General features: G+C 58.8%; 3 protein-coding genes across 16 annotated transcripts; 1 reads left to right on the forward strand and 2 right to left on the reverse strand.

Moving 5' to 3' along the window:
- The first annotated feature begins 466 nt into the window (after positions 1–466).
- Positions 467–31340, forward strand: DNAJC5 (DnaJ heat shock protein family (Hsp40) member C5). Of its 2 annotated transcripts, XR_004036133.3 has the most exons (6): positions 467–661; positions 25008–25125; positions 25874–26087; positions 26748–26919; positions 27003–27075; positions 27330–31340. XR_004036133.3 is itself a non-coding variant. In XM_030841575.3 (5 exons), exons 2-5 carry the CDS (start codon positions 25019–25021, stop codon positions 27431–27433), a joined length of 597 nt encoding a protein of 198 aa, XP_030697435.1. In that variant the 5' UTR covers positions 469–661; positions 25008–25018; the 3' UTR covers positions 27434–31340. The 2 variants fall into 2 exon arrangements, 1 of the variants encoding a protein (XP_030697435.1); XM_030841575.3 differs by lacking the exon at positions 27003–27075 and having other exon boundaries at positions 469–661.
- A 5194-nt stretch (positions 31341–36534) lies between these two features.
- UCKL1 (uridine-cytidine kinase 1 like 1) lies at positions 36535–48575 on the reverse strand. Of its 10 annotated transcripts, none has more exons than XM_030841523.2 (17): positions 48417–48564; positions 47035–47284; positions 43372–43460; positions 42598–42800; positions 42248–42354; positions 41712–41882; positions 41460–41531; positions 40540–40729; positions 40397–40458; positions 39756–39772; positions 37859–37957; positions 37685–37778; positions 37536–37598; positions 37331–37453; positions 37064–37171; positions 36832–36988; positions 36535–36747 (listed from the first exon to the last, which is right to left on the reverse strand). In XM_030841523.2, exons 1-17 carry the CDS (start codon positions 48515–48517, stop codon positions 36668–36670), a joined length of 1986 nt encoding a protein of 661 aa, XP_030697383.2. In that variant the 5' UTR covers positions 48518–48564; the 3' UTR covers positions 36535–36667. The 10 variants fall into 10 exon arrangements, with proteins under 10 accessions (XP_030697383.2, XP_060140166.1, XP_069899791.1 ...); XM_060284183.1 differs by having other exon boundaries at positions 42598–42797; positions 47035–47287; XM_070043690.1 differs by having other exon boundaries at positions 47035–47287.
- Positions 48576–48822: 247 nt separating this feature from the next.
- Positions 48823–59637, reverse strand: ZNF512B (zinc finger protein 512B). 4 transcript variants are annotated; one of them, XM_060284182.2, is made up of 16 exons: positions 57359–57484; positions 56972–57114; positions 56576–56704; positions 55824–56482; positions 55492–55718; positions 55308–55379; positions 55068–55214; positions 54782–54906; positions 54619–54711; positions 54355–54453; positions 54102–54272; positions 53695–53889; positions 53449–53550; positions 53077–53139; positions 52496–52594; positions 48823–52224 (listed from the first exon to the last, which is right to left on the reverse strand). In XM_060284182.2, the coding sequence occupies exons 1-16, from the start codon at positions 57480–57482 to the stop codon at positions 51979–51981; spliced, it is 2694 nt and encodes an 897-aa protein (XP_060140165.1). In that variant the 5' UTR covers positions 57483–57484; the 3' UTR covers positions 48823–51978. The 4 variants fall into 4 exon arrangements, with proteins under 4 accessions (XP_060140165.1, XP_030697372.1, XP_030697371.1 ...); XM_030841512.3 differs by adding an exon at positions 59576–59637 and having other exon boundaries at positions 55068–55379; positions 55824–56704; XM_030841511.3 differs by adding an exon at positions 59277–59296 and having other exon boundaries at positions 55068–55379; positions 55824–56704.
- Positions 59638–59945: the final 308 nt, after the last annotated feature.

A 59945-nucleotide genomic window follows, 5' to 3' on the forward strand; every position in this document is an offset into this window, starting at 1 on the left:
CAGTGGCTCAGGGGCCGCCGGCCTCCTGGTCATCTCCCACCAGCTCCCTCTCCCGTTCTTTGACGAGAACAATTATGCGTTCTCAATCTTACGTAAAGCGCGGGGCAAACTCAGCTGCAAGACAAGTCCCCGCACCTCTTCAGGGCGGCTGGCCGCAGCACCTGCCGGCCCACCGGAGAGCACCTGACGCTCTGATGAACAGGCCCCGCCCCCGCGCTCGGCCCCGCCCCTGCGGGGCGGTGGACGCTTCCGACTCCGCGGTGCGAGCTCCGCCCACAGCTCCCGGGGCCCCGCCCGTGGGCTGTCACTCGGGGCTCCGCCCCACTAGTGGGCGGAGCCTTCGCCCAGCCCTTTGGGCGCACGCTCGGCCTGCCCCTCCCGCGGCTCCGACCCGCCGGCGCCCACGTCCTCCCGGGAGCGCGCGCGCCGGTGCGGGTGCGTGCGTGAGCGTGCGTGAGCGTGCGTGAGCGTGCGCGCCCCCGCCGCCTCTGCCGGTGCTGCTCCCGCGCCCTCTGCCACTGCCCCCATCGCCGTCTCCGCTGCCGCCGCCGCCGCCGCCGAGTCCCGAGGCGCAGCCCCGGCTGAGGAGCGCGTCGGCCGGCTGCCCAGCAGCGCCGCGCAGGGAGGAGCGGAGCCGGCGGGCGGGCGGGCAGGCGGACAGGTGAGCTCGCGGCGGGCCGGTGGCCTCGCGTCAGGCCGGGCGGGCGGGCGGGCGGGCGGGGGTTCGGGGTGACGAGAGCGGAATGAAGAGGCGGGGGCGGGGCGCGAGATGAGGGTGACGGGGGGTGGGGTGAGGGGGTGCAGGGTGGCACGGCGCGGGGTGGCGGGGCCGCGCGCCAGGAGGCGGAAATGGCGACGACCCTCCCTCCCCCTTCCTTCCCCCCTCGGGACCGGGGGCGGCGGCGCGGCCGGAGGAGCGGCGGGAAGGCCCAGGCCGTGCGCCGCGGTCGGGCCACCGGGCCCGCGCTTGGGGGCGGCCAGAGACCCGACGTGCGGCAGCCAGGGCCCCCACCCCCCACCCCAGCGCAGCTCGCGCTCGGGGGCCGGGGTCTGCGCGGGGCGCCCCCGCCCCGGGGAGGGTCTTTGCGGTCCTGAGGGCCGAAAAGAGGGGCGCCGCCGGTCCAGCAGCCACGTAACCTGTGCCTGGGTCATTACGCTTATAGCTCGCGGAATTTAGCTTTGTTCCTTGACGCGCTGTAGATTAATCTCGCGGGTGAAAATCATCTGGTTTGTAAGAAAAAAATGTTTTCTTTGCTCGCGAGGACATCTGAAGCAGTGCCTTGTGTTGTAGTCTTACCGAGAGAGGGTTAGGAACTCATTCCCGTGGGTTCGAACTTGTTTGTGTTGAGCGGCTGGATCAGGGACTCGCTTTTTCATGTGCCTAAGAGATGAGTTCTCAAAATTCGCTCTGTTTTGCTATGCAGGAAAAGAAGCAAAAGTTTCTGTTTTGGTTTTCAGGTTTAGGTGTGATAGGGGTCATAGACTGAGAGGTGCTGTCCTGGACACCTTTGTCCTTACTAGTTGTCTGTTTAAAAACTACCTTGCTGACATCGACAGTTATACTGCCCCGTCTTAAATCTGGTTGCCTGAAGGCAGAACTCTAGTCAAAGCTTCTGAGATTTTGTGTTCGTTTATTTGCTTCTCTCTTGTTAAACGTGGTGCTGAGTTTCAGGATCGAGGTGCCTGTCAGACTTTGAGAGATGAAATTGTGAGGCAGGACTTACGGGCTTTCAGAAACTTCCTGAGAGCGTGCAGCTCTCCTTCCACCTGTGTCAGGGTTGCGGGACTTGGGGCATCTCTGATGGCACGTGGCCAAGCCAGGGGCTGAGTGGCAGGTGCTTCCAGCAGCACGGGGCTCTGAGAGGCACACGTGTTGCAGGACCCCCATGCCTGGCCCCCTTGGCCCTGGTGAAGTCAGAGCAGCCAGGGGTTGTCCCGGTGAGCAGACACTAGAGAGGCACGTGGAGGAGACAAGGCCTTGCTGGGGGATCTCAGCTACGGAACCAGTGTGGCCTCGGATGGGGACCCTTGCGGGGCAGGGATGCCTGTCAGGCCACCCCCATCCTCTGTGACCAGTCTCCCTATCCCTGGCTCCCTGACTCACTCTGCGGGCCCCTCGCCACAGTGGCCTCTTTGCCAGGCTCTTAACAGACTCCTGTGCTCCGTCCCTGGCTCTACCCAGATCACTGGCGCCCTCACCCTTAGGCTCAGGGAGGGCAGGACTCCCCTTACTGCTTTACCTGGAATTTCAGCTCGCCACTTCCTGTTTCCTGTCTCCCTTTCCTGCTTAGTTTTCCCACAGCACTTCATTCTTCTAATGTCCTGTTTAATATATTTATTATACTTAATGTTTTACTGTGAGGTGAAGTCCACAGGGAGGCTGTTTTGTGCAAAGAACGGTGGCTGGCACGTACTGCGTGTCCAGGAAATACTGTTGGAATGAATGGAAGTGATGATTGTAGTAGCAGCTCTGCAATACAGTGACCGTGTCACTGGAAAGTCATTGTGGCTGAGTACTGAGTACTGTGGCTGGGTTCTGAGGGAGGTGTGTGGCAAGTCACCTCCCCTTTGGGAAAGGACAGCCAGTTAAGAGGAAGATCAGAAAGGTACTAGGATCTCCCTGTAAATCTTTTTGCAACTTTTAGTATATAGTTAGTGCAAAATAAAAAGTTTTTTGTCAGATCTACCACTGGTAATAATGCTTTTAGAAATTTTGTCTTTGATTAACCCCCCAGAAAGTAAAACCCACATGCTAGTCCCAAATACTCAGTGACATTTGTTATGTTTTGTTTATAAATTTATTTATTTGTTTGTTTGTTGCATCGGGTCTCAGTTGCGGCATGCAGGCTCTTCGTTGTGGTGTTCCGTCTTCTCTCTAGTTGTGGCGCGCAGGCTCCAGAGCGCGTGGGCTCTATAGTTGCGGCACACGCGGTCTCTGGTTGTGGCACGCAGGCTTAGTTGCCCCGCGGCACGTGGGATCTTAGTTCCCTGACCAGGGATCGAACCGGCGTCCCCTGCATTGCAAGACCGATTCTTAACCACTGGACCACCTGGGAAGTCCCGACATTTGTCGATTAAATGGGTGAGGTGGAGTAATCTGTTGGAACCACGTGAAAGTGAGCTGTTCTGAGGCCTGCTCTGAATCCTGATGTGTGACTGAAGGACTCAAGTCATTTCCAGAACCTTCACTCAGAGTGAATTTATGTTCTTGGTTTTTCATTGTATTAACGTGGTGCTGGGACTGAACAGATACTGCATGTTTCTTGGCCCTTTGTGTTCTTGAGTCCCCCTCACTCGTGGAGGAAGGATGGCTCTGTGCTCAGTGCTGAGCTACCCTGGAGACGTGTGCTTTTTGCTCAGTCTCAGACCTGGAACTTGAGGCCAGGCCTCTGCACTGGTTCCTGTGCTGACCGACCTGACACCACCAGGCAGAATCCCTAGCAGGCTGCTGCTGACTGTGCATCTCAGGGCCCAGGTGTGACGTGCTTGCCTTGGTCCTGGGCTGGAGAAGATGCTCAGTAGGTGTGGGATGAATGACTAAAATTGAGGCTGGGAGGCTGGAGTAAGGAGACGAGGTGGAATTTTATTTAAGGTGGGACTTTGCTTTTAAAGTCAGGAAATAAAATGAGCATGATTTTTTAAAAACATTTTTATTGGGGTATAATTGATTTACAAATGATTCTTTTTCTTTTTTTTTGACCACACTGCACAGCATGTGGGATCTTAGCTCCCCAACTAGGGATTGAACCCTGGGCTCCCTGCAGTGGAGGCCTAGAGTCTTACCCACTGGACCGCCAGGGAAGCCCCAAAATGGCATGATAGACACAGATATAATCACCCTTGAAAAATTCCTTTACTCTTTTATAAAGTACTTTGTACCAGGTTTGGAGCATACAGTGCTGTAGGCAAACCATATATCTCAGCCAGAGGGCAGCCAGTTTTCCAGTAAGGAAACAGACCCTGTGTCTTCAGGGGACAGGTGTGGAAGGTGACGGCCTCCTCTTGCCCAGGAGGTGGACAGGAGACTGTTGGCTCTTGACGGTGCTCCCCATGCAGTAGTTAAAACTGCAGTGCTCCCCAAATGGGGCTTGTTTTTATGTTCTTATTGGACGGTCAGATCAGAGCATTCTTCAGCTGCAGACTCATCTCCTGCTCTGTCACAGTCCTTCCCTGTCTGTGTGTCAGCAGAATCTGTACTAGACTTTCCTTCCTGAGAGAGGACGAGACTCGGGCTCACATGATGGGGCCCCACTAAGATGAGGGTCATGGTACCTGCCCTTACTGCCTGTTGGGGGAGTACAGGAGATGGTAAGTGGGAAGGTATGTCATCAACTGCTTCCTAAGTTTAAGTGACAAAGATGCTGAAAAATGACAGTAGTCATATTTTATGAAAATGCTATCCCTCATTTAAGAGAAGGAACTGTTGGGACTTCCCTGGTGCCCCAGTGGTTAAAACTCCAAGCTTCCAGTGCAGGGGGCGTGGGTTTGATCCCTGGTCGGGGGATCTAAGATCCCACATGCCGCGTTGTGCAGCCAAAAAAAAAAGAGAGAGAACTGTTAATGCTTTTACTGTGCTGATAGCAAGGCCAGTGCTCAGGTAGTGACATCCCCTGAAGAGGATTAACAGCAGCCTGTTATTGGTCACTCGAAATTCAACCCAGAGGATTTAAGGATTAGATCACCAAACAATTCTTACTTTTGATTTTGTCTTTCGTTGTCTTTGCATTAATTTTGTTAGAGGCCGTTGTATGGGTGAAATGGTATGTTCTCTTGGTTATTAGTACTTGCAGACATTTAATAGGTTTTGGTCTTTAGCAGGTAAGAGTTGTTTTAAATTCTAAGAGTTTTGCAAACATATTGGTAGCTCACATTGAAATTGCAGAAAAGAAGTACAGAGTCTCATTCTCCAAAGACAGAGTGTGTAGTGAGACCATGCATTCAGTGGGTGTCACTGAAAATGCCTTCGTAAGTGGTTTGCTTTTCAAGGGTTGTCCGTATACATCGAAGGTCCACTTCCCTCCAAAATCATACTCCATTGTAGGTGTATCTACAGCACTGGTTTTTAGAACTTAGTTCTGTGGCAGAAACCGTAGTCTTTTTTTCCTGACATTAAACCCGACTAATATTTTCAAATTTTGTGATACATTGTGAGTGATCAGTGAATATTTCTAGAATGTATGAGTGTAAATGAACCTCGTTCATCATCATGAGTTACTTATAATTTAATATATATTTTTTTATTTTTGGCTGTATTGGGTCTTCATTGCTGTGCGCAGGCTTTCTCTGGTTGCAGTGAGCTGAGGCTACTCTTCTTTGCAGTGCGTGGGCTTCTCATTGTCATGGCTTCTCTCGTTGCAGGGCACGGGCTCTAGGCGCATGGGCTTCAGTAGTTGTGAGCGCAGGCTCAGTAGTTGTGGCGCACAGGCTTAGTTGCTCCACGGCATGTGGGATCTTCCCGGGCCAGGGATCGAGCCTGTGTCCCCTGCATTGGCAGGCGGATTCTTAACCACTGCACCACCAGGGAAGCTCCGAATTACTTATAATTTTATTGTGCTTTTAATTTCTCTGCACTGAACATGTAACACCAGAAAACATGGCGGTGTACACGGTGAAATGTGCAGTCATTTGGCGTCTCCATTGCTGTGTTCTGAGGAATTCTGTGCCAGCTGGTTATAAAGTTGCAAGCCTGGAAGTCAGAGGATTGGAATGCTGACTTGCTACCCTGCCGGCTGAGCCCCGCCCTGGCTATCTCTGGGATGGCCAGCCCCTTTCTTAGAGAGCTCTCTCTGCCCTTCATCTCTGTTCTTTTCACTGGGTGGAGTGAAATGTGTTATAGTGAAGCCATCAGAACTGAGTTATCCTGTACTGTCTGGCCCTGTGGTGCTTCAGAGGTGATGAATTCGGGCGCTGGGGGTCCAAGACCATAGGCTCCGCGTCACAGCCCCGACTGAGCTGGACCGGGCTCTGCAGAGGGAGCATGTGCTGCTGCCTGGCTTTTAGTTTTTTCCTTCCGTTATTGGAAGGGATTAGCACAGCAGATGTTTGGTTTTTAGTTAGGTGGTCTCAGTGAATCTTCCTTGACTGAAAAGGAGTGTCTTTAATTGTGAGAGGGTTTCTCTAAGATAAATAATGAAAAATTCTAGGTCAGAGAATACAGACTTTATTATTTTTGCCATATATTGCTAAATTTATATTTCCTCCGGCAGTGTGTGTCTTTTCTTCTTCACCTACACAGGATTTTAACACTTTGTATTTTGCTGCTAATTTACCTACTGCTGTAGGGTTTGATAATAAAATGTGAGATTTTTTTCAGCCAGTTGCAATAAATTTTGCTGTGTCCTTTAAAATAAGAATTTTAAGTAAGTTAAGAAATAAAGAGTGATAATTTAGTGATAAATAGGCTTTTTAAGATGCGTGAGACCAGGCCACATCTGGTTTTTTGGTTTTTTTTTAATTGAAAAAGAAGTTGTATTCTGGGTAACAATTTTTACTGGACTGTATTTACCTGATACTTTGAATCATGAGGCTCATCACAAGTAAAGCTGAAATATTTTAACGCAATTTAATGGCCCAGTTTCATTTTGAGATGAAACTAGAACGTCTACAATTTAAGGATTGTCTATGAAGTATTTCTTAACTTGTCGAAGCATAGTTGTCTGTTGGAAACAGTTTGTCTTCCTCTAAAATTCGCTTAGAGGGTGCCTCCCCTCCCGCTGCGGCAAACCCTCTGAAGCAGCCTGCTTGCGAGCAGGCCAGGGTTGCTCAATACGCATCCGCCGTAATCCCCAGGACAGCCGTGCACGGTAGCTGTTATCCAATCGTGTGGATGAGGAAGGTGCGATTCACATATTGTCTCTGGTATGAAAGTGTGGTATTGAAGAATAAGCACAAGTAATGCTGTCACACACCTTAAAATGACAACACGGAATTTACCTCTTAAAATGCTGTTTCGGTTGGTGACGTTTTCTCTTGCATCATCCTGCCTGGTTGGGTGACCCTAACTGACTGTTACCAACAGCATCCTTCTCCCTGGTGTGTAGGATCCACGTGACTCGCACACTTGTTTCACCTGCCCCTGTCCTTTCTTTTATAAAAATTGATTCGTGACAAGGGTAACTGTAACCCATTATCTGAGGGGGCTGTCCTGGTGGCCGAGTAGGCCAGCCTGTCCAGCCAGCTCCTAACACCATCTCATCCTCACTCAGGCTGGTGGACTGCAGTGCACGTAGGCGTTAGGGGCACTCTTGGACCTGCTCTCCTCTGGGGGAGCTGTGCAAACCTTCAGAAGTGTCTGTGATCTACCTCTTACTTGTGGCATTCCTTAAACTGCTCACAGAGTCGCAGTGTCGTGAGGCAGACCTGTCACTTCATCAGACCCCCCTGCTGCTCCCTGGAGTGGGCAGGGGTCTTTGTCCTTTCCTCACCCCAGAATGACCATCCAGCTTACGAACAGCTCGCCTCTTTGGTCACAGGGGCAGAGCGTGTTTCAGTGAGTAGCAGCTCGGTACAGCCTTACCTGATTAGATGCCTGCCCTGTAAAGCCTTGAAGACAGGACTTTTCCTATATTTTTAAAAGGCAAACGACAATAAGGCAAATCAGTGAAGTACGGATTTTACATCTAAAATGTATGCAACAATAATTAATATTAGTGTTCAAGCTGAGAGTCAAATAAAGTATAACCTACATAACTTTTATTCACCATTATAAACTTTGTATGTGTATATATTTTAGTTTAAAAACACAGTAAAGGGTTAATACAGTACCTTATTTAGATAAGGCTTGTAGGTTAGTACAAGAAAATAAGTTATTTGTGCTCAGGACAGGGAAAAATTACTCCGCTTTGTGACATGGTTACCGAGAATCTGTCGAATTGTACAGCACTTGGAGTCAGGTGTGAACCTGAATCCCAGTCCTGCTGATCCCTGGCACAGAGGCCTCCAGATGACCCCGTTTCTGGGCCTTAGTCTTCTCATCTGTAAGTTGGAGGCAGTAACAGTAACGGCTCGTGTAAATCTTGTACCCGGCACTGTTCTCTACATTTCACACGACTCGATCACGGACACACTGTGCCAGGCTGTCTGCAGCCCCACTGGACGAAGAGGAGATGAAGCTGTTGAGTAACTGCCCAGGTCACTGAGCCCATGTGTCGCAGAGCCAGGCTCCAGCCCAGCCAGGTAGCCCAAGAGCTACACTCTCATCACCCACTGGACTGGGCACCTGCCCCACAGGCTTCTTGGTCCGGAGCATGTGTGCCCCTAAGTGCCTGCACATGGTAAGCACTCCCTAGGTTGTAGGTACCATGTTGGTAAAATTACAGCAGTAATCGTAAGTTCTGTCACCAGTACAACTGTGATAGCATGTGCAATGCGTGTGTCTTGACACGCTTCTGACATCAGGCGTCTCTCTACACTTGGCTCGTCCTGGGGTAATTCGTGCAGCTCATACTTGATTTAGTACTAGAATGGTTGGTTTTGGTCATCGTTGCAGGGTCCATTGCTTCATCAGAGGCAGTCAGTCCAGCAGTGGGAACCCTGGCGGCCCCCTCCCCAGGGCTTTCACATGGGGCAGCCCTGGCTGGGGCGTCCCAGTGCAGCGCGGTTTCCAGTGGATGCGTTTCGGGACACATTCCTGCTGGAGACACAGAAGACGTCGTGGCTGCATCTGCTGCGTTTGATGAACTTCGACCCGCTATGTGTATCTTAGGCTTCTGCTCATTCTGGAGTTGGAGCGTCCAGTCCCCTCCCTGGGGGCGGAGCTGCCCCCAAGCTGGTGGGTCGTTGGGTTGTCAGTGTCACACACTGCACTGCTCTGAGCCTGTGGGCTCTCCCGGGAGCGTTAAGTAGGTCTCTTAGCCTACGTGCTTCTGTGTGACCGTGACTTTGTTCACAAGTATTTTCATGTGATATTCAAAGTTGAGGATTTGAATGTCGTGATGGTCTCTAGATAGTAAGAAATCCTTCCTGGTAAACATTCACGAGAGTGGACTTGCACCTGGTTGCCAGTCAGCGTTACGCCCTTTCTGTCACGATACAGATACCTCCGGTTCTCCAGTCTATCTGCTGATCCGCAGGCCTGGTCCGCGGAGGGCCAGGGGCGGCAGGTGGCTGCCTGGGTTGAAGGGTGCCTGTGACTTCAGTACCTGAGGTTGTAGGGGTTGTGAGGTTAGAACACCAACACCCAGAAAGCTCCCGTGCTCATTACTTTTATAAGAAATACTTTTGCCTTCCACTGTCTAGTTTCATGTTTAGCTTTGAGAAGATGTTAAGGTTTTCTGGAAATGTTTGGCCATAGCACTGGTCTTCCTAGAATCTCTTTCTGCAGCCTTGTGCATAGGTGAGTACCTGTTGGCCCCAGTGCTGTGATGATGGAAATGTCACCTGTGTCTGTCGGTCATGTTCTGGTGTCAGGGTTCCAGCTTGTTTTAGGCGCGCTTTACACAGAGGCAGCGTCGCCCTGTTGTTTGCACCTCAGGGATGCTGGGCAGGCAGGACCAGGAGGGCCGGCTCGGAAGTGGGGCTCTCCCGTCCACATTGGGCCACAGGCAGCCTCCGCTCTGAGTCACAGGCTTTTGAGAATGTTCAGTGTTTTTTTTGACTCTCCTTGTATTCAGACACATAGTTAGAGTTGTTTTGCTCAACTTCTGACCTTTTCCTTTTGACTGACTGTATGTAAGCATTAGTTTATGAAAGAAAATCCTTATTTGGTTTCTGGACGTAAGTCACTACTGATAAAATTAATTCCATAGACCGTACTGAATGCTCGGCCGGTACTGGGGCAGTCGCTCAGTTTATACCTCAGAAGGGCTTAGCGTGCGGCCATGCTGGGGCCTTTCAGCTGCCCCGGGGGTGTCTGCTGAGCCCTTGCTGGTCAGCCTTGTGCTCCCTCTGTGAGGGCCGAGGGTTCAGTGTCTTTAGTACTGGAATACATGCTCTTTTTGTGACCAAGCATTGTGCTTATTGTTAGGTGAAAGTGCTACTTAGTTACTGTGCTTTGGTAGGCTGGCCCGTCTGCCTGGGGTTTAGACCCATTCTCTCTGGTGCTTTGATGATTGGCGGGGAGCCCTTCTTAAACACGGATCCGTTTGACTCTAATGCTCTCTCTTTGTCTTAAGGCTTGGCATCACTGTTGCTTTTTATTTTTCTTAGAATTAAGGAAGAAAGATGGCATCTTTAGGGGTTCCTCTATTTTCCTGAAGAATTTAGGAATTCTTTACGTTTGGAATTCATTTTAAGTCAGGAGTAAAGGGAACGGACGACTGTGAGACTCAGCATCGTCCCTTTTACCCCTTCCATGTTTGTTGACTCTTGCTTATAATTCTTCAGATATGTCTGTGGAGGCCATTGGTGGCCGTTTCCTTCTACTCTGCAGTGTATTAATCTTTTCCTTCTGGAACAGATAATGAGTTCGGAGTCATGCATTCAAACCACTGGTTTTCCACCGTGTTCTGAGTGTGTCCCCAGCACCGGTAGGAGTTGGCCCTCCTGAGGGGGTGAAGTGCTCCAGACCCAGCTGGTTCTTTTTTTTTTCCCCCCCAATATTTATTTATTTATTTATTTATTTGGCTGGTCTGGGTCTTAGTTGCAGCATGCATGCGGGATCTAGTTCCCTGACCAGGGGTTGAACCTGGGTCCCCTGCATTGGGAGCGCAGAGTCTTAGCCACTGGACCACCAGGGAAGCCCCCACGCCCCCAGCTGTTTCTTGAATGTCCTTTTTCCAAGGTTCATCATGGATTTTAAATGACGCTTCCTTCAAAGGAGAGAGGTCAGCTGTCTTTGGAACACCAGTTGTACTTTGTCTTTAGTATCTTTATTTTCAGTGAAGTTTTTCTTCTGTGGGGCCAGGCCCCAAGTGTGGGAGGCTATGCAGCCGTGCCCGCACCGGGCTGCACCCCATCCCCTCCCCGAGGTGCTGGCTCACGGTCACTGAATCGCACCTCATGGCTGTGTCCCGACCCATCACCTGGCGGATCCCCTGTTCCTTCTGTCCTGACCCGACGTAGCAGCGTCTCTGTCCTCCTGTCCCAGCGTAGCTGCGCTTACCCCTTGTCCCCTGTGTGACAGGACTTGGTCCTGCGCCATCAGCAGCATGCGTTGTCCTCTCGCTAACTGCAGGGGGTCGGCCTTTCTTCCTTTCTTCCCTTCTCCTCCTCTGACTTTCATTTGTCCTTTTACTTTTACACTGTCAAGAGAAATTTACATTGTGTTTTGTAAACATAAAGGTGCTTGTCTGTAAGTTTATTGCTGAAAATCCATAAATTGTTTACGTTATTCCCACTTGTGGAAACCACGTTCGTTACAGAGCCTGGACCCTGCTCTGATGACGTTTTCTTCCTAGAGTAGTGCCTCTCTCTCCCCAGGTTCCTAACAGCCTTTTTCTTACATTATTAGCCTTTTTTCTTAACTTCTGTATTTTCAGACTACCCATGATACGGTGTATTATCGTTGTGGCCTGGAACTTTCTTTACTCCGGGCACTCTGTCCTCCTACCCCTGGCAACACAGCGGCTTTCAAGGCTGCCTGTCCAGCCACGTTCCTGCGATGACCAGCAGCGGGCAGGGAGGCTGGAGCACCTCCATGGCAGCCCTGGAAACCTCTGCATCTCGGAGGGGCATCCCCAGAGACAGTGAGAGGCCCTGGTGTGGCCTTCCCACCACGGCCTGTCCCCAGGGGACACAGGGGGCAAACCTGTCTGCACACCAGGAGGTGTGGCTCATGGGATTACCCGCTCATCGCTTTTATTTTATTTATTTTTTTATGTTTTAGTTTTATGGTCCCGAGGCGTGTGGGATCTTAGCTCCCCGACTAGGGATCGAACCCACACCCTCTGCATTGGAAGGCAAAGTCTTAACCACTGGACCGCCAGGGGAGTCTCTGTTCATTGCTTTTAAACCCACCTTGTCTTTGTAATGGATGCTTGTATTAAAATATGATTGTTTTAAGTATTATTTAATGATGTGTGTAGAAGTAACAGAATTTGTAGCTTTTGTAAAAATTTTTGAGACTGCCTCAGGTAATTTTGGAGGTTTTTGAATAAAGTACTCTCAGAATGGAACCAGATAGAGAGTCCTCACCACCACCCATAATCCTCCCCTGTGGAAGTTAGAGTGCACCTGCAGGTCCCAGGGGAAGACTGGACATGCTGTGGGGGCGTCTGGGACTTCGGGGCTGGCATTGCTCAGACGAGTGATGCTGGTCTGTGTCTCATGCTGGGCCCAGGTTAACCCCAGATGGAGCGGATGACCTGCGGGTAACAAAACTTTAGAATAAAGTGTAGGAGAATTCGCTTTGGATTTTGGGATGGAGAAGGATTTATTGAACAAAAAAGAGAAAAAATACGTTCACACAGATTTGATATATTCAGTTACATTAAATTGTGAGAGGGAATTCCCTGGCAGTCCAGTGGTTAGGACTCCACGCTTCCACTGCAGGGGGCACGGGTTCAATCCCTGGTCAGGGAACTAAGATCCCGCATGCTGTGCAGTGTGGCCAAAAAAAAAGAAAAAGTGAGAGATCTGTTGCATGATAATGTGCAAATAGGTAACACTACCCAAGTGTACACGTAGGAGTGGTTAAGGTGGTCAGTCCTATAGTTTTTACCACAATAGAAAAATGTATGAACTTGTGTTCATGATAAGTAAAAAGAGATGGGTGGGAAATCGGGAAGGCTGGGGGCGCCCATCATTGTGGGGTGTGGTCATCTGGGTAGCGGTTGGCCTGCCCCTTCTCTGGGACCCTAAAGTTCCACTTGTAGGTACACACCCTACAACAGTTCTTCCTAATCTGTTTGTGGTGAAGGATCAGATTTTATTTGTTTTCATTTCCATTGTGTCACAGGCTGATACTTTTGTAAACTACAATGAAAATGACTAGCTAGAAGAATAAGTTGCAAACAAAACAAAAAAATGCAAGCCCAGATTTTTTTCTTTTTACGTTTTTAAAATAAACATACAGTAAAATTGACCTTTTTTTTTGATGTATGGTTCTCTTGAGTTTTAATACATAGAGATTTGTGTAACCATCACCCTGCTCAGGCTGTGGAACACGCTCATCCGTACCCACCCCCCACGCCCACAGCATCCACTGTTCTGCTCTCTGTAGGTATAGCTGTCTTTTCAAGAATGTCACGTACATGGAATCATAGAGCTTCTAGCCTCTGCGGCCAGCCTCTCTCACTCAGCCCAGTGTTACTGAGAATCCTCCACGTTGTGTGATGGACGCTTCGTTCCTTTCTGCTGCCGAGTGGTGCTCCATTGTGTTCACCTTCCAATTTGTTATCCTTTCACAGGGACATATGTGTTGTTTCTGGGTTTAGCGATTATAAATATTCATGTACAGGTTTTCCATGTGAACATTAATTCCCGTTCCTCTTGAATAAATGCTCAGGAGCGGGATGGCTGGGTCACGTGAAAGCCTGTCTTTAACTTTATAGGAAACTTCCAGCTCTCTTCCAGAGTGGCTGCCCCGTTTGGTGTGCCACCAGCAGTGTACGGGTCTAGCCACTGGGTGTTGTCTGGTTATTTTTTAAGCCATTCTGATACATATGCAGTGGTATCTCATTGTAGTTTGAAGTTGCATTTCCCAAATGGGTAGAGATGTTGAGTATCTTCTCCTGTGCTTATTTGCTATTGCTTTGACAGTTGGGTAAGTTTTGCTGTCAACTTCTGCCCTTAGCACTAACCTGAGCTGGCAGGGCATCACCCCGTGCCCGGCACTGCCCTAGAGAAACTGTAGGTGGGAATTGCTCAGAAGGTTCAGAGGACCCCAGTAATAGCAAAACCTGGGAATGACCAGGCATCTTCCAGTAGAAGAATGGATTGACAAGTTGTGGCCTGTTCCCAAAATGGAATTTGTCCAGTACTAGGAATGAGTGAATTATAGATATATCCAGCAATTTGGGAGAATCTTAGAAATATATTGAGTTTCAAAAACAAGTCACGGGCCAAAAAAAACAAGTCCCAGAAGGCTGCATACACAGTGTTAAGACCATTTGTTTTTTAAACAAGGTCTTATTTATTTATTTACTTGTGGATGCATTGGGTCTTCATTGCTGCACATGGGCTTTCTCTAATCGTGGCAAGGGGGGCTACTCTTTGTTGCGGTGCGCGGGCTTCTCATTGCTGTGGCTTCTCTTGTTGCAGAGCACAGGCTCTAGGCGCACGGGCTTCAGTAGTTGTGGCTCGCGGGCTCTAGAGCGCAGGCTCAGTAGTTATGGCACATGGGCTTAGTTGCTCCGTGGCATGTGGGATCTTCCCGGACTAGGGCTCAAACCCGTGCATTGGCAGGCGGAGTCTTCCCCCCCCCCGCCCCCGTACGCGGGCCTCTCACTGCTGTGGCCCCTCCCGTCGCGAAGCACAGGCTCCGGACGTGCAGGCTCAGCGGCCACGGCTCACGGGCCCAGCCGCTCCGCGGCATGTGGGATCTTCCCAGACCGGGGCACGAACCCGTGTCCCCTGAATCGGCAGGCAGACTCTCAACCACTGTGCCACCAGGGAAGCCCAACAGGTGGATTCTTAACCACTGTGCCACCAGGGAAGCCCAAGACCATTTTCTTAAGCTGAAAAAATTAAAACTAAATAGTGTTTAGGGAGAAACATATGAGGTAAATTTCTTTAAGCAAGGGATTGTAATAAACATTGCTTCAGGGTAATGTATATGGGGAGAATGCAGGAAGTTTCAAAATTATTGGTAATTTTCTAGTTTTTAAATTGAAGGATGGGATCATGGTGTTTATTTTATCATGATGCATCATGACTTATATGTGCCATATCTTCCTTTCTGTGTATCAAATATTATATAAAATATTTAAAACAGAACCAAGGGACTTCGCTGGTGGCTCAGTGGATAAGACTCTGCACTCCCAGTGCAGGGGGCCCAGGTTCGCTCCCTGGTCAGGGAACTAGACCCCACATGCATGCTGCAACTAAGAGTTTGCATGCCACAACTGAGGAGCTCACGTGCTGCAACTAAGGAGCCCGCCTGCTGCAACTAAGACCCGGCGCAACCAAGAAAGGAAGGGAGGGAGGGAGGGGGATTAAAACAAAAACAAAAACAAAAACAGAACCAAATAGCCTTCCTTTTAAGACGTTTTCAAGTCTGTTCTTCCAAAGTTGGCACATGATTTTTTTCTGCAATAGTAGGTTGAATTCAACAGCAACTCTTCATAAACATTCAGTGCGTGCTGATTTTACACACGGAGATACAAGAGTCAGAATACACATCTCTTTCCCCTGCAGATGTTTAAGTCTTCTAAGGAGCATAGACGTGCCCTGTGAGCACAGGGATTTTTGTCCATTTTGTTTACTTTGTTCACTGCTAAATCCCCAGCTTTGAGAGCAGAGTGTGGCACATGGCAGGTGCTTCCTAAATATTTGTTGAACAAATAAACAACACACAGACATATGCTCAAGGCTCAGGATGGCTGCATAGAATGTGATGGGTTCTGCTGTACATCCGTGGATCCCCACCAGGGATCTCGCTTCACAGTCGGAGGTCTCAGTAGGCGTTCCACGTAGGAGTGGGCAGGACGTTGAGGAGACCCCAGGTGCTCAGGGTTGGCAGCACTGCCTCTGCCTAAGAGCGAGCTGTCAGGCCGTGAGGCCCAGTGGGCGCAGTGGCAGGAAGAGGCTGGTGTCAGACAGGGTCTGTGTCCAATAGGACCTTGTAGGGCAGGCCCGGGAGCTGGGATTTGATGCTGCAGCCAGTGGGCTGTTGGGGAAGGACCTGAGTGGGGTGGTGACAGGAGTAGAGCCGTGCTTTACAGACTTGTCCTGGCGGCAGTGAGGGAGGACAGACTGCGTATGCTCCAGAAAAGCCTCCCCCTTTACCGGACCCCTGCCTCTTGGGGTTGGCGAGCTTTGACTGGTTTGAAGCCCATTTTTCCCTGCTCGTGTGTGGCTTGGCTGCCCCGCAGTGTGGAGGAGCCCCAGTACTCTTCCTAGCAGCACCAGGACGCACTGCAGATTTGCAGAATGTGCCCATTGTTTGTTTTTAAAGGTATGTGTTACTAAAAATGACGCAGCCTGAAGGTCAGGACCTAACCCTCCTGGACCCAAGGCTGGGAGCATAGCTGGGATGGCAGTTCCTGAGTTAATAGCAGGTGTAGCTCAGGAGATGTGGCTGCTCCCCAGGTGCTGACGTGGGCCTCGGGGATGCCTTTGAAATTTAATCGAAACGGGTTTAGGAAAAACCAAAATGCTGAGGTGCTACCTCAAATAGCAGACGTGACATTTCCTGGTGGTCCAGTGGTTAGGACTTGGCGCACTCACTGCTGTGGCCCGGGTTCAATCCCTGATCGTGGAACTTAGATCCTGCAAGCCACACAGCGCAGCCAAAGAAATAGAAAACAAAACAAATAACAGGTGCTGGACTCCTGGACTCCTCAGGCAAAGACAAGTCACCACCTCAGCACAGCTGGCCTGTTCCTGGACCTTGAGGCTGGCGGCAGAGGACACCTGGTTTCCCCCGTGACACTCTAGTGGAGCCTCCTCACGGCGTTGAGCTTGGAGCTGTGTGCCTGTGGTGCCAGGTATTGGGGAGATGGGGGAAATCGAGGGAAGCAGAAGACAGGTCACAAGACAATGGGAGAAACCAACTCTGGGGAGGGGAGAGCGCTGACCAGGTGCAAAGGGGATGGTCTTCAGTTTGTCACTTGTGGGACATTATTTTTAGGATGATTTTTTTTCCCGCTTTGGAAAAATGTTTATTTCTTTTAAATCATTAAAGTATACCCGATCACTATAGAAAATTAAGAGGGATAAACAACAAGGTCCTACTGTATAGCACAGGGAACTATATTTGATATCCTGTGATAAACCATAATGGAACAGAATATGAAAAAGAATGTATATATATGTATAACTGAATCACATTGCTGTACAGCAGGAATTAGCACATTGTAAATCAACTATACTTCAATGAAATAAATTTTAAAAAATAAAATTAGAATAAACCTCAAAAAAAGAAAATTAAGAAAATAAAATATTAAGACTTTTGAAAAAAGTTGATTTTAATGATTTAAAAACCCCACAAAACCCGATTCTTTCTCTCTCCCCTTCACTGTCTTCCACAACCTTTTTGCTTGACAGGAGCCTCCTAGATGCATTTCCCAATATCACACGTGCTAAGAATGAAGTCAGATCTGTCCGTTTGCAGTTCAGGTCACTCTCTTAGTTACAAGACCGTGTCCCAACTGAGCATGAAACTTAAAAGTGCGTATTTCCTGGCAGTGGGTAGTTTCTAACTAGAATGTTAACTTTTGAAACGTGTGTGAAAATGATGTAGAAATTTACATGTAATAATTTTTATGCTTGGACAGCATTTATTTCATTTTCTGACTCAAAATTATAAAATACCAGTTTGAATCATGTTCATAGCAGCTGTTTTATTCTTAAAGGGCCAGATGTAAGTATTTTCGGGTACCTGGTGACACAGTCTCTGCTGAGAGCAGCCACAGAATGACAGACAAACGGATGTCTTTCTGTGTCTCCATGAAAGTTGTAAAAACAGGCAGCCTGCCATCACAGAGTAGAGAATTTTATGTTTCATTTGGTTCTCTCGTAGTATCTAATTCATGTTGAGAACAGATCACATTAATTACAACGGCTGCTCTGTTTCCTGCAGGTAAACTTGACATACAGTGAAAGGCACAGATCTTAACTGGATTTCAGTGAGCTTTGGTGTGTACACTTGTGAGACCACTCTTGCATTTAAATTAAGAATATTCCTGTCTCCTAGGAGGTCCCCTTACCTCCCTGAAACAGTCGCTTTTCTGGTTTATATCACGACCTTGTTTTTCCTGTTCCTAATATTTGTATAAATGGAGTCATTTTGTGTTTCTTAGCTTGTTTGCGTAACACATTGTGTTTGAGATTTATTGATTTCATTGCTTTGTCGGTATGTTATCCTTCTTTTATTGGTAAGTAGTGTTCTGTATAGAATAGACCAGAAATTGTCAGTCCTTCTGTTGATGACCCTGTGTGGTGTTTGCTTTTCTTAGAGCTCTGTGCTGCCTACTTCACATAAGGTGTCCATTTCTCCCCCACCCCTGCTTCGCTGTGCGAAGCTGTCCTGTTTGTCTTACTTGCAGCACAAACCGCACAAGCCCAGGTTGATCAGTTCCTGCTTCCAGGAGTCTTGTGTATTTTTTAAAAAGAAAGAGGAAACGATCATCTGTTACCTCTGTGCTCCCCACTTCCAGTGGCCTTCATTCCTTCTAAAGACGCTGGTTTCTATCTGGTGTCATTTCCCCTCGGTCCAGGTAACGCTCATTGGTGTTTCGTGAATTTTAGGTTTTTGTGATGGGTTCTCTTAGTCTCTGTCGGAAAATGTCTTCATTTCAGCCTTTGTTTCTGAGGGGTGTTTTTTCTGGAAATAGAATTCTGGTTTGACAGGTATTTTATCTGAGCGCTTTCAAGTTGGGCACCACTACCCTCTGGGTGCTGTGATTTCTAACGAGGAGGATATGGCTCACACTCTCGCTCCTCCGCAACGCGTCCATTTTCTCTTGATCTCTGGTTTTCAGCAGTGTGACTGCTGGGCCTGGGCGTGATTCTGTCCATATTCATTCTGTCTTCTGCAGCCAGGTGATCTGCAGTGGGCCTCTGCTGCTCCCATCACGGTGTTCTAGGGGAGCTATGCTCACCCTGATTTAGGGTGTCTTCCCGCCCCAACACTCCCCGGCATCAGGGGTGGTGTCTCCTGCCCAGCACCCGGCGTGTGTGTAAATGCTTTTGAACCTGTGATCCTGGGGAAGGGTAAACGCCCTTCGAGACAGACGTGTGTCCGTTGGAGCCCCAGCAAAGCACATTGAAAGTCGTCTTTATTGCTTGGGTGTAGGGTTGCACTGTCGCTGTGCCGGAATCCCGTACCCGCCAGCGGTGACAGGAGGGAGGTGTCTTCCTCGGGGAAAGTTTGTATCTGATGCAGTCAGCGGGCTCTCCTCATCTCAGTGGAGAAACTCACAAAGTAAGGGATCTCGTTTCTCTGTTCTTTGGTATGAAGATATTATCAGGGTCATTGTTCCGTATTACATGGGAACCTAAGATTCCAGTTGGAAAAACCCTCGGAAGCCAGAGCTAGTGGTGCTTAAACCATGATCTAAAGTAAGAAGAGTGACTGACGGGGGACGACAGTGAGTACACTTGGATGGTTTATGTCAAAAATGCTATCACCTCGTTCACAGCTTTTCCAGCAGCTTTTCGGGGTGGGCGCTGTTGCTGCTGTCTGGCCTAATTGCTTCACATTGCAACAAATTTCTTTGGATTTTGCCATCTTGATTGGAAATGCATATTCACAACATTTCTTGCCCACGTCTTCGTTTTGTATTTGTGCAAAGTTAACTTTGAGGACCGAAAAAGAGTCACAGTAACTAAGCCGACACTTGCCCACAGCACACAAATGTAAGTGCCTGTTCACAACACCCAGCTTCCCTAAAATAATTCACAAGAGAGCCATTACTTGACCCCTGGGTCAAGGGTTGTGCCTGCTTCCGTAATTAAGTCAGGTTTATGGGTGCACAGTTGTGCCCATTCTTTTAGACATTGTGTGCTTCCATGCTTCAAAGGCAGAGCTGAGAACTTGGGACGTGGAGACTGTCTGTATGGCCCACAAGACTGAAATATTACTGTCTTGCCCTTTACCAAAAAGCTTGCACACCAGCTTCTAGAGTAATAATACTTTGACGAATAGCACCAAAGTAAGCCTTGGTGTTAAAGCCTGTGCTGACTTCTACTGCCCCCAGCTTGCTCTTTCCTGGTGTTTGACTTCTTGGCTTAGACATAATTAACTCAGGCTTGAGTTGTCCAGACCCATCGCTGTGCTGTCAGTGATTTCATTAAAATATGACGAAGTTTATTTAGTCTCTCGCTCTTACTGTTTGTGATGTCAGAAAACTCTAATGATTGAAAATTGGGTTGGAGGGAGTCCACATGAGGATGTTTGCTGGTTCTTAGGAGAATTTGGAGTTGACTAGACCCTGGTTGGCTGGATCCTCCGTTAAGGTCCCTTTGATTGGCTAGTAGCCAAAACAGATCCCCAAATGGACAGCTTGCTCTTGAACTCTGATGAGAAGGGATTCTGTGGGGACTGTTGGAGACTTGCCGGCTGTGAGAGGGAAGTTAGTGCATGGGAATGTGGGCCAGACTCCTGGGGCTAAAGGACCTTGTCGGCCAGGAAGGCTGGGTTCTCAGTACCCGCGACAGTCCGACATGCTGAAGTCGTGTGTCCTGGAAGTGACTTGTGACAGAGCCTCTAGGAGGGCAGACATGCATCTGGAAGCACAAGAACGACAACTTTGTAGTTTTTATAAAAAAAGATACATACATAGATTTATAAAAAGTTCATGCAGTGCAGAAAAGGCTACAGAAGAAAATGATTTTAAAAATCAAGCAATAGTATGGGAATAGGTAAAGAAATGGTAGACAACAAAGAATAAGTTTTTTTTTGGCGGTGTGTGGGCCTCTCACTGTTGTGGCCTCTCCCGTTGCGGAGCACAGGCTCTGGACGTGCAGGCTCAGCAGCCATGGCTCACAGGCCCAGCCGCTCCGCGGCATGTGGGATCTTCCTGGACCGGGGCACAAACCCGTGTCCCCTGCATCAGCAGGCGGACTCTCAACCACTGCGCCACCAGGGAAGCCCAGAATAAGTCTTTTAACCTCTACTCCCTGGTTCTTCCCAGAAACCAGATTACCAGATACTTACCTTCCGAAGATACTCACATCGTCTTTTATTTTTATTACTTTTTAAAATTTATTTATTTATATTTTATTTTTGGCTGCACTGGGTCTTTGTTTCTGCGTGCAGGCTTTCTCTAGTTGTGGCAAGCAGGGCTTCTCTTGTGGAGCACGGGCTCTAGGCATGCGGGCTTCAGTAGTTGTGGCATGCGGGCTCAGTCGTTGTGGCGCACAGGCTTAGTTGCTCCGCGGCACGTGGGATCTTCCCAGACCAGGGCTCGAACCCGTGTCCCCTGCATTGGCAGGCAGATTCTTAACCACTGTGCCACCAGGGAAGTCCCCACATCGTCTTTTAAATAGAAGCGTTCCAGTTTCCCTCGAATTTGGCAAACAGAAGATCACGGTGATACTAATAAAACTGCTGCTCTCTCACCACGGCAGACCCGCCCCCTTAACCAGGGGCGCCCGTGTGCCAGGGGCCGCTGGGGCCGAGGGGCTGCACACACTTGGCCCACCCGTGTGCTGACCCGCCGTGGGGGCCAGGAGGTTTGCGGTGGGCTTGTTGCTGGAGCTCCTGCCGCCCCTCAGTCGGGATCTTGCATTTCTGTGGGTTTGTCGCCTGCCTGCAGACCTGTTGCCCCGGCTTCCATTGTTGATGACTTTCCTCTGGTTCACATCTTCACTGGCTGGATTTTATCACCAAGTTGTTTTTTCTGGAAGCTCTTGGTTCCATACGTTCTTGAATCCACATGAGCATTAACCTGTTCCTCTGTGTGGGGAGAACTTGCCTGATGGTGTCAGTGTCCAGGCAGAATGTCCCGCGTTGCTCCACCACATTCTGGCACCGAGTGTCACAGGGTCGCGCCACACCTGGTGGGGGAGGGAAAGCTGCCGGGCACTAAGGACTGGGTATGCAGAACCTGCTTTTTAATCCCCGGGATTGGGAGATGCGTGTATCGTTGAACAGGTGTCAGCCTTTCAAGTTTGGTCATAGTTGCTGGCAGTTCACTGAAACTAAGAAAATTCATTCTGGGGCTTCCCTGGTGGCGCAGTGGTTGAGAATCCGCCTGCCAATGCAGGGGACATGGGTTCGAGCCCCGGTCCGGGAAGATCCCACATGCCACGGAGCAACTAAGCCCGTGCACCACAACTACTGAGCCCGTGCTCTAGAGCCTGTGCTCTGCGACAAGAGAAGCCACCTCAACGAGAAGCCCGCGCACTGCAACAAAGGGCAGCCCCCGCTCGTCACGACTAGAGAAAGCCCGCATAGCAACGAAGACCCAACGCAGCCAAAAATAAATAAATATTTTAAAATATAACAAAATATACAAAGCATTCTTAAAACTCAGCAGTAGAAAACAACAACAAAAAACAGAAAAGAAAATTAATTCTAAGGTTTTGAAAGTCAGTGATCTGTCTGTACCTGTGAACAAGCAGGTGATGAACCACAGTGACTAGCTGACCTAGTAACTAAGCCAGGTGTGTGCTGATTTTTCTTAGGGTGGTTCTGTCCTAGACTAGGAAATGTTGCCCCTTGTTGCAAGAACGTCTGCGATCTCTGGTGTAAGCGGTGCTGGAGAATCATGACTTAAATGCTAAAGTTCCACAGGGAATTCTTTTCAGTCAAATTAAGTAGCTGACTGCCTCTAGACGTCTCAGGTAATCATATAGTTCTATAAGCAGATACAAAAGTAGTTATTGATATTTTCCTGTGGATGGGCTCTAAAGCGCTATTTAGTAGGCACTGAGTAACTGAGAATACAGAATGATTTGTCAGAGTTGTATTTTCCATAACAGTACCTAAGGACCAAAAAAATTACTTAGCCAAGTAGTAATTAAACTTGACGAAGTCATGGTACTTCCGTTGTGGAGTAAATGGACGAAATTCCTAGCAATGGAGACTTGACGAGAATATGTTCCATCATCAACATCACTGAGGGTCCCTGGGCTCTGTGCAGCCCTGCCATGGGGCGGGGGGCGGGGGGGTCCTTGTGTCCATCCAGGTGAGGAGGGAGGCTCCAAGCACGGCAGCGACTTGGCCACGCCAAGCAGCTGGAAGCTGTCGGAACTGGGCTTGAGAGTCCTCACACCCTGATTCCAAAGCCCACCATCTCTGGGATTGAAGGGAGGCGTGTTTCATTTCCTGCCCTCAGCTCTACACCACCGTCTCTTATGCTTCGTGCCGAGGTGGCTGACCTGGTGTCCCTCAGCCAGGAGGCCGCACCCGTCGGTTTGGGTTCAGGTCCTGACTTCACCTCTCTGTGTATGTGTCTCTCTGTCTGTGACATAACTGTTGGAGTGCCTGTGTCGTGAGGCTACAGGGGGCCAGGGGAGCCCAGCCCCTGCGGAACCCAGTCTGGAGGGAGTTCATGTGTGTGTCCTGTGTTGTGATCAGAAGTGACCATGCCACCTGCAGGAGGGGGCACGCCTGGGCCACTCCCCCGCAGGCCGGGACACCACCACTCCTCTTGTCACATCTTTTCCTGTTTCTTGATTTCTTTCCACATTTTGTTGAAATACTCCTCAGATCATTGTTTCATTGAAGATGCGCGAGCAGTACTTTTCCCAGACTCTTGCGTTTATACGTTCTTCTGACTTTACACTTTGTTGATAGTGGAATCCTAAGGTGAAGCTCCTTTCTTCTTAGAATTCGAAACGTGTTTTGTTTGGGGAAGTTCTTAGCGCCCAGGATGTAGCAGTATGGCCTTGGTGCTCTACCTGGTGGGGCCTCAGTTTGCACACTTGTGTTTTCTTTCAGCTCTAGTTTTGTTTTCAGTTGACTATTTTTTCTCAGTTGCCTGTATTCTTTGCCTTTCAAATTCCTGCCTGGCAGATTCTCTCATTTTCTGTTCTCTCTGTGCTGGTTCTGTTCAGACGCTTCCTAAACTGTGCCTTCTCTGTGCTCTGGCCTTCAGCCGTTTCAGGCATGCGGTTGTACCCGTCTTCCTCGTTGACAACTTCACTGCCCAGATAGTGATTTCCAGAGACTGTCTTATCCTTCTGTGCCCCTTTTTCTTCACAGCTTAGTGTAATCTCAGTCTCTGAGGACAGCAGAACTATTGTTTAAGGCAGTTTTAGGTTTACACAGAAATTGAGGAGAATGTACAGAGAGTTCCCTTGTACTCCCTGCCCGCCCCAGTCTTACAGTCTATTAGCATTGGTGTGGTACATTGTTTTGAGTGATGCTCCAGCATTGATACAGAGTAACTCAGGTCTGTAGTTTACATCAGGGCTCACTCTTGGTGTTGCACATTCTGTGGGGATTTTCAAACATATAATGACATGTATCTGCAGTTGTAGTATCAGAATAATTTCACTGCCCTAAAAATTCTCTGTGCTCTGCCTGTTCATCCCTCCCTCTCCCAGCCTCTGGCAAACACTGATCTTTTTACTGTCTCCATAGTTTTGTCTTTTCCAGAATGTCAGAGTTGGAATCATATAGTCTGTAGCTTTTTCAGATTGGCTTCTTTCACTTAAATGCATTTAAGGTTCTTCCATGTCTTTTCATGGAAAACACAAGTTTGCTGAATAATATTCCACTGTCCGGGTACACCACAGTTTATCCGTCACCTGCTGAAGGACATCCTGGTTGCTTCTGAGTTTGGGCCACTATGAATATGTCAGCTTATTTTTAAGTAGTCGCCAGTAATCACATACAGTTTATTAGGTCAGTAATGAGTTTAGAAATTGTGTCTGTCCTCTTTTCTTTGAACTGCATGTTATTTAGAAGTGTATCGTTTAATATTTAAACACCTGAGGTTTTCATAGGTATTTTCCTTTTGGGTCTCTAATCTGTTAGGGTTGGGGACACACCGTGTATGATTTCAGTCCACTTAAGTTTGTTAAAACTTGTTTTATGGCCCATCGTGTGGTATGTCTTGGTGATTTTTGAAAAGTGTAAGTTCTGTGGATGCGGGTGTCGTAGAGGTAATCGGGTCATGGTGGTTGATAGTGTTCTTTAGACCGTCGGTATTTTTCCTGATTTTGTGTGTGTGTCCTGTCAGTTTCTGAGAGAGGGCTGTTGAGATTTTTGTGGCTGTGAAGCTGTCTGCTTCTCCCCTTATTTCAGTCAGCACTTGCTTCGTGTATTTTGAGGCTCTGTTTTTAAAGTGTCTCTCGCAGACAGTGTCTAGTTGGGTCTTGCATTTTTTTATCCATTTTGACAATCTCTTCCTCTTAATGGAGTTTTTAGTCTATAGAGATTCATTTTCATTTTCCCTTCAGCTTTGTAGCTTTGCCTCCTTACGTCTTTATTTAGAGGTTGCCCAAGGGACTACAAAACACACACTTAAATTTTATCTGTAGTTTTTGACGTCTCCTCTGCGTTCTCCTTGTAGACTAGCCTGCCATGGCAGACCAGAGACAGCGCTCCCTCTCTACCTCTGGGGAATCCCTGTACCACGTTCTGGGGCTGGACAAGAATGCAACCTCGGATGACATTAAGAAGTCCTACCGGTAAGAGGCCTGGGCCCGGGGCGGGCGGCTCCCGCCCCTCCTGTCTTTTATCTGCGCGTGTTCCCCCGGCCTACTCGCCTACGCGCTGTTTCACTGGTAGCCCTTCCACTGCATCTTTGTGTGTGTAGTGTGTCCCCGTATAGCTTATGATTATTACCTTAATGTTTTCTTGGCAACAAAAACAAAACAATAGCAGTGTGTGGGGTCATGCACACTCCCTACCCTGGAGCGGACGGCTCGGGGGGCAGGCCTGGATGTGCTGAGCTGTGGTGGCAGGGTCTCACCCCCCGGGGGAGCCTTCCCGCATGGCTGAGCTTGCCCTTCCCCTGCGGTGTCCCTGAGCAGCTGCCAGAGACCGACACTGTCGTTGGTGCAGACAGTTGACCCAGTCCTCTGTGTTCTCAGCTTATCTCCTTATCAGTACAATAAAATGCCTGTGCTGCACGCTCCTTGCCTGTCCCTCCATTTGGCAAATGCACAGTCAGGACGCTAGAGGGCAGCAGCGGGCTTGGACGTTCCTGGGAGCGCCCGCAGGTCGGCTCTCACCCGGGTGCTTGCTGCTCTGTGGGTGGCTCAGCACGGGGGGTTTGCCCGTAGACAGTTGCAGGGATTGCTGTTGAGCCTGGTGTTCTCTAGTTCTGTGGCCGGCTGGAAAGGGAGGTGGTGACGGGTAAACGTTCCTCTGCTGGCCCTCCATCCCGGTGGATGAGCGTGAGACGTGAGACCAACAGAGGGTTTTGGTTTGCAGGAAGCTGGCCTTGAAATATCACCCTGACAAGAACCCAGACAACCCAGAGGCCGCAGACAAGTTTAAGGAGATCAACAACGCCCACGCCATCCTGACGGACTCCACGAAAAGAAACATCTACGACAAGTACGGCTCGCTGGGGCTCTACGTGGCCGAGCAGTTCGGGGAGGAGAACGTGAACACCTACTTCGTGCTCTCCAGCTGGTGGGCCAAGGTGAGGGCGCAGCTCCCACTCTCGCATCCCGCCAGGTGGATCTGGGCACGTGGCGGGCTCCTCGTCCCCATAGATATGGGCAAAGGCCCGGTCCCAGCAGATTGTAGCTGGCCTGTGGCCTGCCTGCGTCCAGCCCGCGCGCACAGAGCGAGGTCTGTGCCGAGTGGTGACGTCCACAGCATTTTCTTTCGTGAGTCACTGTGGTAGAAATAGGAAATGAACTTTTTCATCACTTTGTGGATAGATTTATTTTTGTGATTAGGGAAAACTTGTTAGAAATATCTAGCTTGAGAAACTTCTGAAAAAAATATTATTGTTTTATATTGTAACATTACCTGGTTTCCTGATTCTATCCAAAGCATCTGTCGTGTGAGGCCCGAGGGTGTGGCTCACTGCAGGGCGCTGAGCTGTCGGAAGCCTGTCTGGCAGCGGCCAGTCAGCCCTCCTCCCCTCTCAGGAGTTACCCTTCTTTAGGCAGCTGGTCTCCTCCTTCCTGCCCTCCTGTCCCCGTGTTCAGTGCTTTCTTTATTCTCCTTGATCTGGAAAAGAGTCCACTGCTGGTGTGAGGACCCCTCTGTGACCCTGGCGGGGGTCGGGGGTGGGCGCAGGTTGAGAGCTGCATCCCGGCCTCGCCGCACAACCACGTCCCCTTGCCCACAGGCCCTGTTTGTGTTCTGCGGGCTCCTCACCTGCTGCTACTGCTGCTGCTGCCTCTGCTGCTGCTTCAACTGCTGCTGCGGGAAGTGCAAGCCCAAGGCGCCTGAGGGCGAGGAGACCGAGTTCTACGTGTCCCCCGAGGACCTGGAAGCGCAGCTGCAGTCCGACGAGAGGGGTGAGTGTGCCCGCCGCCCGGGGCGCGCGTGAGGGGCGGGGCCGGAGCGGGCCCTGAACGTGTCGCCCTGTCTCGTCAAACAGGAGGGCACTGACACTGTGCGGGAGTGTTTGTGGTGGCGGCGGGACGGTTGAGGTGTGAACGTGGATGCCGGAGGTAAAGCAGGCGCGGAGGGCTGTCCCCGCCGCGGACTGTGGTAGCTGAGTAGGCGGGGAGGGCCGAGGGCCGAGGCCGCTGACGAAGGTCGTGTGGGGCGGAGGTCCTGGCAGCCTCGCCCCGCCCTGGGCGCTTGTCTTACGACCTCCGACCCCGGTCGAGCCACCAGGTGGCCGAGCGTGTCGCCCGGAGACGGTGTCGGGGGCCGAGAGGCCCACTGGCCTGACCTGAGGCCACGCGTCGCTTGCTTTCAGAGGCCGCAGACACGCCGATCGTCGTCCAGCCGGCGTCCGCCACGGAGACCACCCAGCTCACAGCCGACTCCCACCCCAGCTATCACACCGATGGGTTCAACTAAATTCAGGAGAAGCTGTGATTCGAGGGTCAGTCAGCACCCAGCCACTCGACCTTAGAATCATGGACTGTAGTCCCAGAGGTGGGGCGGGAGCCGCCCTGGCCCCGGGAGGGCAGCGCCAGCCCGCCTCTGCGCCCGCTCCCCGCCGATCCCTGACCCACGAAGTGCGTAGCATGCAGTGTCTCGAGCAGCTTCGCTACGGTCGTCTCCTTCCGTTGCTCCCTTTTTTAATAGCATGTGCAGGGTTACGTTCCATGTCTGTCTGTACTGTGAGCGTGTTGCGGCCAGGCCGCATTCCCCGGCCGTGGGGCCGCCTCAGGGCTCTCGGGCAGGTCGACGCAGCGGTTGGACGGCCCGTGTGGTCCCTCGCGGTCAGGCGGGCTCGGGCTCCGTTCCCCGTGCCCATGGGGGCCTGAGGCAGGTGCTGCCTGGCTGGAGCCGTGGGGTCTGCTCCCTGCCCCGTGCCTGCCAACCATGTGGCCACAGGCAGGGCCTCTGGACTCACCTGCCAGGAAGGAGCTGGGCCCACTCTCCCAGCGCCGGGGCGTTTCTGTGGCATTCGTACCAAGGACAGTCTGTGCGGCACCCGTTCACCTCGTCTGCTTAGCCTGTAGCAGTTGCTTCTCATGTCTGACCTGAGGCCCCCGTGCTTCGAGTGTGCTCCCTCCCGGGGTGGGGACGTTCCCACACGTCCCCAGGCCATGAGCTGGATGGATGGGGCCCCTTCCGCAGCCTCCACTCTCCCCTTCCCTGCATCGTCCTCCACATTCCTTCAGGCCCACCTGGCCTCTTGGTAATGCTCTTTGAACCTCTAAGAACCACAGATGGCAGCAGCGGCCCAATTAGTGGTGGTCAGAGGGGCTGGGAGTCCAGGCTGCCCGTGGTGAGTGGGCTGCACAGCCCTCCCCTCTGTGCTTCCCAGAGCTCTCACCCCCCCGCTTTCCTCCGACTGCTCCCTTTGGCTGTCGTTGCTGGTTTGGGCAGAGCTAGAGACGTTGGGCTCACGGAGAAAGGACCAGCTGGACCAAAGGCACACTCAGGGCAGAGAGTTGGGTCCCCAAGTGGCCCTGGTGCCCTTGGGCTCGTTAGCCCGCAGCCAGACCACAGAAGCCCCGCTCACCTCTGTCCGTGCACCGTCTGTGGGCTGTTGGAAGCCAGTCTGTCTTGTCCGCGTCCAGACCTGTGGGTGGCCCCTGCTCTGAGGACATGGAGACGTGGCTGTGCTGGGCCCGTGCAGACCAGCACCTGCCGCGGGACCTGCGTGGCCCAAGTGGGTCTGGTTTCCCATCATGCACCTCGCGACTGCTGGGCTCCTCCGGAATGTCCCGTAGGGAAGGCCGTGGGGCAGGGGCAGCACGCAAGGAGGTCAGACGCACCAGGACACCTTCCCGAGCCACTGACTACCACCGCCCCACCCCAGCCCCGCCCAGGCCCCGGCTTGCCCGCTGCCCTCACGGTGCTGTGGGGGGTGAGCGTCCGGCTCTGCAGGCACCAGGTCCGTGGGCACTTGTGGGTTCCGTTTTGTTTGGGGTTTTGCCCTTGAAAACAATCACGAAGACGGTCAGCAAGAGGGGAGGTCTGCGCTGATGTTAAATGAGGAATAATCTGCTGAGATCCGGCCTCTCAGAAGGACAAGAAATCCGTTGTTTGACCTGCCCTGGAGCAGGGAGGAGGCCAGACACTAGGACAGTCTTAGGTGCCAATTCCAGGCCAGCAAGAATTCAGCCCGAGAGCAGGCCCTAGTCGGCCTTCCTGACGTTTCTGGAAATAACTTTAGGAAATGAGTTGTTTTTCCCTAGAGCGGCCAAGCACGAAGTTCAGAGGTTGGGCTTCAGGTAGGCAGCCGCCTTCCACAGTGACCGTGTCATTGCTTCGTGGGCAGAAGACTCCGAGGCGCGTGACGCAGGTCAGGGCGGATCTCTGCCGGGTCTTTTGGTTCCCGAATCTTTCTGATCGTCCACTAGAAACGTGATGCTCCCCTGGAGGCCAGAGGGGCAGGTCCGGAGGTTTGTTGAACCCAGTCTCCTGTAGAATTTGTAAAAACTAAACAAATCGTGACGGTGATGAGAACAATCCTCAAGGCGAAGCTGATGACTCCGCGAGGGCTGGGCACCCCGGGGCCAGGCGCAGGGCCTGGACCATGCCCCCGCACCTGACCCCGACGCACGTCCACTTTGTTGACTTGGAGGCAGAAACCCTTTCGAAGACTTCCCTGTCTGTGCTTTCAGGCCCTCCCGCTGAGTGAAGACCTAGGTCCCTGGTTGCATTTCCCTTTTCCTTGTGTGGCCCATCTGCTTCCCTGGTGAGCGGGGTGTTGTGTCTGGAGGGCCCTCTGTTCACGTGCGCGGAGGGGACAACCCTCTCCAGCTGTGATGGGAACAGGAGCGCCTCGGCCCTCGCTCCAGGGCCACCGAGGCCAGTGCTGGGTGCCCTGAGGCTCTGACAGCACTGCCCGCCTGTGGCCTGCCGGGAGCGTGGGAGAGGCTGCAGGGTGCAGACGGGAGCTGCCGCGCGTACATTTCTGTTTTCGCTTGGTGACGTGGTCTCTTGTCCTTTCTGGGCGTTTTTCTGTTTTCAACCTGCTGTAGACGTTACCGCTCGTGCGTGAGCTTTCCTACTTCTCCGACGAGTCGAGCAGCCAGCTCCGCTGGGGCCCCTTGGGCGTGCTGTGTCCACTGGCGCCGCTTGGGCGTGCTGTGTCCACAGGGCTCCTGCTTGGGGAGGGGCCCTGCCGGGACCATCTGGCGTATTCTAACCGCGGGCGGTCTGTTCCAGGGGAGCTTGTGCCGTGCCCGCTGGGGAGACGGGCAGCCTCCGTGGCACCTGGTGTGAGACCACCTGTGAGGGGGGCGGGCACCGGCTCGTGGGCTCTCCCTGGAGGGGCCCGGTCCGTTCTTCCCTGGCTCTCAGCACATCCCGCCAGGGGGACAGCGCGGGGGGCGGCGGTGGTGGTGAGGGGCGTGAAACAGTGACTGATGTCACTCCTTTCCCAGCGTTCTGAGCTGTGAGCCCCTGTGACACAGGACTCGCCTGTTTTGTTATTTTGGTTGTGACTCCTTCTCCTGTGGAATTGGCAAAAGCTACATTTTTACTGTCCTTTCAAGCACGGTTGGCGTCGTCTCTGCTGTAGGTGTGGGCAGTGTGTGTACATATGTGTATATGTATATATCACCCAGCGGCGTGAGTGCCGCCGTCCGGGGCAAAGCGACAGTACAATAAAAGTGGCTCCCAAACAGCCTCTGGTTTCTTGACGAGTCGGGGCAGGAGCAGGGGGTCTGGGCGAGCTCCTCTGCCATGTGCACAGAAGGAAACAGCGGCCCTGTTGTGTCCCTGGAATCAGTGTGGACGGCAGGCCGGGTGCCCGAGCGCTGCCAGTGTCGGCTCCTCCAGGGTAGGGTGCAGGGCTGCCAAGGTCACACCCATACCTGGGGGCTCACTTGACCCACAGGTGAGCGGCTGGAAACCCCTCCCTCCCCTGAAACATTAAAACCAATTTTCTAAGCATCAGATACAATCAGTGACAAAGCCACGTTCAAAGGGGTCTCTGTTCTGACCCCAGATCCACCCTGGAGGGTCCCCGGGGAGGAAGCGGCTGGGCCTGGGATCCTGTGGGCAGCAGCTTTTGGTGATTTTGTCTCCCTGGAAATAAGGGTGTTTCAGGGTGGGCGAGGGGAGCAGTTTACACTGAAACATGTATGCGTCATGGTTAGAAGCTAAATGCAGGCGCGTGGACCGCGATCGTCCGTGTGCTGCTGTGTCCTGCTGCTGGGACCGACCTCCGCCCTGAGCCCACGCACACCCCTGGGGCTGGGCTGGAGGGTCACGGTGGTTTCCCATGGTGATGGTCTCTTATGTCTGAATGTTGACCTATAATAAAGATAACTTGTAAAAAATAAATGTTTTCACTGCAGGCTGGGTGTGTGCTTCATTTAACGATCCCTGCATGATCCTGCTTTAGGGGGAGTCTTGTGCTCTGGGGGCAGCTGAGCTCGGCGGCCCTCCTGAGTCCTCTGGGGGCTGGGACCTCACTACCACCTGCCTGGTCTGAGTGTGGACAGACTCCCCTCCATTTTCTAAATACCACGACTGGGGTGAGGGAAGGAATGTTTGAGCTGGGAGAGCCACACGCCAAGGGCAGCTTGGACTGTGGGTCCTGGAGCCCTCCTGGGACACGGCCAGCAAGCCAGTGGCCAACAACCACTGGTCCCACTGTCCCCTCCTATCCACCCAGCTGACCGTCCTACCACCTCAGCCTCTGGGAACCATCCCTGCCGCCCTCAGACAGCGGCCCCTCCATCCTGCTGCTCATGAGCAGCTGTCTGGCCGGGTGAGCGGGGCTGCAGCTCTCCAGGAGAGCAGGCCAGTCCTGGGCCTGTCCTCAGCTGGCAGCACAAAGTCAGGAAGGGGCTACCGCAGAGGGCACCTGGCCAGCTCCTCTGCCCCTTGGGCAGCCCCGCCCACGTCCAGCTCCTGTCCCTCTGCCTGCTCCACCCAGGGCATCAGCGTGCAGTATGCTCGGGTCCTCACGCCTGGACACCGCTGCCCCGTCTTCCTGGGTTGTCTCCAAGCTGCTGGTGACCCGGCCCTGCCCTCTGGCATCTCCCAGGCAGGGTCCGTCGTCCTACCTGGCTCCCAGGGAGTTCTGAGATTTCCCTCCCCCCCATCACCTGGACGGCAGGGAGAGGGGAGCAGGGGACAGCCTGAGCACCACCACGGCCCCCTGACATGGTGCCTTTGTGCCTGTCTCCCACGCGAGACAAGCATCCACTCCTGGGCTCTTGCAGGAGGCGGCATCTCTGCCTCAGGGTGTGTACGTCCACCACGTGTGCCCTTCTGTACACATCGGGGTGCTCAGGCCCTGCGGACCCTGGCGTTCGGTGGGAGAGGCCACCCTAACCCAGGAGGCCCGGGGGTCTGGCTACCTGGCACTGCAGGGCTGTAGCGAGCAGGTACCTCCAGAAACACCAGGCCTGGCTGCCGGCGCTGCCTCCCACGCCCCGGGGGCGCTGGTCCCTTGCGCTTGTGCCCCCCTCAGGTGGGGTGCTGGGTCTTCCTTCTGTGTCCTTGCCCTTAGCGAAGGGCCTGGCGGAAATGATTTGAAACGATCTAAACAGCCTAAAAATACTAAGAATTGTGTAGCAAACACCTTGAAACTCTATTCGTACAAAACATAACAAATACGGAGTAGCTTAGATTTCCCACAAAAGCAAACGTGACCGTGAAGACCCACTTGTGCGCCCCTCCCAGGCCCAGGGGCGGCCCACTAGGCGCTCCAGCTCACTTCTGCTTGTGCTTTGAAACCCTGCCTGCCAGTCTCAGCGCCCATAAATAACACGTGCCGCTGATTCCTAAGATTTCCTAAGCTGTACAGCACTAAATCGCTGTGAGTGTCCGTCTAGCGCAGGGTTTTTTCCCTCAATCCAGGTGGCTACATCCAGGTCTAGTTAATTTCTGTACAGCACATATCATATGAATTAAACACAAGTGGTTGGAGGTCTTGTTCACTGAGGATACAGGCGGGTTTTAGTTCCTGGCTGGTGAAGCAGAGCTGCACTGCCCTCACCGGGGACCATCGCTGGGCAGGCGTCTGGAAGCCCGCCCTTGACTGGTGGCCCCAAATGCCCTGCACATCCACAGAGAGGAAGGCCCCCTTCCCACCTCCCTGCCAGCCTTGTCGTCCTCGCACGTTTTTCCTTATTTTCAGTATTTTCTATGTGGGATACTTAGAAATAGGACGTGACAACGTGACACCACCCCTTAATGACGCGCATTCGGGGTGGTGGGCAGCGGGACCTCAGCCCCTACTGGCCCTGGTTTAGGGGGACCGAGGGCCGCGGGCGTGGCTGAATGGCACCTCGGAAAGACTCCTAAGTCCCCCCGATGCCCCTTGCCCTCCCGTGCCCAGTTCCAGGACCCTGGCTGAAGCTCCTGGCTGAAGTCGGGGTCGTCGGGGTCGCAGCGTGCGGGCAGGGTCCTAGGCGGACCTCCCGCCCCCCTTCCCCGCCCCACTCGCAGCACCACAAGGCAGCCCCGCCCGTGGGCGCGCGGGGCGTGGCCACGAGGAGGGGCGGGGGTCCGGGCGCGCCTGGCGTCACCCGCCCGAGGGGAGAAGCGTCTCCCAGGTCGGGCTCCGGGCCCGAGGACGCCGTGTGGCCCGTCCCGGCGGGAGGAACCTATCGCTGTGGGGCGGCCCCTGCCCCTGGCGCGCCGGGCCGCCCACCCGCTCCAAGTCCCGGGGACCCGTCTCCCTCTGGCCTCAGGGAGACCCCCCCTGCTCGGACTCCCCAGAACTCCGGGGGGGCCATGAGGCGGCGCCCGAGACCGCGGCTGTCTCCAGCCCTGTCCATTCGGCCCTGGCCCTTTCCGTCCGGGCGCGTGACCCCCAGCAGCCCTGGGCCGGGACACTCCGCTCGCGCTGGGACTGGGGCGGGGCGTGGTGGCGGTTGGGGAGGGTCCAAGCCAGCGCCGCGCCAGTCCCACCCCCAGACACGTGACGCCGGGGCGGTTCTCGGGGGCCCCCCAGTGGGCAGCCGATCGGTGACCAGGGGCACCGAGGGCCCTGCGCGGGGAGTTAGGCCAGCCCGCCCACCCGGCAGTGCGGCCCCCCCAGCGGATGTGTCGCTGCTGATATCGCCATAGCTCCCATCCCGGGGTCACAGACCTGGGTCCCCGTGAACCCCGTGCTAGCTGCCCTTTTCTTACCCTTCTAACCCAAGCACAGCTAAAACCCACCTGCTGCCCCTGCCCTGTTCCTTCACATCTGAATCCACGGCCCCCTCCCTTCCTGCTACCCACAAGCCCTCAGCTTGACCTCAGAGAGCCTGGAAGTCTCCCAGCTGCCCGCAGCATCTCTGGCTGCGTCGTGCCCCAGCCCTGGCCCAGGAACCTGTACACCGGTGCCCCTTCCTCGGACTCACCCTGGAGCACTTAGGGCTGCGTCAGGCGGGGCCCAGGATACAGGCGTCTTGTGGGTGCGTTCTTATGCCAGGTGGCCCATCGGTGACACCGTGACGGGCGGTGTCCTTGCCCAGGTGGTACCGACCCACCAGATCCTTCTGCCGACCGGCCCAAGTGCACATGCCCCTCGCCCCGTGGCAGCAGCTGCTGGGGAGGGGGCGGCACCTCGCGGGCTGACGAACCTGAGATTGCCTCTGGATGCTCACCATTCTCAGGTTGGACAGTCCTGGAGGCACTGCCCAGGCGGCTGATGGGTCCTCAGCAGGCACGTTGCTCCTCTGGGCTCCTCACCCTGTGTCCCAGGAACTTCTGGACAAGTGAGGGAGGGGCTCCGGGCCTGCCTCCCGCCCCGTCCTGGCCCGGGCTCTGAGGCTGCAGGCTGCAGCTCCACCCTCAGCTTCTTCCTGCTACCCGCTGACCCCTCGGCCTCCGTTGGGCCCACAGGAGCCCAGGTGCCCGGAAGGCAACACCAGGGGCTGCTAATCGGTCCCAGCTGCCACACAGCCTGAGAGGTTTTCCCTGGGGGTGGGCTCCTCCGGCCCTGAAGGGCACCACCCAAGGTTTCTTCCCAAACGCGAAGCCCCCGACGTTTCCAGCGGCTGTGCTGAGCCCTGTCCCCAGGACAGCCTTGGACCTTGGATCCTGGTCCTGTTTCTGGGACCAGGAGGGGCTGGAGGGATTGCCCCTTCCTCCCATTGGCACCCCGAAGACCCTCTGTCAGGGCTGTTTAGAAGGACCACCCCTTGGGGTCCTGGCAGGAAGTGGCCCAAGAACTCCCCTACCTCGTCTGTCTCTGATGAGGAGCCGCAGCCTGAGCAGGCAGGGCTCGGCCCTAGGCCACCACCGACCCTCGAGAAGCGGAAGGAAGCCGTCCCACCCCCCGAGGCTGGCGGCTGAGTGAGGTGGGGGCCCTGAGCTGCATCACGCACGTGTGTGTGTCTGGGGCCATGTGGCCATCTGCACATGCATGAGCACATGTGGGTCTGATTTCTTCTGTGGGAGCTGCTCGTCCTCTAGCTGGACTCGGGGCCCCTCCCAGAACGACCTAGCTCTTGCCCAGCTCATCAACAACGGTTTGCCCCATTGCTCATCTGGGAAGAGCTGGCCAGACAGAAGGGTGTCAGCTGCATCACAGCACCTGAGCAGGGCCAGGCCTGCCGCAGCCTCCAGGCTCCCGGCACAGAGCGCAGGATGAATGAATGAACCAACCAACCAACCAACGAATGGGGCCCTGGAGATATGGGGGAGGGTCCACTCACCAGGTTGGGGAGGAGAGGCCCCTCCTGCTGACCTTGGGGCTGTGTCGCTCCTCTACCCTGGCGCCTGGCCACCTGTGGACAAGCTCCCGCCTTTATCTGCTGCCCTTGGCCTGGTCCCCACCCAGGGACTTCCTGTCCCCGCCCCATGACGAGCTTTCCCATGACATGGCCTTTGTGAGGTGAGTGGAAACCGAGGAGACCAGGAGGGCAGGAAAGGGCAAGAGCCAGGCCAGGAGGTGGAGGACGGTGGGGGATGCTTCTGGCAGCTCACCCGCAGCAGCTGCGAATCAACCGGCATCAGGCTGTGGGGCCAGGCAGGCAGCACCCTCGCCGGTGCCCTTGCCCGGGAGCGGCGAAGGCAGGGCGGGATGTGGTTTCTGACCCTGAGCGGTGTGGCCGGCTCAGTGAGGCACCGGCCACATCCCCTGCAAGCGGGGTTCCTGCGAGGCCAGGGCCGGTTCCTCACTCCCTCCTCCAGCCCCGCCCACACCCATTTCCGCCCCGCCCCCGCCGCGGACAAACACGTGCTGCGGGAGGGAAGTGGCTGTGGAGGCTGTCGACATCTTGTAAGACCCAGAGCTCCAGGCCCAGGCCAGGTGGCCACCAAGGGGCCAGTCTAGCAGGGCCAGGAGCTGCAGGCCCAGCTCTGTCCTCTCCTAAATCTGCACTGACCCTGGACGGTGAGGAAAGCCAAGTACGAGACCAGAAGCCCCTGTCCTGCGGGGAAGGTGGGGGCCCGACCAGGACCCAGCGGAGGCCAGGCTCCTCAGTCCCTCTCTCTCCACAGTGGCCTCGCCGCTTGGGGACTGGGGCAGCCCTGGGGGCCACTCCCCAAGCCCAGGGCCCAGGCAGGACACCACTCCCGCACCCCAGCTAACCAGTCGCAGCTTAATTTTCAAGTTTTATTTTACAAAATGTTTAGACAAGGTACACCGACAACACATTTTTTCATTAAAATAAGTTAACATCTCTACCCTGTAAGCCCCGGGGAAGCAGGAGGGGTTGGGGGCGGGGAGGGCGGCTACCCCACGGAGCCCCCTTCCTCCTCATCGCTGCCATCGGGGACGGCGTCAGTCCCGAAGTAGCGGTCGCCGAAGTTCCCTGGGGGAAGAAGCAGGTCCTTGTGGTGGGGGCTCAGGCCCACCTGCCCCCCCAGCTGTCACTGACAGGGCCGGGCAGCCTCACCTATGCCGGGGATGATGCGGAAGAGGTCGTTGACGCGCTTGTCCACCGCCGTGGTGATGATTCTCACGCGCGGGAAAGCATAGGCCACCGAGTGGACGCCCATCTCCGCCATGAGCAGCGACAGCAGGAAGATCTTGTCCTCGGGCACGTCGTGGTCCTGCGCGGCGAGGGCGTGAGCTGGGCCCAGCGCCCGCCCCCGCCCGCCGCCCGCCGCCCCCTCCCAACCACTCACCAGCAGCACCCGCACCGCCATCATGGCCGCCGCGCCAGTGGACACTGTGCAGTCCATCAGGATCACGTGGTCGTCACTGATGTCCTTGGGGAGCCGCAGGTAATGGAGCTGCAGGCAGCCACAGGGTCAGGGCGGCCCAAACCGAAGGCTCCACCTGGGTTCCCCGTGCCCCGCCCCCCCACCGGACCCCCCCTCCCCCAGGCCCCCCACCTCAGGCTCCCCGTGCCCCGCCCTCCCCCACGGACCCCCCTCCCCCAGGCCCCCCACCTCGGGCTCCCCGGTGAGCTGGTTGGTCTGGATGAGGATGGTGCCGATGCGCACGTCCTTGCACACGGCCCGCAGCGCAGGCTCCATGGTCTCGCCGGCCCGCAGGATGGACACGCCTGTGATCTGGGGGGACGAGGCTGAGCTAGCCAGACCCCCGCCTTCCGGCCGCCCCAGTCCCTTGTCGCCCAGGTCGGGCCCCTGGTACCTGCTTCCCCGCGTAGCACTTGCCCGAGTAGTCCTGGCCCTGCGGGGTCTGCACGACGCAGTCCTGCGCGGGGCGGGGGCGGGGCGTGAGCGCGAGGAGCCTCCCCTCCCCCCTACTCCCCCGGCCCCCTCCCGCCCCCCGTCCCGCACCTGGAAGGGCAGGAAGGAGAGCGCGTGCTCGATGAGCAGCCGCATCAGCCTCTTAGAGTAGAAGATGAACTCGTCGCGGCTGGTCTCCCGGTCCCTGCCAAAGGCGGGCCCGGCTGGGTTAGCGAAGGTCGGCCCCGCCCGCCCGCCAGGCCGGGGGAGTGGGACGGGCCTCACCTGATGATGGTGTGCATGCCCCGCACCTGCGGCGTGCTCTTGAGGACGCTCAGCGTCCGGGGCAGGGGGTGGCACTGGTGCGCTGACGCCAGCGCGGCCCTGGGGACACAAAGCGACTGGGGACTCAAGAAGGGGCATCTTCCCGCAGAGCCCCATCCTCCCGCCGCAGACTATAGGGGGCAGTCGTGGTGGGCACGGTGGGTGTGCAGGGTGGAGGCCACCCTCCCAGTGGTTGATTTGGAGGGAGGGCCCCATCCCGACATGCCCTCCGCCGTAACAGCCAGGCAGTGGTTAAGAGACACGGTGGAAGGCAGAGCAGCTGACCGTTAGGCAGGAAGCAGGGGCTGCGGTGCGGGCCTCCCTTCCCGCTCCAGGTCCCCTCCCCGTTCAGGACCTGGCAGTGGGAGGGCGAGACCTCACACGTGCAGATGAATCTTAGCCCCCAAGCTGGGCATCTGGACCCCAACCTCAGGACACCTCTCCCTGGGTAAACAGCTGAACTTTGGGGCCAAGCCCCGCCTAAGGCTTCCCCCCAGGTGATGTGCGACCCCCTCAGGAGAGGCGGGCAGAGCTGGCTTCGCACAGCCCCTGCTGCCCCAGCCTGGAGCGGGGTGGGGTGGGGAGGAGGAGGCGGAGTGGGGGGGCGGGGAGGAGAGGGAGGGGAGGGGAGGAGCGGGAGGGGAGGGGAGGGGAGGGAGAGGAGGGCAGGGCGGGAGGGGAGGGGCGGAGCCTGCAGAGCGCCGGGCACACCGCGCGCAGGCAGCACCACGGCCAGAGCACTCTGTCCTCACAGATCCCAGCGCAGCTTCCTCTGCCCACCACGTGAAGAGGCGAAGAGTAGGTCAGGGAGGGAACAGGGCAGGAGACCCCAGGGTTTACAAAGAAGAGGAAAAGAAGAGAGAGAAAAGACCACTTAGCGGGGAGCACGGTGGTCTCCGTGGCCACCGGCTGGCCTGGGGAAGGGAAGAGCAGGAGGCGGGGTTGGCGGCAGGGAGACCCTGCAGCCCGCGCCCCCGGGCCCGCGAGCACCCGAGAGTCCACTGCATTCGGCCCTGCGGGTCCCTCCCTCCCACCCACCACAGCCACGCTTCCTGGAAACTTTTATTTCTCTGAAACAAGGCTTCCAGAGGACATGACGTGGGCAGACCCGCAGGTGCCCCGGGCCGGGTGAGAGGCAAGCGGAGACTCATGCGTGGGCAGGAAGCTGGAGGCCGGCGCACGGGCCTGGAGGCATTTCCAATGCAGCTCGAGCTGGAGGCTCGGTCTGGTGCTTCCCAGCTCCGCCGACCACTGCGTGGGGACAGGCGCCCCATCCCTCTCGTGGGCAGGAAGGACGCGCAGCCCAGGACTCCTGGGGGCTCCTCCTGGCTCTCTGTGCCTCGGCTCCAGGGCCAGGGTGGGCCAGGGTGCCGGGATGCGGGGGGTGGGGTGCCTCAGCACCGCTTGGGGGAGTAAAGACCCGCCCCTCAGCTCAAGCAGAGAAGCTGCAGACCCAGGCCCTCTGGCTGCTGGAGGACAGGCCTGTGGCCACTGCCCTGGGGCACAGCGGCGCTGGCTCAGGACAGCTGTGCCCTCGGGTCCAACCCCACACAACCAGCCCCAAGTCGGGCAGGAGCCTCCAGAGAGGTCTGGCCAGCCTCGAGTCAGGGTGCTATGTGAACTTGGGCAAACACCTTAACCTCTCTGGGCCTTAATTCCCTTGACTACTGGCAAGGGCAGGCAGAAGCGGTGTGGCGGCCATCACACCACTGCTTCTGTGCCGGGGGCGGGTCCACCACAGGGGGTGGGCATGGTGGGAGGGGACCTCGCTGCCTGCCTGGGTGACAACCCAGACTCCGAGCTCCCTGTGGATGTTGGAAATGCCTCCGTCTGTGCAGACGGGTGTGGGAAGACTTACCTGACACTGAGCTCACGCTGCCGCAGCGACACAGGGAGACACAATGGAATGGGGTGGGGCATCAGTGATAGCAGCACTGCTCACCTCAAAGCCACCGGACGGCACGGCCTGTCGCCACCGTGTGCCTCGGCCAGCCAGGCCACCCCCACCCAGGAACGGACACACCGCAGCCCCGTAGCGGGAGAGTCCCGGGGGGCTGCCTGCCATGGGAGGGGGCCCGCTCCCTGTGGCCTCTGGCGTGGGCACCTCTGGGCTGGGCTGTCAGAGCCAGGACCCTTGGGGCTCTGTTCCGCAGGCCCCGAGCACCCCATCGTGAAGCCTGACCGAGGGGTGGGCGGCGCCCTGGGCCGGCCCGGGGTGTGTGACCTCCTAGGACGCTCAGGACGTGGGACTCAGCACCAAAACCCAACGGTGGCCCAAAAGGGTTTGGAGGGACAGGAGCGCACCCTTCCGTGCGAGGCCCAGCTCAGGCTGGGGGCGCTGGAGGTACTCCGTGCCCCAAGGTCCCTCAGGGAGCCCAGCTGCCTCTGGCCGGCACACGACGGGGCAGTAAACGTGGGGGCCGCCCAGGCAGGTGGCCGTGGGCGGTGGCAGTGGGGAGCAGGGCTGGCGGGGCCGCGGGAGCCTGGGCACCGGCTCACCTCTTCTAGCTGGCTGTGCACGTGCTGCACGATCAGATCGATGGCCACTGTGTTCCCACTCCCTGGGTCGGGACAGGAGGGAGGGTGAGGTCCGGCCTTGCCCGCCCCCCACCCTCCCCCCACCAGGTGGGCCGCAGGCTCACCCCGGGGCACCACAATGTCCGCCACGCGCATGGTGGGCTGGATGTACTGATCGAAGGCGGGCTTCACAAACTTGTTGTACTGCTTGATGACACCCTCGATGTCCCGGCCCCGCTCGCTAATGTCACGGCGCAGCCGCCGCACGAGGCGGATGTCAGAGTCCGTGTCCACGAAGATTTTCATGTCCAGGAGCTGGACGGGGAGAGTGAGTTGCTGAAGAAGGCCTGACACAAGAGGCTCCAAGGCCCTGTCACCAGCAGGACCAGAGTGAGCACCAGGGTACGGGCTCTGGCAGGGACGTCTGGTCTGCGTGTGGGCCCAGGAGCAGAGCAGGCCTGCGCGGCACCGCTCGGGTCTGGATGGGGCGGGGGCAGGGGGAGCGTGTGGTGTGGCTGCGTGGGGGGGCGGGTGTGCATTGCACGTGGAGTGTTGAGCGTGGGCGTGCGTGGCGAGCAGTGGGGTTCCTGGGCCCTGAGCACACTCACACTCGGGACCAGCGAAGGAGCAAGGCCAAGGGCGTAGCCGGCTGTGCCCCCCGGGTCCCAGCAGGGCGGGGAAGGTGGCTCCCAAGGCCTGGCCCGGAGTGGGTCACACCTGGGGCAGCTGCCCAGAGCCTCCCGGGGGAGAGGACGTCCTCACGAGCAGCGCAGATGCAGGAGGCTGGCTCCCTCCCAGGCAGGAATACACACATGCACACCCACAGGTGAACCCACACCCACCAACATCGCTCTGACCTCGGCAGCCATGTGGACCCCAGAGAACAGCAGCTGAAGCCCTGACTCAGGGGGTGAGATTCAGGAGCCAAGGCCGCTCCTCACCCAACCCTGGGGCTACGGCACGGGACAGGGATGCAGGCCAGTGTAAGGGGAGTCCCACGGGAGGAGCAGGGAGCCAGGCCATCCGTCCTGGAACCCGTCCTCACCTCCAGCAGTGTCTTGTCAGCAAAGGCCATGATGCCCTCGAAAATGATGACGTTTGCACCGTAGAGCGTCTTCTGCAAAGGAACCGTGTGTGTTGAGGCGGCCCCGAGGCCCCTGCGCCAGCGCCGTGCAGCTGGGCCCAAGGGCATATATACCCAGTCCTCCTTCTGGCTGTGGGCAGTGGCTGGGCCCAAGGGCATATCTACCCAGTCCTACTTCCGGCTGTGGGTGGGGGCTGAGCCCAAGGGCCTTACCCAGTCCTTCTTCCGGCTGTGGGTGGTGAAGTCGTAGATGGGCACCTTGACGCTCTTGCCTTGCTTCAGCTTCTTGAGGGTGGAGATGATGAGGTCGAAATCAAAGGCATCGGGGTGGTCGAAGTTGAAGTTGTTGTGGGCGGCCTGCTCCTGCTGCTGCCTGGTGAGCACCTGCAAGGGGAGGAGCATCTGCGGGGGGGAGGAGCACCTGCGGGGGGAGGAGCACCTACGGGGGGAGGAGCACCTGCGGGGGGAGGAGCACCTGCAAGGGGAGGAGCATCTGCGGGGGGAGGAGCACCTGCAAGGGGAGGAGCACCTGCGGGGGGAGGAGCACCTGCGGGGGGAGGAGCACCTACGGGGGGGAGGAGCACCTGCGGGGGAGGAGCACCTGCAAGGGGAGGAGCACCTGCGGGGGGAGGAGCACCTGCGGGGGGAGGAGCAGCAGCGGAAGGAGGAGCAGCCCCGGGCTCAGGCCCCAGGCCAGGGCAGGAGCCGTGGACCTCGTGGAGGCAGCTGCTCACGCAGGACACCCTTACCTTGTAGAAGGAATCCATGGACAGCAAGACCACCCAGGGCACGTCCAGGGCCTCGATGATCATTCTGGCCACAGTGGTCTTCCCAGAAGCACTGCCGCCCCCCAGGCCTGTGCAGAGGGTCAGAGAGACCCTGAGCGGAGCGGCCCAGGTCAGCCTCACAGATGGGTCCCAGCGGTGCCCGCCACCCAACGCTGCCTCCACCCCGGGCTGACCGGGACCGAGGGGCCCGAGCAGCGCGGATCACGGAAGCACCGGCTGGGGCACGGCGGTGGGTTCTGCCCGACCCGCCCGCTCGGGGGTCTGGGCGGGCGGCGGCCTCGGCCCCCCCCGCGCACCGCAGCCGCGCTCACCGATGGCGAAGGCCTCCTTGGACTGGGTGCCGTGCTCGTTGTACCAGGGCGGCCGCCCTGCCGTGTAGATGGTGCGCTTGCTCGTGCGCAGCAGGGGCGGCTCGGACTTGCACTGGCTGGTGGTGCGCTTCCGGGGCGAGCGCCCGGCGCCCACAGGTGGGAGAAGCCTGTCCAAGGACTCCGCGTTGCTGCTGCCGCCGCTGCTGTGGGGGGCGGGGCACGCTTGCCTTGGCCCAGGGCCACCACCCCCCCTGCCACCCCATGCTGGGCCTGGCGTGACTGGTCCACATGGTGCCTTCACGCAGGCACGTGGGCACGGCCAAGGTGAGCGGGCTCGTGGCGGGACACAGCACACCTGGCTGCAGCCCGTCCGCTGGGCCCGGGGCCTCGGACTGCCACCGTCCACAAATCCAGAGGGACGGCAGGTGGCTAAGGAGGACACAAGGGAGCGCTGTCCGGGCCCAGCTCTTCCTCCCACGTGGACCGGGCCTCAGCAGGGCCACGAGGACCCCCTTCCCCCCAGGAGATGAGAGGTGGGCACGCCAAGGCCAGTCAAGACCCTGTCGAGGACTGTGTCCTCTCCCCAGACACACTCTGGGCGGCCCTCTAGTTTTGTGCCACCCTGCAGGACACGCAGGGAGAGGGGCTCCAGAGGCAGAGGCCGCTGACAAAAGGGATGGGCCGGCGGTGGTGTGGACGGACGGGGAGGGAGACCCGGGGCGCCCTGCTGAAGGGCGGAGGCCCCCAGAGGCTGTGCACAAGGCGGGAACCTGCCTGGGAGACGCAGACGCCATCTGTGCCTGCTCTCGCCGTGCCACGCCACTCGAGCGGGGCTGTGCTGACTTCTCTGTGGGTCTATACCCCTAAAAGGCATAGAAGTGATGACTGGCCCAAGGCCTCAAGGCCTCGAGGCCTCAAAGCCTTCAGGGACAGCTGGGGACGCTCGGCTCGGCTGAGGGCCCTACGAGAGGCTGCGTCTGCCCGATGCCGGCTCAGTCTATGCTGAGAGGCTGGGACGCAGACTCAGTGTGAAGGTGGCCCCGGGGGCAGGACCAGCTTAGGAAAAAGGTACTTCCACCACCGCCTGAGAGAGACTGCCCACAGCGTCAGCTGGCAGACCCGCCCCAGAGACCCCGAAGGCAAGCTGATCATCTAGGCAGGAAGAAAGCACCGGGAACCTGGGGGTGCACCGGACAACCCCGGCAGGATGTGTGTCCACCCGCGGCTGGAGCCCCAGGCATGGACACTGCTCGGGACGCGGTGGGAACCTGAGGAGGAGCCACACACGGAAGGCATCCTCGAGGCAAAGCTCCCCGAGCCGTAAAAGCTAGCGTGAGCCTGTGAGACGTGTGCACAGAGACGGCCACCTGTCCTTGAAGCTCGCTGTCACCGCTACAGCCTCTGCTGTCATGGCCAGGGCGCAGGGTGCTGTGCAACTGGCCTGCTCAGGGTGGCCCGAGCGTCCCCTGCCAGGAACACTGGCGTCTCCAGCTGTGCGGTGCTCCCAGCACCCCCAGCGTTGCCAAGAGCCAGGAGGACAGCGCCTGTGTGCACACGTGTGTGGGGCGGGGGGAGGAGTGGAAGGAATTAGCTCAGGCCTAACACGTGACGAGCCACACCAGCAGCTCTCGAGGGCACAGAGGGCCGTGTCAGCACAAGTTACGCAGCAGGAAAGCCGGCCATCGGATGTGACAGGAGGCGTGCGGCACCGTCCAGGGGACACAGCACCGCGCCGCCTTGGTCCTCCGTCACTGGGACGGCGTGGGGAGCGAGCCCCGGGAATCACTGGCTGCCTGTGTTGCCTCTGGAAGTAGCAATTACTCGTCCGTGGAGCCAACGCCACAGTGGGACACCCAGATGACGGGGCAGTGACAGCTGCCTCACTCAGCCGAGCAGGAGACAGACGGAGCACAAGCAGTGGTGTCTTCAAGGCCCAGCCGGAGGGCAGCGCTGGCCGTTCCCCTGGACGCGCTCATCCCCCGACAGCGAGCGCGGGGCCCCCAGGGCTCACACACAGCTGCCCTCCCCGCAAGCGACCCACAGACCCCGGAGATGACCGACAGCCTATAGCTGGGGAGGGCAGCTTCGCACAGCCCCAGAGGAAAACGTCCAGTCTGTGCCTCCTACCCGGGGAGGAAAAGCCAACACAGAAAACCTGGTTTGCAAAGGAGCAGGGCCTCAGTGCCCCAGCAAACCCGCCCTTGTGCCCAGCACGCTCACGGACAGCCAGACGGCCTCGCGGGGCCCATGTGGGATGGGAGGCCTGGGCTGGCACTGCTGCTGTCCCCCTGCTTTTCACCCCAGGCTGGTGCCCTGGCCTCTCCGGCAGGAGCCCTCACCCCTCTCTGTGACTGACCCTTGGCCTACCGAGGTGACGACGGCCACTACCACGGACGACTTCCAAGGCCTGTGGCGCGGACAGCCCGGGACAGACACCTCCTCAGGGAAGATCCCAAGGTTAGCCAGGGATGACCTTGCCAGAAAGCCGCCCGGCCGAGGGCTTGCAATAGGCCTGACGGCGTCAGGCCAGTTCTGCAACCTCGTCCAGTTCCACTGCCTCCTCCAGAAGCCCGGCTCTCTCTCGAAGCCGGGGACAACGCTCACTGTGCCCTCAGAGCAGGCCTCACCCCGTCTCCACAATGGGACAAACCGTGGCACGGGAGAGCCTTCACCTCCCCGCTCACGGATGGACAGGGTGCTGCCAGCCACAAGGACAAAAGGCAGTCCACCAAAGGGCTATGAGCCACACGGACACGCGTCGGCTGGTAACTGAGAGCCCCAAGCAAAGCCGGCAGCCGGTCCCCACGAGCACCTGGCCCGTCTCCGCCCTGACGTGCACTAGACACGGCACACGGGGCTGGGGGTGGCCGAGACGCAGCGAAGATGGGCAGCCTCACCGGAAGACAGCAGGCCAGCCACTCACCTGCCTTCTGCTCCAAGGGCCCAGCACCCCGAGACCCTGATGCCAGCGTAAGCCTGGGGGCTGCTCATGGCCGGGACACAGGGGAAACCGGGGCACCAGGGTGATCCCAGGTGCGTGCAGGGCACCGCCGCACTGCCTCTTAGAGCCCTGGCAGCCCCCCAGGACAGCTCAGGAGCCCCCTGAACTGCTCCTCAGGGGTGGGCAGCACAGCAGGTGAGAGGCTGAAGTGGGGTCCAGGCCCTGGCGGGCAGAGGCTGTCCCCTGGGAGGCGGGGGGCCAACAGGTGAGAGGCCCCAGGAGCCCGTGCAGAAGCAACGGCACTCAGCGCCGGCCTCCTAAGAGGATCACCCGGCTGGGGCTTGTGCGCTGGCCTGATATTAATAGCACTGAGCTGCCGAGAGCAGCCAGGCGGACCTCAGGCCAGCGTCGGGTGTGAACCGCCCTCCTGCGCCCAGGCTGGCACACTGCCCACGCAGGGCTGGCTGAGGACCACCGTGCCCCCCTCGTCCAGAACGGCCTGGAGAAAGCTGCAGACCTCTGGGCTGCCGGGGACGGCAGGGCCCACGCCCGCACCCCACCAGCGGGACAGGGAATCGGAGGGGTCAGCGAGCAGCGGAGCTGAGCTGAGCACCCCTGCCCCCAGGTGCCTCCGAGAGGCATAAACAACCTGAAACTCTACCCTGCTGAGGCCTCCTCCGAGAATAACTGCCCGCCCCCCCACCCTCCACGAAGGCTCCAGCACGTCCCCCAAGGCCACCGTGCTCAGCGCTCAGCTAGGAACACAGCCACGCCCCAGTCTGGCAGCAGGAGGCAGAGCAGGCCCTCGGGTGGGCGGCCGCAGTATTCACTGCCGTCCCAGGTCCCTGGTCCCCTCCCTGTGATTAATCCAGCCCTCACACCAGCTTTTCTAGGCTTCCGACAGCATCAAAGTGGAGACGGCTGGCGGGGGCTCAGGGGAGAAAGAGTTTCACTTGGGGTCCGCACACTGAAGGGGGCCCCTCCGGGGCGCTGCCTCAGGGTAACAGGCCTGCCCCGCGGTAGCTGCTCCCTCCTGCTGCGGCCCTGCCCACCGCACTAAGGCGCTCTCAGGCTCGGGGCTGAGAAGCCCTGATGCCCTGTCCTGCTTTAGGAAAGTTTCCTGGGGGAGTGAGTCAAATGAAGCCAGAAGCAGGAGGGAGGAGCTGGCCTGCTGGGGCCTGGCCTGGGGAGGCGGGGCCGCCCCAGACTGGCTCAGGGACAGGGAAATCAGGGCAGCTTTCTCAGAGCAGAGAGAGAACTGGGGGACTGGGGGGGCTGCAGCCCTAAAGGTGTGCAACAGGCTCCAGGAGCTTGTACTGTCCCCACCCCACCCATTGGAAATCCCCCTGTGGGACCCCCTCCTTCCCCGCTGCTCTAGGCGAGTCCAGCAGGCTTCCTTCCAGTCGCCCAGCGGCAGCCCCCAGACCCGTGCCCACCCGGACCTCACCAAGGGACAGCCCGAGGGGGGTACCCTGTCACCACTGCGAGGTGCTCACTTGTCCACCAGCATGTCCAGTGCAAAGGTAGGCCGAGGTCCCCGTCCTCACCGGACTGACCTTCTGGAGGGACAGACACACAAGAAGCCACGCCAAGGTAGACCGACCAGACCACATCGTGCAGCCATGGTGATGCGGAAGGCGAAGCCGGAGCCGTGGTCGGGCGGGGAGAGCCTCGGTTTGGAGGCATCTGCACAGACACCCGGACACTGACCAGGGCCAGCTCTGGCCCCCTCGGGCCGCGCAGGGACTGCTGGGGAGGCAGGGAGGGGGAGGGGACATGCTTGAGGAACATCGCAGAGAAGGCAGGGTGTAACGGGAGCGATTCCCCCGTGACGTCCAGAGGCAGTTCCAGGGCCACCCCATGGGCCCTGGCTCCCCTCCTGTCCCCTGAGGACCACGCTCCGAGGAGAGGAAGACCACTGCCGCCCCAGCCCCGTGAGGGGCACCCATGCCCACTACGCGGTCTGTGCACGGGGCAGAGCCAGTCGGCTGCTGCCACCGTTCTGTGTCCGCAGGGAGTGTTCTTCTCAAGAGCTTATCAGGTCTCAGGCTACATCAGATTCTCTAGAACTAACAAGTGTCACAGACTCAGGTCCTCCCTCTTCCCCCCTATCACCCTGAGCCAGGCTCGGAGTCACTGCTCCCCAGGAGGGGGTGAGCCTAGAGGAACACAAGATGCTCCTCCAGGCTCAGGGAGCCTCTTGCTGCCGGCATCTCGCCCCTGCGATCCCTCTCCCCGCCCGCCCAGCGGCTCTGCTGGCAGCACCCAGACAGTCCCAAGCAGTCCAGGCCGCGGCACTTCCCAGGAACAGGCACCTGGGTGGAAAAGTTTCCTTTGGCCCCAGCGTGGGGCCAACGCTGGCCCTGGCTCAGGGACTGTTCAGATCCAGAAGTGAGGAGCCAGCCCTCGCCCGAGGGCCGCTTGGCCGTCACCCCCTGGGGCCTAGCCCGAGGCCGACAGCGGAAGCCGCCCCCCCCCCAACCAGGTGACAGCGGCCGCCACCACTTCCCCTCCTGCAAAGCCCCCAGAGCCTCCAGGGTCCCCTCCCCCGGCTCCTGGCCGGCAGTCGGCAGGCACTGAGCACCGCGCCGCCCAGCATCACGACCTGTGGCCCTCGAGTGGGGCAGGCCGAGTCCGTGCGGCTCCCGGAACGCACTGACCACCTGGGCGGGCGCACAGTCCAGCCCGGGTGCTCGCTGGCTCGGCACCCCGTCTGCTCGAGACAGACCGAGGACCCACGCGGGCCCTGCCTACGGGCCCCTTCCCGCGGCCGTCCGCGAGGGCCTGCCACCGCCAGGCCCCGGGGACCCTCCGCTGGTCCAGGCTTGGCTCCCGGAGCCGCCCCCACCACGAGACGCGAGGGGCGCGCCGCGCCTACCGGTCCTCGCTCTTCCCCTCCAGCCGGTCTGGCTCGTCTCCAGCCGCTGGGGGCGGCGGCACCGGGCGGGGGCCTTCAGCTGAGGCCGGGAGCGCAGCCATGAGCTCGGGGGCCTCTCCGCGGGCTGGGCGGGGCTCGGGGGCCGGCCGCGCAGGCTGTCGGAAGCTGTGGTTCGGGGCCCGGCACCAGGCGCCCGCCAGCGCGCCCCCGGACTACAATTCCCATCAGGCTGCGCGCGCCCCGCGGACTACAAGTCCCACCAGGACGCGCGCGCCCCGCAAACCAGAAGCCCCACGAGGCCACGCGGCGCGAGTACGGGGAAGGCCCCCACCCGCGCTTTACCACAAACTCAGCTGCACAAAACCCCTGGAAAAAAATCAATAAACATTTATTTGATACAGTCATTTTTAATACATACAGTTGATGGCCCGCCCCCGTGCCACTTGGGGCCGGGGGGCGGGGACGAGGACCGGGGACAGATGGTCACAAGGCGGGCGGGGCCCGAGCTCACCGTCAAAACATCTTGCAAATAAACACTTTGTAGATAGAATATATACGTATATATATGGTTACAAGTTGATAGCCGGAACCTCTCTTTCGAAATGCACTTATTACGGAGAACTGGCATTAAAAATAAAAACACCCAAACCGAGAAACCCCAAGTACAGGATGTGTGGCTGCCAGGCGGGAGGGGCTGGCTGCCCCCGAAACCCCAGGCCTCCAGGACAGCCGCCTGGGCCCCCCAGGGGGACACACCGGGACAGCCCCCCCCTCTACGGGTCAGGGTGCACCCACTCTTTCCCTTCCAAACCACAGGGACAGGAGGGGCCTACGACTGGGAGGGCCACCAGCCACACCAGGGGACACTCATCTGCCCTCACACGAGCAGAAAAGTGCATCCTATTTTCGTGCGACGTGTCGGTGCCTCGAGTCGACCCTTTCCTGTTCTCGGGGCAAGGGGGGTGGGCTGGGCCAGAGGTAGATCTTCAGAAAGGGACCTGACACTGTGCCCTGGGGTTGGGGTCTCAGGCAGGGTCCACACCCACCGCATGGAGGGGGGGTGTCTGCCGCTCAGTCCCTCTCATTGAAGGTGTCAGTCAAGGCTACCTGGCTGCACTCCCACCAGAGTGGGGAGTGGGCAGACCTTGCTGAGGCACCCAGGGCTCTGCCACCGTAGGAGGAGGGCTCTGAGGACCGGCTTGCCGCTGCCACCCACCAGCCAGAGCATGGAAGCCGGGAGGGAAGAGGGGAGAGAGAGGGGTCCAACCCAGCGCCACTCTTGGCAGCAGTCCCCACGCCCACCTTAAAGACAAAGAAGGGGGTTAAAGTGCTAAACATCAAGTTACCCAGGACCCCACCTCTTCCCACATATCTGGTGGGGTTCCCACGCCAGGGACCACACGTGGACTTTTGGGGGTGACAATGAAACGCATCCCCCAGCCAAAACCAGCCCCCGCTCCCCAAGGGCCAAGTACCTGAGAGGCCGGGGCAGGCAGCTATCCCCAGCAGAGGTGTTGAGGTCCAACCTCCTCCAACCATTGGTGACAAGGACAAAGTGCGCGTGGGGCTCCCATCAGTGCCTGCTCCCCACCCTCCCCCCGGAGGCTGCCCCTGCAGTGGCTGCCCGACCCACCTCCACCTCCACCAGCTGTACCCCAGTGACACCCAGGAACACAGGAAAGAAAGCCCCCCTGCCCCGAAGTCATGCCGCTTGCCTCAGCCTTTGACGCTGGATTACCTGCACCTGCCCAGGCCTCTACCCCCTGATCAGATCAGGTGCGTGTGAGTGGGGGGGAGCCCATGTCTCCACACACACACACCCCCCCCCCAGCACATCAGGCCAGGACTGCCCAGGGTCAGAGCACTCTGGCTGAAGGAAGAAGCCGGAGACGGGCAGCATGGCGCCTCGGCCCCAAAGCCCTCCTGGAAACTGTCTCCCTAGTGCGGGGTGAGGAGAGCTGAGCCCAGATTGGAGCCCCTCCTCTCCAAGGACTGGAGGAGGACAGGAGCTGGGGGGCAGAGGGGTGCCCAGTCAGCACCGCCTCCCTGAGCAGGAGAGGGACCCCAGCCCAGCCCCCAGATCCACCGTCGGCACCAGGAAACCCTTAGCACCAAAATGTCAGATTGTTGTGAGTTTTCATATAAAAAACAGAATTAAAAAAAAGGTTTGTTACTTGTCACAGCAACAAGACTGGCATCCACTACACCCAGGAGACACACGCACACGGGCAAACATCAAGATTCACATCGTCCGGGGTCGGCAAGGCCGAGCCCTCAGCCCTCCCCCACCCCCCAGTGGAAAAGAGCCTCCACCCGAACCCAGCAGCTCCGAGCATCCTCCCTGTCCCAGCGACGCCATGGTTGGAAGGTGGGGCCCAGGCAGGAGGTCAGAAACCACGTGGCTGCATCCTCAGGGAGCCCTGGACTCCACCTGACCCAACCTACAGACCTCGCTGCCCTCAGGGCACCAAAAGGAGCCGAGACAGAGCCCTGGAGCTGCCACCAACCTACTATGACCTTGGCCAAGCTCCCCCGGGGCCTTCGGCTCTCACATCAAAAGGCCACACAACCAGAAACGAAGGAGCAGCTAAAAAAGGGGGAAGGAGGCTCCCACGGGAGCTTGGCCACGGGCCAACCCAGGCCAGCAAGAGAGGATGCTTCCCACAGTGGTCACTACTCGAGCCAGGCCCCAGGTCCCCGCCCCTCATGCCCGTGGGCCCCAGGTGACCCCGGAACCCAGACTGGCCCATCCCTAAACCCATCAGGCTACCCGACTCAGGCCAGCGGCATTAGCAAAGCTGGAGGCTGAGGCCAGAGCTCACTTCACGTGGCCCCTGCCCCACAGCCCTGCAGTGGCAGAAGCAGAGCCTCTGCCTGGCCCCGAGTGGGGAGCACGACTGGGGACGGTGGAGCAGGGCTGCCTCTGCCACCACGATGGACACGGGCCAGTGGGGCAGGGCCCGAGCGCAGCAGGGGCTGCACCGCAGGGGAAGGTGGGCCTGGAGAGGTAGAGAGCAGAAGTGCAGGAACCAAAAGACGGCGGGGTGGGGGTGGGGTGGGGTGCGGTGGGGCGGGCAGGTCAGCACGGCAGCTGTCAGACTTGGGGTCTGTCCCGGGAGGTAGCTGGGGGGTGCTGGGGTTCCAGTGTCGGGTCACGAGGTGAGGCTGTTCAGGTACCCTCATCAGCCCAGAACCACGGGCCACCAGGGACCCCCGATGGGGCGCGGAGCTCACACGCCGAGGACCAGAGGCCACCTGCCTGCTCCGTGCCGCCCCAGCACCGAAGCCCAGGCTGGAGCCCGTCCTCTTGCCGGCCCACGAAGGTCCCTCCAGACTATTGCACTTCTGCAGCTGCCCTGGCCCTCCCGGGAGCCCCTGCCCAAGGTGCCCTGCGGCAGCCCGCGTGGGGCAGGGCCACCCTCGGGGAGGGGAGAGGGCTGGCCGCCACCGCTGGACAGATGAACAGGCAGGGGTGGGGGGTGGAGGCCTGGAGGGCAGGAGGCTCTGGAGCCCCACCCTGGACAGAGGGGGCCGGGCCCCACCCACCTGCCAGGCTGCAAACTCACTTCTCGGGCGCCTTGCCGGCTCCCACCTTCCGGCCAGCAGAGCCCCGGGCCCCCTTGTCTCTGCCTCCTGGGGGCCAGTCGTCCCGGTGGGGAGGCGTCCCAGGGGCTGGATCCTCAGGGGGTCGCTCCTTGGGCTTGCGGCCCCGCTTCTTCCCGCCAGCCGGACTCTTCTCCTTTCTGGGCACCAGGGAGTCTGGGCCCTTGTGTCTGGGAGGCGGGTCTGCCGAAGTGCGGAACCAGTTCTGGGGGAGAGAAGCAGCGATGGAAACCCTGGGGCCCAGGACCCTGGAGGGCGAGGCGGCAGGGGACCCGGGGCCTGGGGACACCCAAGCTTCTCTAGGGAAGCCGGAGGCTGCTCTGAAGAGAAACCAGCAGATTCCTCAACGTCGCCCACTCGCGCAAGTGAAGAGCCGTCACCCTGTCGCCCCTGCCCTTCCCAGCCCCCTCCGTGGGGCCGGCGCATTCAGCCGCAGGCCCAGCAGGGCTCTCCCACCAGGCCCGTCCCTGACGCACCTCCGCGTGGGCCTTGAGGATGTGGTACTTGACGCCACTCTCGGAGCTGAACTCCTTGGGACACAGCAGACAGCAGTACTTCCCCACCAGGTGGTCCCCCTGGAAGGCACAGGGCAGTCCAGCCCCTGGAAGTGGGCCCCACCACTGGCCCTTGGAGGACCAGAAGTACCCAGATGCAGCCAGGACCACCCCGACCTGTGTGGCTTATCTGAATGGGTGCCTGACAGGTGTGCTCTGGGGACCCACGAGGCCACTCTGTGGCAGGACCACCAAGGTGCCCCCACTGCAGGGGAGGCGGGAAGCAAGGAGAGGGTGGGAAGAGGCAGGTGCTCCTGGGAAGCCAAGGGCCCGTACCCCAAGCCCAGGTCGGGCTGTCCCAGCACAGACGAGGAACGCCCATAGGCAGAACCACCCGAGACTGAGTGCCTGATGGCTGGGGCTGGAGGCGGCGAGCATCCCAGGAGGCGCTGGCCCTGGCCCCACAGGGGCAGGGGCGCACACCCGGTTTGCGCGGACCCCTGGGGGGCAGCTGGGAGCACCAAGCACGCACGCCTGGCCGCCGGGAGGGCCTGGACACTGACCTTGCTGCAGCTGGCCAGATGGGCCTTGAGGCCGGACACGCTGGAGTAGATGGCTTCGCAGCACTGGGGGCAGGAGGCGACCGTGGGGGCGGGCCCTCCGGCAGGTGGCCCCCCACCAGTGTGCACCCCTTGCCCAGCCCGGGGGACCCAGGGCCCATCTGGGGCAAGCGGGGGGACTTGATCCCAGGAGTCACCCCTGCCCAGGGGTGTGGGCAGGCTGGGCCGCTAGGGCTGAGGTCAAGGCCCCTCTGCCTGTGAGGCTCCATCTGAGGACCCTTCAGGGGCCACGTGGAGGGCTCCCCCCAAGGCCACCCCTGGGCCCTCCGTCCTGAGTCCCAGCGTTCCCATGCCTTCCCAGCCTCCCTGGCTCACATCATTGGGGCAGTTGACGTGGCCCTTCTCCTTGACCTCGTTCTTCCACTCCTCCAGCAGCTGGGGGTTCAGCACAGGAAGGCCGGGCCGCGTGTAGTTGAGCTGCAGACGTGGGCGGGTGCCAGGGTAAGCTCGGAGCTTGGGCTGGAGGTGACCCAGACGCTCCCTGCTGAGTTGAGAAAGCCCTCAACCACGCCCTCCCAGGTCACGGGGGCTCAGGCTCAGAGACTGGGAGGCTGGGCTCACCCGCGCAGTCTCGGGCACCAGGTCGTCCTTCATGCGCCGCTTGGTCCAGTCTCGGGCCAGCTCGTCCTCCGCGATCTCCTGCAGGTGGAACACAGCGACCTGGGCCGACGTGCGGCGGATGCGGCCGCTGGGGGTCCGCTCGACACCCAACAGGTCCTCAGCCTCGGGGCCCTTGTCCGCAGGCTCCTCGGGGGGCTGCGGGGGTGGGGAGGGGGAGGCCAGATGAGCCACAGAGAGCACGTATGGCAAGCGCACGGGGGACACGGGAGCCAACCCCAGGCTCACTCCCCCCGACCCACGACGCAGGTGGGCCCCTGGGAGGGAAGGCGGAGCACACGTGGCAGGCAGCACATGGGCGCGCCTGCCTGGTGCCCCAGGGACAGGAGGCCGGGCTGTGGGCCGCTCACCGGGGCCGCGTGCTCCGAGCGCACGTGGTAGTCGTGGCCGGCCTTGGAGCGGTAGGTCTTGCCGCAGTGGGTGCAGGGGAAGGAAGGGGTCTCCACCTCGCAGGGCGGCTTCCCGCAGCGTCGCTGGTGGTACTGGTAGCCCATGAGGCTAGAGAAGGCGGCCCCGCAGCCCTGGGGTTCCGGGGGCAGGTGAGTGGCCGGAGAGCGGCGGGCCCCATCCCGCCTGGCGCCCGCACCCACGTGGCCCACTGACCTCCTGGGGGCAGCGCAGCCGCCCCACCTGCTTCAGCACCTTCCGCAGCCACTCCCGCTCCTCGCGCTCGCCCGCCTCCGAGGCCTCGGCGTCACAGGGCTGCGGGGCAGGCCAGCTTCAGTGCCCCCGCCACCACAGGGCCCCGCCCCTGCCCAGGGGCTGCGGCCGCGGACGTCCCTAGCCAGGCACGGGAGCCACTAAGCCCTGCTAGCGGGAGGCCAGCAGTGAGAGCCGGGCAGGCGCGGGGGCAGACCAGCGGCATACCTTGGCGCTGTGCTCCGCCATGGTGTGGTAGTTGAGGCCCGCCTTGGACTTGAACTGCTTCCGGCAGTGCTCGCACTTCAGCGCATCCTGCAGCTGCAGACGGGCGCGCGTGTGAGAGGCCGGCCCTGGGGCGCCTCCCCCCGCAGGCACGGGGCAGCCTCACCTTCTGACACACTTCCATGTGCTTCTTGAGCCCCACGAGGGTCTTTCGGGTGACCACGTTGCAGGTGGGGCAGACGGCCTCCCCCCGTTCGTGGATGGCCCGTTGCCACTGCTCCTCAGGGCCACCTGTGGAGCAGGGCCAGGGCCTCAGGGGCAGGCAGGAGCTCCCAGATGCCCTGGACGCCAAGCACAGAACCCAGGGTCCATGCTCGGCCCCCGTCCCCGCGGCTCGGGACCCGCCCCACCCTCAAGACCCGGCCTGTGCCCCGCCCCCCGGCAGCTCCCACCTGGGGCTGGGTGGGCCCCTGGGGCCGGCACCTCCTTGCTGACAGCGCTGGTGGGGGCTGGCCCCCTCTTCCGCACCTCCTCAGGGACCGGCCCCTCCTGCTTCTTGGCGCGGTGGATGCGGGCTTTGTCCTCCGCCTTGGCCAGGCCTACGAGCGCACGCGGGAGGGGCAGGTGCAGGCTGAGGGCGCGGCCGCCGCGTGTGCTTGGCCCCACAGGTGCCCGGCTGGCCCAGGCCTCACCTTTGAGTCCGAAAGTCCCTGAGATGGAGGGCTGCTCACCCGTAAACTTCTTGGGTGTCTTCTGTTTCCTTCCTGACTCGGGGGAGAGAACACACAGCACAAGGCTCTGGTCAAATAACCGTTGGGAGGCTCGGGCCGGCTGGCCGCCGCCCCCGCCTGCCGCCGCCCCCTGCTCTCGTCTTACTGTGCTTCGTGCGCTCCGCACCCTCCTCAGGCGGGGACACGGGGCCCGCGGCCCTCGGCGCCTCCTTGCCCCCCAAGGCTCTGCTGCCCAGAGAAAGGGGGCTGCTGCTGGGGTCTGTGCTCAGCTGGAAGGCTGAGCTCTGGTCTGTGGTGGACGGGCCGTACTCGCCGTTCTCCGGCCTCGCCTGCTTGGGCGGGAGGGGGCAGGCATCCAGGCCGTCTGCGGCCCTGCAGAGAGCAGGGAGGTAAGGGGCAGGAGGGCCCACTCTGGGCCCTGTTACCCCTGAGCTGCAGCCGGGGACACCCAACCCCACCCAGCAGGAGTCCCCATACCTTTTCTTACCGCTGCTCCTCCCCGCGGCCCGAGGAGCTCTGTTCTCAGACTTGGTCAGCAGCACCATCTTGCAGGGCGGCGTGTGTCTGCTGATGGCAATGGGCCTGCTGACCGTCACCGGCTTACTGACCACAATGGGCCTGCTGACCGTCACCGGCTTCGCAACTGGCACGGGTTTCGTAACTGTCACAAGCTTTGTCACAGACACCGGCTTGTTGATGGTCACTGGTTTGGTGACCGGCACTGGTTTGTTGACTGTTACTGGCTTGGCGATTGGCACAGACCTGGTGACCGGTATAGGCCTAGTGACCGGCACAGCCTTGGTGACCGGCACGGGCCTGCTGGCCGGCACTGGCTTGGTGACTGGCACGGGCCTGCTGGCCGGCACTGGCTTGGTGACCGGCACGGGCCGGCTGACCGTCACCGGCTTGCTGATGCCGATGGGCTTGCTGACTGTGACAGGTTTGCTTACTCCAATGGGCTTGCTGACCCCAACGGGCCGACTGACGGAGACTGGCCGGCTCACGGGCCCAGGCTTGGGGGCAGGAAGGGGTCGGTCCATGTGGTTCCAAATGCGATGCTTCTCCAGCTGGGTCTTAGAGGTGAATGCAGCCTCACAGAAGGGGCAGGGAAAGGCCAGCCTTTCTGAGATGGCACCCTGGGTGGAGAGGGCAGGCGTGGACACCCCCAAGCCAACAGCCAGGGCAGGGTGGGCCCCAGGCCTCCCCTTCCCCAGGCCGCAGCCCCTTACCCCTTGGCACCGCTGGTAGTGGTACTTGAGCCCGTAGATGCTGGGGAACTCCAGCCAACACCCAGCGTTTGGACACTTCACCCTCGAGTGCGCCTTGAACTCGTCTTTCCACTGGTTCATCAGGGAGAGCTGGGCGTGGGAAAGGCCAGGCTGTCGACCCTGCAGCCACCCAGGCCTCTGCTGCCCAGCCCCCGACTCAGCACTGTCCCCAGGCCTGTGGGAGCCCCGCACAGGACTCGCTGGGCCCCAGGCCGTCTCTCGAAGCCCTCGCACACGGAGCAGCCAGTGGATCCGGGCTGAGGGCTCGGCACTGGACACGCAGCAGGCGAGCCTGCCAAGGCAGTGGGCTCCCCGGCAGACCCTGTGAGAGTCCCACCCAGCCCTCGGGGAGCTCACAGGAATGTCTCGGAGCGCCTGGTTCTCGGCTTTCGGACGCCCCTTTTTCTTCCCTTCCGTTCTGTCGCTGGCTGGACTTCCCGGGTCAAAGCAGAGTGGAGCCTGGCTGGGCACTGTCGGCCCACCCCGGCCTACCGGCAGCCCTGCAGCACACGACACACGAAGGCTCAGAAGCTGCATTCCCTGCAGCCTTGTCTGCCACACAGGGGGCTGGTCCCGCCTGCAAGGAGCCTCACTTCCCCTGCACTGAGGCACGAGGGGCAGGAGGCCGTGGCCCACCCAGGGTGGACCTCTCCTCCCTCTCAGGAGCTGGACATCCCGGGAGGCCCACGCCCAGCGCTGGCGCCCGTGGCCACCTGGAGTCGACCTTGCCCTCACTCCTCTTACCTAGCTTCGGCGGGTCGTGAAGCATGGGAAGTCGGACCTCATTCCGGCCGCCATCCCTCCCAGGCCCACTCTTGCTGGACCCCGGGAGCCGGCGGCCTCCTCCAACACAAAAGGGATCGGTCATCTCTGCAGAGCAAGCGGACAGCCCGTGAGGTCCACCGGGCCCAACTCGGGACTTGAAATGGGCCGCTCTCGACCCTGCCCCAGACAGGCCCACTCTCCGGCCTGAGGAAGGGGAGCCTGCCCGCCTGTGTCTTTGGCCACAAGGGAAAGCAGAGGAAGGGGTGGATGGGCAGGGGCGGGGGGAGTTCCGGTTTAGGGGAGGGGCTGCTCAGCCGAAGTCTCCCTGGATGACGCAGAAAACCCTATCAGCGTAGAGGAATCTAGCCCTGCCCTGAAGCCTTCACCAGCGCCGGGGGGCTCCCTGCCTCCAGACGCACAACCCCAGAGAGCGAGAGAATCACGCACCTCTCATGCACCTGGGACCTGGCGCTTAGCTGGGGATGGCTCCAGGAGAGGCGGAGTGCCCCGGGGGAGGAGGCCAGTGCCACCCCTCGGGGGCCAATTATGACACCAGCGTGGCTGCCGGCTCACAGGCTGTGCTGGCCCCGCACCTAGAAGCACCTTCCCCCACAGCCCCACCCAGACCCAAGGCCACGCTCTGGGGCACAGGTGGGTGCCCTCGCATCCTTCTCCCCAGGACACAGTTGGAAGATGGCCAAGGTGGGCACCGACGGCCCCAGCGCACTCCGCAACTGCGCACACACCCTCTCCAGGGGGAGCAGACCAAGGACCCTGCCGCACGGGCTTCAGGTCCCTGTGCCAGCCGAGCCACCCTCCCTGACCCCCTGCCCTGCTTTGTTTCCCGCCGGGTCCCCTCCTACCAGACGGCTGCCCCATGCTGGATCCCTCGGCCACTCTCCACCTGGCTGACCTCCTCACCTCCACCCTCCAGAGACTCTCTGTCCCCAACCTACAGGCCCACCAGCGCCACTCCAGAGACGACAGGCCCCTGGCCACAGACAACATTCTGCCGACTGAGGCTGGGCTTCAGTGGGCCCATTCTGCTGGGGGACCCCAGGCTCTGAGAGCTGGGGCGACTCTGAGTTCAGCCCTTTTGGGTCCTCCCACAGGGACGCTTAAGGCCACAGAAGAAGAGGGGGGCGGAATGTGGGCAGGTTACCCCTCCCCTGATGGTTTCTAACTTTTTTTTAAGGCTGCGCCACACAGCATGTGGGATCTTCATTCCCCGACCAGGGACTGAACCAGTGCCCCCTGCAGTGGAACCGTGGCGTCTTAACCACTGGACCGCCAGGGAAGTCTCCTAACTTCTAACAGACAGAAAAGGAGGGATCTGCTGTGCCTAGGAGGTCCAGAGGCCATCTGGGCAGACTGAGATCAGAGATCGGGACAGTCACTGCCCATGGTCAGGGGGCTGCCTACATCCTGGGCCTGGGGTCAGTACGGGTCCAGAGCGCTCTAAACAAACTTCTCTGGAAGCCCTCACACTGATACATCCAAGGATACATGCCAGCGCCCTTCTGACCCCAGCAGAGGCTACTGTGGGTATCTACTGAGCCCCACCTTTCCAGCCTTCCTCCAGCTTGGGTGAAGAATTCGGAGTTGGGAGCCCCCGGGACCAGGGCTGGCCTAGGAGGCAGAGACTCCCCTTCCATTCAAGGCCTGTGACTCACGCACCAGGAGGAGAAAGGGCTCGCCCCTCCCCAGAGGGGCCAGCAGGGTCGCAGAGGTGGGACCCTCTGGAGGGGGGGGATAGGAGCGCCTCGCGCTGACCGCAGGCGACGCTGGCGGTGGGACCGCGGCCCAGGCCGCTCGGCCCGGGACCCCGGCCTGGGCCCGGGCGCGCGGATGAGGCCGGCCAGGGGACGCACACCTGGGGCCTGGCCTCGCTACCCACCTGTCACCTGCGGCGGGTGCGGGCCCGGCGTGGCCCCGGAAGGGCCGATCCCGGGCGCCTGGGGAGGGGGGGGCCCAAAGGCAGTGAACCAAAATGGCGACTTTTTCTGGAGAAGAAGGAGGCAGGGACGCGACGCCGGCGCGGGGCGCGGGGCGCGGCGCGGGGGTCCGGGCGCGGCGGGGGCGGCGGGCGGGGGCTCGGGGTCCGGCCCCCCGACCTGCGCGCGGGGTCAGGGTCGAGGGCGCGGCCGGCGCGGGGGCCGCCCGGGGTCGCGGCCGGGAGCGCGGCCGGGCGCTTACCTGCGGCGCCCAGCGGGCCGGGGCCGGGCGGAGGCCGGGGCCGGGCCGGGCCGGGGCGCGGGGCGCGGGGTCCGGGCGGCCCAGGCTGCGCGCCGCGCTGCGCACATGCGCGCTCCCGCCCCTCCCACCTTTGACAGTTTTACTGTGGGGGGGAGGGGGCGAACTCTCGCGGTATTCCTGCCGCTATCCGCGACGGGAGAGACGGGTCGGGGGAGGGGGCCCGTGCGGCCATCCGCTTGCCCGGTACCCCGTCCGTCGCCTGCGTGGGCTGGGCCGTCAGGGCGAAGTGGCCAGTTATGCCTCCGTCGGGCGGGAGGTGTTGTTCAGGCATTGGGGTAAACTGAGGCACGATGGGGCGCTGGGTGCTGCC

This window comes from Globicephala melas, chromosome 15 (assembly GCF_963455315.2).
Source record: "Globicephala melas chromosome 15, mGloMel1.2, whole genome shotgun sequence".
NCBI classification, from domain to species: Eukaryota; Metazoa; Chordata; class Mammalia; order Artiodactyla; family Delphinidae; genus Globicephala; species Globicephala melas.

Excerpts from the sequence above, each read along its gene's own strand:
- DNAJC5 (XM_030841575.3), top strand. The coding sequence starts at position 25,019 with ATGGCAGACCAGAGACAGCGCTCCCTCTCTACCTCTGGGGAATCCCTG. Across the intron at positions 25,126-25,873 it reads GACATTAAGAAGTCCTACCG|GAAGCTGGCCTTGAAATATC; the intron begins GTAAGAGGCCTG and ends TTTGGTTTGCAG. Across the intron at positions 26,088-26,747 it reads TCTCCAGCTGGTGGGCCAAG|GCCCTGTTTGTGTTCTGCGG; the intron begins GTGAGGGCGCAG and ends CCTTGCCCACAG.
- UCKL1 (XM_070043690.1), bottom strand. The coding sequence starts at position 48,517 with ATGGCTGCGCTCCCGGCCTCAGCTGAAGGCCCCCGCCCGGTGCCGCCG. Across the intron at positions 37,454-37,535 it reads AGTGCTACGCGGGGAAGCAG|ATCACAGGCGTGTCCATCCT; the intron begins GTACCAGGGGCC and ends TCGTCCCCCCAG. Across the intron at positions 36,748-36,831 it reads CCGCATCATCCCCGGCATAG|GGAACTTCGGCGACCGCTAC; the intron begins GTGAGGCTGCCC and ends TTCTTCCCCCAG.
- ZNF512B (XM_030841512.3), bottom strand. The coding sequence starts at position 57,482 with ATGACCGATCCCTTTTGTGTTGGAGGAGGCCGCCGGCTCCCGGGGTCC. Across the intron at positions 54,454-54,618 it reads TGGCGGAGCACAGCGCCAAG|CCCTGTGACGCCGAGGCCTC; the intron begins GTATGCCGCTGG and ends CCTGCCCCGCAG. Across the intron at positions 52,225-52,495 it reads TCCTCAAGGCCCACGCGGAG|AACTGGTTCCGCACTTCGGC; the intron begins GTGCGTCAGGGA and ends TCTCTCCCCCAG.